The 71,214-nt window shown below is 35.8% G+C and overlaps 4 protein-coding genes across 13 annotated transcripts; 3 read left to right on the plus strand and 1 right to left on the minus strand.

Annotated features, from left to right (window-relative positions):
* Positions 1 to 8,691: 8,691 nt before the first annotated feature.
* On the minus strand, positions 8,692 to 11,818 carry LOC114178747 (uncharacterized). Of its 5 annotated transcripts, XM_028064816.2 has the most exons (10): positions 11,801 to 11,818; positions 10,955 to 11,407; positions 10,744 to 10,797; positions 10,142 to 10,225; positions 9,903 to 10,028; positions 9,688 to 9,755; positions 9,416 to 9,485; positions 9,218 to 9,283; positions 9,068 to 9,145; positions 8,692 to 8,961 (listed from the first exon to the last, which is right to left on the minus strand). In XM_028064816.2, exons 2-10 carry the CDS (start codon positions 11,294 to 11,296, stop codon positions 8,920 to 8,922), a joined length of 930 nt encoding a protein of 309 aa, XP_027920617.1. In that variant the 5' UTR covers positions 11,297 to 11,407; positions 11,801 to 11,818; the 3' UTR covers positions 8,692 to 8,919. The 5 variants fall into 5 exon arrangements, with proteins under 5 accessions (XP_027920617.1, XP_027920651.1, XP_027920642.1 ...); XM_028064850.2 differs by lacking the exon at positions 11,801 to 11,818 and having other exon boundaries at positions 10,142 to 10,183; positions 10,955 to 11,497; XM_028064841.2 differs by lacking the exon at positions 11,801 to 11,818 and having other exon boundaries at positions 8,692 to 8,969; positions 10,955 to 11,497.
* A 2,173-nt stretch (positions 11,819 to 13,991) lies between these two features.
* On the plus strand, positions 13,992 to 19,590 carry LOC114191694 (glycolate oxidase 1). Its single transcript, XM_028081045.2, has 12 exons — positions 13,992 to 14,368; positions 15,148 to 15,324; positions 15,452 to 15,576; positions 16,185 to 16,231; positions 16,540 to 16,617; positions 16,716 to 16,840; positions 16,952 to 17,018; positions 17,106 to 17,168; positions 17,531 to 17,600; positions 17,678 to 17,778; positions 17,870 to 17,974; positions 19,125 to 19,590. The coding sequence occupies exons 2-12, from the start codon at positions 15,185 to 15,187 to the stop codon at positions 19,320 to 19,322; spliced, it is 1,119 nt and encodes a 372-aa protein (XP_027936846.1). The 5' UTR covers positions 13,992 to 14,368; positions 15,148 to 15,184; the 3' UTR covers positions 19,323 to 19,590.
* A 6,000-nt stretch (positions 19,591 to 25,590) lies between these two features.
* Positions 25,591 to 35,362, plus strand: LOC114187849 (uncharacterized). Of its 6 annotated transcripts, none has more exons than XM_085670207.1 (9): positions 25,591 to 31,422; positions 31,683 to 31,911; positions 32,233 to 32,429; positions 32,889 to 33,162; positions 33,447 to 33,869; positions 34,645 to 34,718; positions 34,787 to 34,849; positions 34,951 to 35,024; positions 35,127 to 35,362. In XM_085670207.1, exons 1-5 carry the CDS (start codon positions 31,394 to 31,396, stop codon positions 33,477 to 33,479), a joined length of 762 nt encoding a protein of 253 aa, XP_085526333.1. In that variant the 5' UTR covers positions 25,591 to 31,393; the 3' UTR covers positions 33,480 to 33,869; positions 34,645 to 34,718; positions 34,787 to 34,849; positions 34,951 to 35,024; positions 35,127 to 35,362. The 6 variants fall into 6 exon arrangements, with proteins under 6 accessions (XP_085526333.1, XP_085526334.1, XP_085526328.1 ...); XM_085670208.1 differs by having other exon boundaries at positions 29,809 to 30,370; XM_085670202.1 differs by having other exon boundaries at positions 29,810 to 30,370; positions 30,722 to 31,911.
* Positions 35,363 to 38,562: 3,200 nt separating this feature from the next.
* Positions 38,563 to 42,919, plus strand: LOC114185307 (ruBisCO large subunit-binding protein subunit beta, chloroplastic). The gene is made up of 14 exons (XM_028072967.2): positions 38,563 to 38,844; positions 38,932 to 39,057; positions 39,221 to 39,358; positions 39,462 to 39,557; positions 39,721 to 39,963; positions 40,048 to 40,282; positions 40,401 to 40,570; positions 40,816 to 40,893; positions 40,975 to 41,046; positions 41,124 to 41,228; positions 41,356 to 41,448; positions 41,540 to 41,632; positions 42,293 to 42,416; positions 42,704 to 42,919. The coding sequence occupies exons 1-14, from the start codon at positions 38,650 to 38,652 to the stop codon at positions 42,715 to 42,717; spliced, it is 1,782 nt and encodes a 593-aa protein (XP_027928768.1). The 5' UTR covers positions 38,563 to 38,649; the 3' UTR covers positions 42,718 to 42,919.
* Positions 42,920 to 71,214: the final 28,295 nt, after the last annotated feature.

Raw genomic sequence — 71,214 nt, forward strand, 5'->3', positions numbered from 1 at the left:
ATTGAATTATATTAGTTAACATGAAACATGAATTGGTTGAATGGTTATTCATTGAATTGGCATGGGTATGGGCTTAAGCCTTAGTGAACCCAAATTAAGCTTTCTTTTTGCAAAACTTGTTTTTGGCAAAGAGGAGAAGGGGTAGAAACCCTAGCAGCAGCTGCGTGAAGGCAGCCAAAGGGGCTAAAAAACAACTCCATAATGGCCTTGAATGACAATTATCATAAGCATTAAACCCAATTTTCGTTTTTGGCTAATTAACCCCCATTAAGACCTAACTAAAAGGCAAATTGAAGGTGAGAAAAAGGGTTTGCTTGGCCTATGCTTGTACTGCACATTAGGGAGAGAAAAATCAGAGAGAAATGTGAGATCGAGTGCCATCCAGGAGCTAAATTGGGTGAGAGAAGAGATGCAAAGTGAGTTGCGTGAGAATTGGGGAAAAGATGCAAGAAGGCAAAAATTGGAGTTAGGCGTCTCGTAGGTGCAGGTCAAGAATCTAGGTTTCCCATAACTGATGCATCGCTTGGAGGCATGGGGCTTGTCGCTAGGCGTCAGCGCAGAGGCAGTGACTCTGCGTGGCTACGAGGTGCTGAGATGATTTTTTGAATATTGGACATTTAGTTTTTGGTGAATCAAGTTCTTGATAGATGCGGGGGTTGGAGATGATAGTTCGATATAAGTCTTTAGTAATGACACCTGTATATTAGGAGTTTAATCTTTATTACTCCTAAAGGGAAGAACAAGTTGAGATGGTGCAGTAGGAGATATAATTAAATGAAAAAGAGCTGGTGTAGGGGCTGGTGTAGAGTGATCATAGTAAGGTAGTGATGTTTCCAATTTTACCTTATACGTAGGTGGATTGTAGGTGTGTATAAAGAATTTGATTGAATGGTAATTAGTAGCATGGTGAGTAAGTTATTTCATGAAAGATTCAAGTGTGCTAGGATCATAATAGTATGCATATAGGTATTGGTTTGGGGAAAACATGGATGATACCTAATAGTTTTCAGAGTCTCTTGGGAAGGGAATAATCTTATGGTAAGTTGTTGTCGAGACATGGTGAGAGTTGTAAATATCCATACCTATATATGAATACAATGCACTAGTTGGGAGTACACTGGAATGAGGGCAAGTGTGAGTGGAATGTGCGACGTGTGCTTGAACCTGACCAAAACCAATACTGCGAAAGTACTAATGCAGCACCTGGCGGCAGAGCGGGATCTGTCAGGCGATAGAGACGAAAACAGTGGGCTCCTAGAACGCGTGCACCTAGCGGTGAGGGCAGTCCCGCCAAGCGATATCCGCAGTGTTGATAGATCTAAGGTGCTACGCGCCTGGTAGTACGTGTCCCCCGCCAGGCGGTCTGCAGTGGTAGTGCATGGCGCTACGTGACCCGTGCCAGGCGATCCTTGCTGCAGCAGTATTGGATTGCTATCGTTGGGTGAGTGATCTATAATCTTTAGTGATGCTTTAAATGTAGGAATTGCTAGTGTTCCTTGAGTTGAGCTCGGAACGTATCCCTTGAGTTGAGCTTAGGATAGGGGTTAAGCACGTGGCATTCCTCGAGTTGAGCTCCGAATGACATCCTTCGAGTTGAGCTCGGGATGGCGAATGAACACGAGGAACCCTTGAGTTGAGCTCGGGTTGGTGAGTGTTGTCGATGTGAGTGTTTTGGTTGTGACCAGTACGGATGGGTCCAGACAGATTGCCCTCTTCAGTAGTTAGCTAACGAGTTTGGTAGTCTTGGGATGTTGCAAACTATGTTCGTATTTGGGAACTCCACCCGGCGTTACGGTGTATGATCCGTAACAATGGTTTCTCGCATGTGCTCTATCGGTTGTGGTCGATAGGTATGGCAGCAAGTCATCTTGAGGTACTCACTAGAAGATGTAGAACACGAATAACATGGTTGTGGCCATGTGATATGGAATCAATAGAGGAAATCCCTATGGTGTGATGGTATGATATAAATATATAAGTGTTTGTATATGTGTGTGTATATATATATATATATATATATATATATATATATATATATATATATATATATAAAAGTTTATTTTGTTAAGCTCACCCTATCTGCTTGTGTTTGGCGATGATCGTGTGCACGATACACGTGAGCAGATGATGTTGTTGTAGGTGGATCTGGTGAGGCTTAGTCCCGGAGTGGGGATAGCTTGGGAGTTTTATTATTTTACGATTTTGAAATAATTTGTAAACGCTTATAAGATGCTTTTAGACTATTTCCAGTTTTATAATTTATGGATTTTGGATTATTATTGGAAGTAATGCATTTAGACTATTTCGAAATAATGCATTTATAAATGAAGCTGATGCAATAATTCTTTATTTATTATTTAAACTTCGTAATATCCTGACAAGATGTTACACGATGATCGTATAATGTGTGTTTTATAAGGGAGCAGATGATATTGCAGATAATTTTGGAATGGAGTAGATTGACGAGAGGCTGGGGTGGACTTGGGAGTTTTTATAAGTTATTTAGTTGTTTTAAATCAGATACTAAAAAACTATGTAATTTTCTTTTGTTTGTAATTATTATTTGAATTTTTAGACAAAGTGGTAGTTTGAACGCAAAAGTGGCGGTTTCAATGATGATCCTTTTCTGCTAAACGCAAAAGTTTTCTAACGTTCCTTGACATCTCAAAATTGGGGTGTTACAATAGGGAGTGTAAGACCCGTGAAAATTAATTAATTAAATAATTAATTAATTAATAAATGCGGGAGAAGGGGACTTTTATGACATTAAATGTTAATTGGTATGATATGGAAAAGTACTAGTTTAAATGGTTGACAGTACTTTGATTGTGTGAAAGGACTTGGGTTCAAGTCCTATGTATGCCTTTTGTGTGTTATTTGAAGGTGAAAGGGCAAAGGTAAAACTAGAATGAGGAGCAGCCAAAGGGCTGGAAAAACAGTATTAAACCACTAAGTAATTATCCTTAATTGGAAATTAAAAGCACCATTAGTCTCATTTTTAGTTTTAGCACTTAAGCCCATAATTAAGACACATATAAAAGGCTATTTTAAGGGAGAAGAAAGGGTTTTGGCAGTGTTGTGAACTGGTTTTTAGAGGAGAACGAAATTAGGGAGTGAGAGGAGTGTTTTGGGTGTGCAAGGGGCTAAAGCAAAAGCATTGGTGAACCAAGGAACCTTCATCCTTCCCAATTTTAATCAAGAATTTCAGGTTAGGGGAGCTGTCCTTGTGCATGTGAATTTACTAATGTGTGCTATGATTTAGGAATATTGTTATTCTCAATTGAATCCTACATAATGTGATTTTCGTAGTATGTATGATATGATTGAAAATGTGGATGGTTCGATGTGGGTACAAAGCCTTTTTATGTCTCATGTGATTCGGGGGTGAGGGTTTTGGTACAGAATTGTTATTTTGGGTTAAGTTCTATGTTTTAGTATTCAATTGGGATGAAAACTTGTTTATAACGTATGATAGTTGATGTATATTGAATGGTACTAGTTAAATTGGTTATTGGCAGGAATTTTTGGTTGTTTCTGTATGAGAGTTGCAGAACCTCGTCCTTGGTTTTGATTCACGCTTGTCGCTCAGGCGACTAGTATCAGGATTGAGCGACTCGATCTCTCGCTCAGGCGAGGTGGGCTCGCCTAAGCGAGGTCGCGGTAAGACCTGTACGTGTTTAAGCGCGACTTCTCATCTAAGCGAGGGATTTTGGTTTTTGAGTGACAGATAGTCTCGCTCAGGCGAGAATGACTCGCCTAAGCGAGGTCGCGATGTGGTCTGATGTAGTTTGCGTCGAATCCTCGTTCAGGCGAGGTCTGTGTGTTCGTGAGCGAATGTATGACTCGCTCAGGTGAGCCGGACTCGCCTCAGCAAGCTAATGTGGTGCAGCCATTGTTTTCCCGCTCGCTCAGGCGAGGCGAGTTAGCTTGAGCGAGGCTGATGATCTAGCCTGGGCGAAGGTCCCTGGCTTAAGCGAGAATGCTGCAAATTCTATGTTTGTGTGTGCTTGGTGAGCTGGATTGTCTACTCTTTCCTAAGTATAGGAAGTTATATGCATGTGTTTGTGGTGTTTGGACTTGAAGGACTAAGGCCATAGGATTTTTGGGATGTGTTTGGAATGAGTCACGAGCGAGGAGTTCGTGATGGGTGGACCGCATGCGGAACGTGAACTATTTAGTTCACCGGAGGTACTCTTGTTGGGATGAATGAGCGAGGGAGTTCATTTCATGCTCAACTTGGCAATGCTATGGGCGAGGGAGTCCATAGTAGGAAAGGCAGGTATGCGTGTTCGGGTCCGAGCGAGGAGTTCGGATGAACGGGCGTGAGAGTCCGTAAAGTAGGACTACAAGCGGGATAGGCTTGTAGGTTGGACCACAAGCGAGGAGGGTCGTGGAAGGACATGAAATCCTAGATTTGGAGTACATGCGTGAACTCATATTGGTTATGAGTGTGGGAAAGTGGGTATTTTGTAAATAAATAAATATTTATGAATGGGCTGGGGATTATTTCATATTTATTTATGTTTATGTGCATAGCTCACCCTATCTGTCTGTGTGTGGTGATGACCAGGTAATTTATTATCCGGGAGCAGATGATGTTTCAAGTGAGCCAGGAGACGCTTAGTGGCGGAGAGTGGGCTCAGAGTACGAGGGGATTTTATAACTATTTTTGTTTAAATTTCCATGTAATTTGATTACAGTTTTTATGGCTTTGGATATTAATTTTAAAGTGTAAAGGTTAAATTTAGAATGTTTTGACTTTCAACAGTTTTTGGGAAATGGATTATTTAATAAATGAGGTATCTATTTCTGCCTTGTATAATTATTTATTTTAAGTAAAATCCTACCGGGATGTTACAGGGAGACTCCCATGGAAGAGCTTGCGGAGTGTTCTCTCCTACCAAGGTCCAGGTACGACTGGGTTCATGAAGAGGCTGAAGGAGCTTCATCTAAATTTCGTTGGTCAAAGTTGTTGACATCCTGGCTAAATAGTAAATATATATATTTGATTGGGTGGTGAGTCGAGATATTGTCTCCCTAAGAACGTTAGTCTCGTGGACAACGTGTGTCATGGTTGTGAGGGGGACAATGACGAGTTTTTTTTATGTGTGCTTATCCTTGTTCTTGCGCTTGCACGTTTGCCTTCCTTTTGATGAGTTCATTATGGGTGTGCTTCGTCTTCTGAATGTTGCTACACGCAGTTTCATCCTAACAGTTGGGGTGGGTTATAAGCATTTCAGCTTATATGTCAAGCCTTGTACTTGTCCCCTACCCAAGCGAGTGTCGTATACTTTTACATTACTTGGCCTAAGGGTTTAGTGAAATGGTTTTCGCTGATAGCGAGGCTGAATTTGTGCCTATTTGACGGGTATCGCCAATCTTTCAAGAAATTTAAGGATAGTTTCTTCAAAGTGACAATGATCGAGGCTGGGGAGTCTTATTTTTGTGATGACAGTGGTCGACCAAAGTTTCTTTTCTATTGGACGATCGACCCGTATACGTGTAAGAACAAAGTGCCCAAGAGCTCATTATTCGTGGAAAGTAGGAAGATAGTAGAAATACTGGAGCAGCTACTGAAGAAGATCTCGACTCTAGCATTGTTAAATGTTATCTTTCACCAAGGCCCGCAAAAGATGTATGTGGTGAGTCTGCCTTTTCTCTGTTCCTTGTGTAATTTATCTAATCTAAAGTAGTCTTGTTTAGGAAAGTTTCAAGGCCTAGTATGCTACCAAGGTGGGGAGGAAGAGGACATTTTTGCTAAGTTAAGACAGCAGATGTCAAAGGCTGCTCGAAAGGAAGGCAAATTTGGGGTCCCCAAATTGACCAAGCCAGTAGTAGAGACTCACAAGCTAGACATTGTCGCGAAGAGGTTGGCTCCTGCCAAGCAGATAGGGAAGGGAAGAGATAGGAGTCAAATCATGAGGTTGTTTAAGAGTGGTATATAGGCCTGTCTATCGGGGTATCTTCTGAGCCTGGAGCTCTAGGGGATCCCACCCTACGTTTGAGAAAAAGTATTAATCTGTATATGACGAAGGAGGAACATGAGATGGTAGACACAACTAATCCCCACCTTTTCATGAAGGCCTTGCTTGAGTTCCAGGCACGCACCCTGGTGATGAGCCAGAGTGTGACTTCTTTGTTGTACAATAAACTAGCTGACAAGGAGAAAGGGAAGAAAGTTATGGAGGAGCCTGTTGCTGCTCAGAAGAAAGCGAACGAGGAGAGGGCCGAATGGGCTAAGGAGAAGTAGAGGTTGGAGGAGGAAATTAAGAAGTTCAAGGCCTATAAGTCTCGGTGCATGGATGTTGAGAAGAAATTAAAGAAGGCCAAAGATGACCTAGGGTAAAAGGATGTTGTCCTGAAAGAGGTTGAGGTCGAGATATCGAACCAACGCCACCATGTGATCTCGAAACAGTGAAAGGTTTCCAAAATGCATTGAGGCAGACAAATTTCCTGTTTAAAGAGGTATTAATCAACGACTATCGTTGATATGGACATCTAGGAGGTTCGCCTCATCGATGTGGGTGAGATTATACGGCTAAGGCGGTTGAGCGTGCGATAGAAGTAGCCGAGGACGATGTCGGTGATGAAGGTACAACAAGGTTCACTCCTTCTCCCACCATTGGCCTTGTTGTGGATGAGGAGATGACAAATATCGATGCCAAGTAGTTTTGTAGGAGTTTGTAATGTTGGTGTGTTGTTTTGTTTAGTTGTAATGGCGAGCCTGATTGTGATGTAGTGGTCGTGTTTTGTAATTACATTTCATGGACATATTAATGGACTAGCTTGTGATTTACCCGAATTATGAATTATTTACATTGACGTTTTAGCATTTGTTTGAATTTACTTGTGTTTCTTTGGTCGTAGTGTAGGTAGGCAACGTGGGGTGGGATATGATTATGATGGTTTTACCAGCATCACTTAGAGTAGTGGTTGGAATCCAAAATTTTATGGTTTGACCAATACCACTTAAAGTAGTGGCGGGGAACTGCATAACATGATGGTTCGACCAGTACCACTTGGAGTAGTGGTTGGGAACTTAATGACATAGTGGTTCGACCAGTACCTCTAAGAGTAGTGGTTGGGAACTACATGACATGGTAGTTCGACCAATACCACTTTGAGCAGTGGCTGGGAACTACAAGGTGTGATGGTTCAACCAATACCACTTAGAGTAGTGGCTGGGAATTGAATGACATGGTGGTTCAACCAGTACCACCTAGAGTAGTGGATGAGAACTGAATGACATGGTGGTTCGACTAGTACCACCTAGAGTAATGGCTGGGAATTAAATGACATGGTGGTTTAACCAGTACCACCTAGAGTAGTGGATGGGAACTGAATGACATGGTGGTTCAACCAACACCACCTAGAGTAGTGGTTGGGAACGACAAGTCCCCTTATCCTCGACTAAGGGGCTTGTTCTAGTATATCTAATAGTCCTATATCGCTTAAGAGTCGAGGTCAAGCACAGTTTAAATACTCTTTTCTCTCTCTACCCAATGAGGCGCCTTTTAAGGACGAAACTATGACAGAATTCCACGCTCCAAAGCGGACAATGTCTTTGAAACACATTGATTGATCGATGTTGTCATACTTGGGTTGGAACACGTAACAAACTAAATATTCTTAATTATTTTCAAAAAACTTGAGTTTAAGGGGGGATTGTTAGTGTATATAGTACAAGTATATTTCTATTTTGATATTCCATAATGTTTTGAATTTTGTTGCATAGAATCTGCTATTTTTGTTATGCTTATTCTCTTTCTTCTTTCATTGTATATATAATGGATACTCTTGACTATGTCACAATAAGAGAATATTTTTCACCTCTTCAATTCTATGTTTTATTTATCTGTATTATTTATTTCTCCTTTACAATGAAGATCATATTTCATCAATGATATTATATACTTTTTTATTGGACAATGACATTTTGATGCCCAAAAAGATTTTACTCTTATCTGACACCATCATTCGCTACCCTTCACTCTCTTTTCTTTTTTACAAATATAAAAATTCACTTTTTATGACCATTTTATCCGTACAATGGGTTGTCAAATGATTTTTTTTCTTCAAATAATCCTTTTCCTTTTTTATTCTATTCTAGAAAAAAAAAATGTTGATTAGTCTAAATTTCTAATGTCTCTAAATCCGACCAAATGCATGGAAAAAGTAGTTTCTTTTTCTAATTAAACCACATGGATACTCTTATCTATCATGGGAGCCCGCAACATGCAATAGGGTGCTTTTGGTTAAGGGTTGGCATTACATATTTAGATAGACTTCTTGGGCTATTTGGAAAATGAACTACTGAAAACTACAATTAACGATAGTAGAACTATGATGAACTATTGTAATGATTATTTATTGAGCTTCTGTTTCGTTAGTGAAAGCATTTATTCTCAAATATATTCACTTCTGTACTATAATTTAATGTGAAATCAGTAACTTTTTCGAACATTAAAATTTATCGAAATAACTTTGAAATTTATTGAAATAATGACATCATAAATGAAAACGAGTGATCGCTTGATTTTATTATTAAAAAAAATCAAGTGAGTAAATTTTCTTTTAAAGAATGAGTTAATTAATGTGTTACTAATAGGTCACTCTATTCCAGGCTAATGTAGTGGTGCTGCTACCTTCAGTGCGTACAAAAATTGTGGCAGAGAATATCATATAAATCTATTTTAGCGTATTCCCTTTGGAGCCAAAATGATATTCATCAGTAAACTGTTTTCAGATCCTTGCCAAAAGTAGCCTAAGAGAATGGGCATTGCAACTTCAAAAGTTTTAAGAACATCTAATCGATTTTGTGCTTATTATACATCTTTCTTTCCTCAGATGTCACAGAAGAATTAACCCTAAAGCGTGTAAGTTCAAATGCATAGAGCTTAAAAATTACTCAAAAATGGGTCAGCGTTTTCGGCAGATCGTCATCCCGTCTCCAATTGGTACCTGAAACTCTCCAAAAGAGTTAACCAATTATAAATTAACTTAATAGATTTTCTCTGAAAGTGTATTAATAATTTAAAAAAAAAAAAAAGATATGGTATAAACCTACCATACTGATGTTTACACGCTCATCTTCCATTAACTTCTGGTTAAAATTTCTAATGCTGATAGTTTTAGGGTCATATACCTGCAAATAGTACATTAAATCAAGTTCACTTAACTGGAAAAAAAGGAGATCATAGAAGAATTTATTATTCACCAGTGGGTCAGCAACTTTTCCATGCCAAAGGACATTATCAATTACAATAAGACCTCCAACCCTCACCTGCAACAATAAATTATTCAGTGCACCAATATAACAGTTCATAGGAAGGCAATAAGAAAGATTATGAAAGATATTGTGATTAGAAGCATAAGAATAGCTGAATGCCTTTGACCGTTTTTATTATGTTCTTACCAGCTGTAATAGCAGTTCAAAATATTTCTCGTTCATTCTTTTCTCGGCATCAATAAATGCAAAATCATAGCTGCATGAAAAGGTAATATCGCTTAAATTCTAATTTACTTGTTTTCTCTTTGACAGTGTTCATATGATATGGACAGGATCCTTGATTAACAATAACTATTTAAAGAGAAAATAGCAAATGTGGAAGAGCTCCTACCCGCAGCAACATATTGTGAAAGTGAATCATACATCATAGTGATGTTGAAAATGAGAAATCCACATACCTTCCTGCTTCACCGTTCAGAATTAAAGATTCTAGGGAGTCCATTGCCAGTCCAAGTTTTACATCCACCTAGAGCCAGTTATATAAAGCCATCATCAGGAAGGAAATACAGGCAGTACATAAATATAATTATAAAAAGGGCCCTAATATTCAAAAGAGATAAACAAAAATTTTGAACCCTTTTTCTAATCAAAAGTAGATGAGTAGCATATAGACCTTATGTGAAACACCAGCTAGCTGATAATACTTCTTGGCAACATCAAGAGATTTGGCATCTCTTTCACAGGCAACTAAATGACCTAAATCTGGCAGAACTAATGCTATGGCTAGCGATGAGTATCCCTGGATCAAATTAATAATATAATACCTCATTACATAATGGGAGTGAAGTGGCATCCTCTACTATGTAACATGAAGAAAACTAGTCCATGGTGTATAAAAAATGAAGGACATACAGTATAAACACCAACTTCAATACACCGCTCTGCTCCAAGAATCTGCACAAGCATTGCAAGCAGCTGTGCCTGATCAGGGGACACCTAAAAGCATTGCCAACACTTTACTTCTTGCTAATCAAGTGAAATTACAATATGAAATATGACAGACAAGATAAAAAACAAGTGAGACTGCTGTACATTCTTTCTAGCACAATTCTTTATTTTGCCCCATCAAATTTCACAAATTTGAGATTAATCCCAGACAGGATATAAAAACACTAGTAGCGCAAAGTTAACATTCAAAAACCACTATGTGCCCCTACATAAGAAGCCCCTCAGTCTTCAACAAAAAATGTTAAATTTGATTTATTTCGCAGTTGCGAGATGCAGGTCAATTATGGTCATCATCAGTAAAATAAATTAATTGTGTACAGCATCTATAGAAACAAATAATGAATAAATGGTACAATAATGCTACTGACTTTCATAGAACCAAATGTGCAGTAGAAACCCCTGCTTGCATAGTGAAGATATAATACAAAAGCATAAACTCAACATTAACAATTCTATTACTAAACAGTTTAAGAAAAAATGCATAAGAATGAAATAATTGGAGACACCTGCATTTGACTTCCACGCATAGAGGCTGTCTCCTGCCGCAATTGTCTTAGAATCTGAAGTGTAGTCACTTTACAATAAGCACAAAGGGCAATTTAATAGATACAGTTTTTCACAGTTGACAGCAGAATTCAGATACCCTCCCCCTCCCCCAAAATATTTTTCTTATTAAAACACGGCATGAAGCATAACGGTACGTTCCTTAGTCCTCACCTCTGGTTCTCGAACATTTTTTAGGACATAGTCGTAGAGACGGGGAGTGAGACTAACAACCTGCTTATTGCCATAGTTTTCATCACTGGCAAGGACAAACTCACTGGTGGAGCAACTTCTTACAAGCCGTTTCCATTTGCATGTACATTTCCTGAAACTGAAGCGATAACAAGTAGCACTGCACTTTCCCCTTTGTGGTGAGACATGAATGGCTCCATTGGTAATAGCCCAAGTTGAAGAAAACGAATGAAAGCATGAAGGTCCCAGTAAAGCAGCAATAGGAAGTTCATGTGGCAACATTGACCCTTGATGAAGCACCAAGTTTATGCTACTATTTGCCATTACTATACAACCATCTACGGCAACAATCTATCCTCCTCGTAACCCTCACTTTCAAGTACCCTTTCTTTTTTTCCTCAGAGGCAATTTTACAAACACATGGTTGGCAGGGGACTGGTACCAACAGAAGGCACGATTACAGGACAAACCCAATATATATTAGCATTCAAAAGTTCAAAGGAATGATAGCAGAATTTATAATTTTAGGAAAAAGTATTTATACCTCAATGTTATATCCTTGTACAAATCTTTCTAATAATTTATAAAGTAAATATTAAAGAAAAATGTAAATTTATCTAATATCTTAGAAAATTAAAAAACAATATATATATATATATATATATAAAGTAAATAATAAAGAAAAATCATCATCCCAATCAAATATAGGATAGGAGAGGAAGACTTAACATTATTATTTTTAAGAAAATAAAAGGGCAAATATTATTTTAAAATACATTAGTATTTAGATGCATCGAAAAAGAAAGCTGCCCCTGAATTGAAACTTACAGAGGGCGTGTGGGTCACCTCACCCATTATTTATTATTCATCGGATATTAGAGTGGGCTCAGCTTGATTTTGTGGTACTTTTCATGATGCTTGCATGCATAGTTCACTTATCTATCCATGGGGAGTTTTCATCAATTTATTGCTGTTTATATTTGCTAGATAGTGAAGAAAGACACGAGTATCACTGAAAAGAAAGAAAAATATATGTAAGAGTTGATAGGGAAAAATTATTTGATTAAAAAGAAATAAATGAAAAAAAATCTTATTTATTATTGTTAATATTATTTTTTTTTATCGTTGTTAAAATTATTTTTTTCATTTATAGAAGTTCATTATGATTTTTCTAAATTTTATTTGCAAAAACACATTCTTGATCATATGCCACTACCAAGGAGGAAGCACACAAATATGCTCAAAGCACCTATTCCTCTTGCAGAGTCTTTCTGTCCATGCAAATAAATATATGGGAAATTGGACTTAATTTCTTTAAGGTTTTATTAAATAGCACTCAATATTTATCCAATTTTAAAATAGATATTATTTTTTCCATACTCTTAATTTTAATAATTATTTATTAAAATTTTACCTAATGTAATACCTTTTTAGTGAAATAAAAAAAAAATGAGTATCACTTTAAACATATAAAAACATTGATGTTATTAATTAAAAAGAATATGAGAGATAGTGCCCATTTTAAAATTAGAAGGGGTGAACCTTTAGTATAACAGTAGTATAATATTAGGAAAGATAAATGCATTTTTTTTTCTAAATATAATTAAATTATCAATTTTATGTGGGAATTATTATAATCAAACACTTTCCATTTAAAAATAGATTGAATACAATAAATAACATAAAATATATCTCTTTCATATTATTTTAGACAATTTGAATAATAAAAGTTGGTGTAATTTTATATAATTACACTCTATTTATCCAAGTGTATTCTAAATATTAAGGGTAGGTAAATACAATTATATAAGGTATAAGGTACAAGTATGAATGATTTTTAAATAGTTTTCTATTTCTTGATTTTGGTTTTATAACCCTATTTTTTATTTTTTATTAAATTAAAGCAATCTTAAAAAATAATATTGGTTGCGGTTACATTTTTTAACCATATTCTCAAAATGAATAATTCATTAATTTTTTCAAGCAATGTTTTTATGCATGACAAGTGACACCTTATTTAAATAATCTAGTTTTATTGGGATTAATTAACAAATTGTTGATTGATTAAATTTATATGTAAGTCAATTTGATTGCTTTTATTTATTTTTTTAATGAATAGCAACAAGTTAAAAAAAAGGTTACGAGATTTTAGTGTTAAACTTTTTACAAGTAAATGGAAAACTAAAAGAGACCGAGACACAATGACAGAAAAGGGATTCAGGGCTCCTTTTATCTGAAAATAACTAAACGAGATCTTTCACCTTTAATTTTTATTTTATTTTATGTTAATATATTAGGGATAAATGTGTTGAATAAAATTTAAGGATTCAAATTGAAACTGCAGATAAACCAATTCCCAAAAAGAAAGGGATACCATTTTAACAAAAAAAAAATGGATGTAGACATAAGATATGAGAAAATTGACATATGTGGCTGAATTGCTGGAAGTAAAATTTGGTCGTCACATATTTATATACCAAAACATTATCTTAAAAACTAAAGAAGACATTAATAATATATTATTATATCTTTTGATATTGGACTATTATTCCTTCATATGCAAATACTTTTCTTACAAATCTTACATTTAAGTCTGAAAAGTGTGTAAGAGATTTCCCAACAAATCAGTAATATAGCTAAAATAACATACGAGAAGAAGGTAATTTCATATTCTGCAAAAGGGATTTAAACCTAAATCATACAATAGTTTCATTTTTAAACCACAACACAAGCCACTAAAACCTTTTAAAGGTGGATGCTATGATTATTATCTTTTAAAAATTCAATTTTAAACGTTAAAGTTCACGTGCCAAACATGAAATCAATAACCCTAGTAATAGTAACTATGTAATTTGTTTCGAAAACGGGTAAATTCAAAGTGATGTCACATTTTGGTGTAGAAATGAAATAATACACTGTATATTTTAGATTATCTATAGGCAATGGCCAACCCACTTGCACCACTCGTGAAGAGGGTATTATTCTTCTGTTTCCATGACTTCAAAGGTATATGAGATAGGATCAAATAAACAGTTTCTGAGTATTTTTGGGCTATTTTTCTTTTTAGAATTTAGAGATGGAAATGATAATGGAGAAAGAAAGAGTGCTGTGAAACACACAAGGCGTTTGTGGCTGAGAAACACCTCACTTTGTTGATGAGATTTGGCTCAAAATAATACTCACCTCCGAAAGCTCATCCACTTCAAAATTCCAATTTCCTTCATTTGAACCTATACACGTTACAACAAATATGAGGGCCATCTAACTTTGTCTCTATTCCACAACGTATTTATCAACCCTTCCCATTTTTCACTTCCTTCTGTTTCTATTCCTCAATAGGAGTTTATCTCCATTGCTTCCTCTGCATGCACACAGTTGCAAGTTTTCGATACTAAGGTCTTCTCTTTTTTCCATTCTCAACATGTCATCACTTCATCTGCCACTTATAACCATGCTTCTTTCTTAGACAGACTCTAGCAGAAATCAAGATTGAATACTGGTGTTTTTGTTGTGTGTATGCAATGATTTCAGTATTGGTTGTGTTTGCCATACTCACTTGCTGAATCAAGTTCTGTGATGGAATAGCTCATAGCATCAATCTTATTTGCATCTGTTTTTTTGTTGTTACTCCTCTTTTATATATATACATGCTGTTCTTTTACCTTTTAAATAATACCATACTTTTGTAGATTTTTTAGAAGGCTTCAGCCATGTGGGGAGCATTCTAAGTTCAAATATTAGAGAAATATAGTAGCATGTTGCTTTGGTTTTGTTGGCAAAGATATTTTCATCGTGTAACTTTTTCCTATCTTGTACTACCACTATTTCTGCACTTGAGTTTTAATTTCCAATTGAAATTCGATGTTGTGCATGTTTTTCTCTTCATCCAAAATTTAGGAAGTTTTAGGAAATACTTTCCAACTTCCAGTTATTTGTTTATTTGAAAATTTTCACAACTGAATGAAATTTGCCTCAAAATTAATTAATAAGATTATTCCAAAGTTTTGGGTTGGCACAGTAGTTGTCTTCTTATACCAACACATAGTTTCATGGGATATCTTAAACGTTTATAGCTATAGACTGTGATGAAAAAACTGATAGCTGATATATATATATATATATATATATATATATATATATATATATATATATATATATATATATATTTATATCAGAATTTGTGAAGGGTAACATCAAGAAGCAGTTCTGAAAATGGGGGAGATCACCAATGTCAGTGAGTATGAGGCTATTGCAAAGCAGAAATTACCAAAGATGGTGTTTGACTACTACGCATCTGGTGCAGAGGACCAGTGGACTCTGCAAGAGAACAGAAATGCCTTTTCCAGAATTTTGTAAGATTTATATTTTTACAGTAGTTAATTACGAAACTATAATGATTAATTATGTTCCTTTTTTGATATTTCACAATACAAGCAAATACTGATATGGTGAAACTATGATTGACAAATATACACACAGGTTTCGGCCTCGTATTCTTATTGATGTGAGCAAGATAGACATGACAACCACTGTCTTGGGCTTCAAAATATCCATGCCAATCATGATTGCCCCAACAGCCATGCAGAAAATGGCTCATCCAGAGGGTATAATTATTTATCCTTCACATTTTCTTGTAGTAAATTTCAGTTGTGGTTAGTGTGTATTTTGCCAAAAGGATAATGCCATACTTTCTAATTACTTTTTAGTTACACAACTTTCATTCAGACTCATTCACTGAGTGACACATGCCAGAGAAAATGAGAATCTGATAGGCCAAAACAAAAGACTTCAGTCATTTTTAATACTTCAGAAGTTTTTTCTAAGACTATTTTACACTTTTTTCTCAAGCCTTTATTGTTGTTTTTTTATTGGACATATAGGTCAATGAAACATCAGACATGTAGTGCCAGCCGTTAGTGTCTGTGTTGCATAACCATCACATGTTTCATAGTTCTGTTATGTGACTCTTTTTGTTAGTCAAATTTGATTGGCCATCGGTAATTCTGAGAAAATTCTTATCATGTACTTCTGATATATGAATAACAGTTTTTTATTGGTAAATGTTAAGATGATAGAGTTGTAGCAAGAAATTTTAATTTGTTGCCTTTTTTTTGCATGGAATAGTTAATTCTAAAACCCTTTGCAAGCACAGCTAAATGAACTACCTAGAGCTGGATTTATGTTGGATGACATATATTTTTTTCTTATGCAGGAGAATATGCCACAGCAAGAGCTGCCTCTGCAGCTGGAACAATCATGGTACTTTTATCTTTATTTGATTGATCACTATCTATTCCAGACAAATTGCTTTGCATAAAGAAATTTACAATCCCTAATGAGAAAAATCCCTTCTTTATGAATGATTCAATTGGTGGATTTGCTGAGAATGTGTTACTTTTTCGTTGTACGTGAGATACCTTTGTTACTTCATGCAAAACATTTCACTCAAAAACACTCCAATTATCTTCAAAAGATTGTATTCTTGCAAAATTATTCGTTGTTTATCAATGAATGTCCATTGAGCTCTATATATTCTTTCTTAATAACTAACATTTTGGTTCTTTCAGACTTTGTCTTCGTGGGCCACTTCAAGTGTTGAAGAGGTGGCTTCAACAGGACCTGGCATTCGCTTTTTCCAGCTATATGTAAGCATGAAAATTCTCGTTCAGTTCCATTTCACTGTTAATTTGAATTTTTGGTACCTTATTTGTTTTACTTACACAATTTGTTCCTTTTTCTTTAGGTGTACAAGGACAGGAATGTGGTTGCTCAGCTTGTGAGAAGAGCTGAAAGGGCTGGATTCAAAGCCATTGCCCTTACAGTTGATACCCCAAGACTAGGACGCAGAGAAGCTGATATCAAGAACAGGTACAAATCTTCCACTTCAACCATGTTATGTTTATCAACTTCTCTATCAACTTCTCTGAGTTTCAACTGTTATCCTTGCAACTAAAATTAGTCCTGAAACGTATCTCACAGATTCACACTGCCACCGTTTTTGACCTTGAAGAACTTTGAAGGATTGGACCTTGGAAAGATGGACAAAGTAAGATGAGTTATCACAGAATTATTTCTGCAGGCTATAATTTCCTTTACTTTATCACTAACTGAATTTTCGTCTTCACTCTTTCAGGCTGATGATTCTGGACTTGCTTCATATGTTGCTGGTCAAATTGATCGCACTCTAAGCTGGCAGGTATGTTAGATAATCAAATAACGCATTTTGTTTTCTTGGTAGTTATTATCCTATTCCTATATTAGAAAATAATTTATAATAGTAAAATGATATACAAATAGTATAAAAAAAAATTATACTGTTATCAAATCATTGCATGAAACACAAGTGGCAAATCTATTGCCCAATTCGTTGATTTGATTCATAAGTTGCTTGCAGTCTGAACTTTGGGTAAAATTGCAATTGCATATCGTTCTGAGGAGTTTAATGAGTTAAACTTTCACAGAGTTTACATTTGTTTTCATATTTTTTTGTGTACACTTTGGAACTTACAAGGCTAAACTGAATAGAGTAAATCCAAATAATCATTCTGAACTGTGTAGGATGTGAAGTGGCTTCAAACAATCACCACTCTGCCAATTCTGGTGAAGGGTGTGCTGACTGCAGAGGACAGTAAGAATAACCAAAGTTCTATTGAAGAGTTAACCCTCTTTGAATATTTTACTAATGCCTTGACTTTCACATGGCAGCTAGGATAGCTGTACAAAGTGGTGCAGCAGGAATTATAGTGTCCAATCATGGAGCCAGACAACTTGACTATGTTCCAGCCACCATATCAGCATTAGAAGAGGTACACCAACTTAAGCAGCATCTTAGTCACCATGAAACTTCAACTCACTCATTTTAAGGATGTTATATGGATCTCTGTTGTGGAAACTTAGGTTGTCAAAGCTGCTGAAGGTCGTCTTCCTGTTTTTTTGGATGGTGGAGTTCGCCGTGGAACTGATGTCTTCAAGGCATTGGCACTAGGTGCCTCTGGCATATTTGTGAGTACTTCTTCACCCCTTCCAAGAGCAAGTATAATTTTGGCCTTTTTATATACAAATACCATTTTCACTTGTAGTAATTCTTTACTTTATTGACTTAGTTCAGTTGGATGGATGAAAAGAAAAGTGATGCAATAATATCAAGTAAAACAGAATATAAAAGGAATGAAACTTCCCTTCCTTTATATATATGTTACGATGGAATGAAACAAAACTCCCCTTCCATTTCATTCTCTCAATTTTAGGAGGGGATGAAAGTGAACCATAATTAAAATCAGATAGAAAATATTTCTCTAATCTGTATTATATTTTTCATCCTTCCAAACCGTAGTAATACCATCATATTCATTCTTTTCCATTCTATTAGTTTGCACCTACCCAAACACAACCTAACCAATAACAAATTCTGTATTATAATTACTCTTATAGATTCAGTTATTTGTTTAGTCTTTATTTTTTTATTTAAACCTTAATTAGGGTAAGTTATATAGTCTGTGAACAGCTTTCTGTGATAGCTTATCACTACAACAAAATTTAGATAACAGTCCTACGGTTAGAAATTTAAGATGAGTTAGACATTTAGATGACAGTCGTAAATAGAAGAAATTATAAATTTATTTTCTTAAAGTTTTGGATTAAAATAATGTCATAATCTCTTATGTATAATATTAGAATGTGTATATAGACTATTAGAATCTATTAGAATGTAAGTACTAGTTAGCGTCTGGATTGAAGGGAGGTTCTGAATTGTTGATGACATAATAAAATTCTCCGATGTCTCTTCTTAAAAAACTTACTATATACACTATTAGAATGTGTTTATTATATTAGTAATAAGACCAAACTTATCTTTTACACTAAAATTAATAATTTTATCATAAAAAAATATGAAATAAGGTTAAGGTAAGGGTCAAATAGTTTAGTTTTCATTTTGTTTGTTCGGTGGGGACATATGTTTAAACAGAATATTTAATATTTGAATGCAAACTTTGATTACTACGTGAAATTCATGCAGGACCACTAAACAATGTGCATCACGCATGGACACAAAAAACAGAACACACATTAGTATAAATTTCTGGTATTATAATGTTGTCAGAAGAATAAGAAGTGTGGCAACAAGTAACAAGGTTTGTTTGTTTTGTATCAGATTGGACGCCCTGTGGTGTTCTCCTTGGCTGCTGAAGGAGAGGCTGGTGTAAGAAAAGTGTTGCAGATGCTACGTGAAGAGTTTGAGCTAACCATGGCATTGAGCGGTTGTCGTTCACTAAAGGAAATCACTCGTGATCACATTGTGACCGATTGGGACCAGCCTCGCGTTCAGCCTCGCGTCCGTGCGTTGTTGTGAAAAACTTGCTCTTCATTTGAGCCAAGTTTGCATAATGCGGTGCAGAACAAAGGGGAAACACTTCTATATATGTTTCATGAACCTGTTCTCATCCTTTCTTTTCCTTTTCCTTTTTGGAGAACTCATTTAAGGTTTTGTTTCCAAAACTCTATGCTCTCTTTGTAAGCATTATATCATGATACTTTGTGGCTACTGCTACTGCTGCTGCTGCTGCTGCATTCACTCATTGTATATTCTTCATTTCAATAATTTATCAACTTTCTCTCCATGCTGCTTAGTTTTCTTACACAATTTTATTTATAAATCTCATTCAAACTTTTCATATCTTATATAAATAGTTTGGATCTCCGTAAACAATTTTATAAGATTTTTTTATTTTATTTAAAATTAACTTGTGTATATAAGTTAATTTATAGATGGTTTTTACTATTAATATTTTCAAGAGATTATTTTCAATTTGTAGAAAAATATCTTCTATCTTTTTAGAAACATTTGGTGACACTACTAAGTTAGTCGCTCTCTTTTATAAAATAAATAGAATTACCTAATGTGATATAAATTTTGACTTATTAAAAAAAGTATTTTAAAATGATCATCACTTCTCATTATATAAATTTATAATTATGTACTTGAGAGTTTTTTTTTCTGACAATGCATGTAGAATTTCTTGTTTTAGAGTTTAATAAGTATTTTTTTAAGGTTAATATTGGTCTTCATATTTTTGTAAAGAAATTTCAAATCGAACATCTTTAATTTATGTGTCTCAATTTGATCATCGTTTTGGAAAATTTGTTGTAATTAATAGTGCAATTTTGCGATTTTAACTCGTGTTATATGCCTCGGTTATTTCAAAACCGAAACATATAATGACGCGGTGACATTTTTGTAATTTTTGCTAACTTTTATGTCTTGGTTCTTTCAAAACTCAAAGCATAATTTGTTTTTCTATCTCGGTTACTACATAACTGGTGCCAAAAGGCCTAATAGGCTTCGATTTTTCTGACCGGAAGCCGAAAAGTTTGTTGATATTTCAAAAATGCCATGGGGAGAGTGGCCTTTGGCCTTGGGTGGCTGTTGAACCAGGGCCAAAAGTCATATTTTGTCTTAGTTAAAAATTGAACCGAGGTCATATAACTAATTAGGGATTCAAAAATCGTGAATGCACTGTTCTTCGTCTTCCACCTTCAACACTTGTGTTCTCTCTCTGCTTCACGCCTCCGTCCATGCTGCCATCGTCGAGCCTCCTTCCACTATGCCAACCACCGTCGAGGCTACTTCCACGTTGCCACGTTGATTTGGGTTCCACGCCAGCCACTTGTTCAGGCCAAGTCTTCTCTCATTTGTAACCAGAATCCACTCACATTGACTTCACCCCAGATCTATGTGTGTCTCTCTTACCCAACACACTCATTTAGTCTCATTGTTGTTGCAAAGGTTAGATTTTTTTTCCTATGTTTTTTGTTTTCAATCCTTGTTCCTTTATTATTTTAGTTAGTGAATATATATAGTGCGGTACTTGGAAGTGCGCAAGCTTCTGAATTTTTCTCATCTTGTACCTGCTGGTTCAATCTTGAAGCATTTCTATTTTTGGGATTGACTTGTTTTTTTCGTTTGCTATTTTCTCTCCGTTTTTGAAAAAAAATTAAGGACTGTTATTCGTTTTAATGGTTTGGTCAGGCTGTGTTTGTTGATTAATGTGGTTTTAGGCCACAATTCATAGGCTTTTTATTGTTCGTGGGAGGCTTTTGGCTCGTTAGTTGTCACACATTAACATCTTTTATCTAATTTTATTTCAGAATAAATTGAGCTCGAGTAATGCATATGTATATGTGGTGGAATTTCTTCTTATGTTATAGTTTTTATCACACAATAGAGGGATATAATAAGGAATATACTTTGTTGTTTTGACTAGTTTAGCTTTGGATGTTGGCAACCAAAATGATAATTGACGTGCCACCATCCAGTGCCTATAGTGTTAGAATATAAAAATCTTTCTTTTGGTTCTAGCAATGGTAATGAGGCTACTCCATTACACAACTATGCATTTGTTAGCAATGGTGATGGTTATGACAATGATGACTCTAATTTTGCACTACCGTGAGTATCATCTTTTCTTTTGGGTATATAGCGGAGATTACCCAAATAAAGAACTTCCTATTCTTTTTGCATGTTGTAGTTACACCAATAATTTTGAAATATATCGGAGCTGATTCATCAGACTATGTAACTCCATTAAACTTTGATGAATGAGTTGAGCTTCTTGGTAAATTATACAAGCAATGTTTGAAATAGAAAGGTAGATATGGCCTCAGTTCATAAAACAATCGAGGCCAAAAATTAGTACAATATGGCATTAGTTCTTAAGAGAACCGAGGCAGAATGTGGAGTTTTTGCTTAGGGTGACACTCGAAGCCAAAAGCTGACCCTTTTTTGCCTCGCCCTAATATATCTCGGTTCTAGAACCCAGGCAAAATGGCAAAAATAATTAGGGCCAAAACCCTTTCTTGCATTGGTGAATTAGACCCTTTTTGTTAAATTTGTTAAAACGACGTTTAGAGATGATGTGGAAATCTATAATAGACATGTGTCATTTGATTTTGAAATATAGTGCAATAGACATGTCAATAGATGTGTATTAATTCCCCTTTCTTTGAAGCCCCCAAATTAGTGGTTCTTCTTCCATGTTTTGGTTGGAGTAGGTGAGCTATGTCGTTGTGCCATTCATGTTCGTCCTACACATGCAATGGATGGGGGATGCAAAACCCTAGTGTTCTTCTTCTGGTGGTGCAGGATCGATAAGTTTGGGTGTGTCACCCATTTCCCAACATTTAAACAACTCATACACCAAAACCAATAATTTGGTTTCCTAAAACACAAACCCTAACACATCATAAAAAAAGTCAAGCATCTGCTGGTGAGCCAGAGGTGTTAAAGGTCAGGTTGGGGGTTCGATTCCCACTGGCAACAAGCAGAAAGGGTACATGAATCGAACCCCCAACCTGACCTTTAACACCTCTGGCTCACCAGCAGATGCTACCAGTTGTGTAAGCTAGAGTAAAAAGGTTTTTATCATACAATTGAACATACAATTTAAAAGTCAAGCGTACATGAATCCACCAAGCATATAATGACCGACAAGCAATACACTAAGACTCAAGACGTGATTATCCGAATACATATAATTAGTCGAATTCACTGGATGCTTGCGCTTGTGGTGGCCTCTACTACTCTGCAAAGCCAATTGTCAATGAGTTTCACCTTACCACTCACAAGGTTAGCCTTCAAACATCTAAGGCCATTATCCTGCCAAAGATTAGGGCCTCCTACTACTCTCACCACTTGAGTTAGTAAGTTCTACGTGACACTAACTGACTCTTTAGAGTGTCAGGATGCAATCCTTACTTGAATCCTTACTAAATTATATAATGAGGCACCACCACAAACCTTCGTGGAATTATGTCCTAATCATGAGACACCACCATGAGCTCCCACTAACAGGGGTCATGGAATTACGTCCTGACCATGAGGCACTACCACGCAACCATCGTGGAATTACGTCTTGACCAATGAGGCACCACCATGAGATCTCACCTAGAGATTCATGGAATTACGTCCTGACCAAGAGGCACCACCACACAACCATCGTGTAATTATGTCCTGACCAATGAGGCACCACCACGAAACCTTCGTGGAATTACGTCCTGACCATACCAAAATCATGTCTCACAAACCAACATAATATTATCATGCATACCAATCTCATGCAAAAAATTTATAACCAACCTTCCCATCATTTTTCATATGTATAATCACACCAAGCCCATCCATTCCAAACCACACGAATAGGTCATGCATACATACTCACATGTTTCATACTTTAATTAGGGGAAATCCACTCAATCATACACTCAACCCTCGACGACAAGGAAGGAAATAGCATTAGAGCATGCACTAGTCTTGCTCAAGTCGTGACCCTCGCTTAGGCGAAAGAGACCTTTCGTTCAAGCTATAGGCTCTCGCTTAGGCGAGACTGTCATAAGAAAACACTGCAAGTTTCGCGAGCTCTCGATTGGGCAAGCTCCCCTCGCCTAGCGAGACTACTCTTCGCCCAAAAGTGAGACTCCCTCGCTTAAGCTGCTTCTGAAGTGAAACACATCAGGTTCCCACCAGTTTTCACTAAGGCGAGCCCCTTTCGCTTGAGCAAGATGATTTGTCGCTCAAACCAAAGCTCTCAACCTGAGCAAGAGCAAGAGCATGAGCCGCAACCTGGGCTAGCTTATGTTATTCTCACCTAGGCGAGACAAGCTCGCTTGGGTGAGAATATCATTTCTTGCCATTGTTTCACACATACAAACCAGGTTCAAACCAAAAACATATTGATGAGGCTCCTCCGTCATGGTACTCTCCAGAAAGCCTCTCCAATCGGTGTTCTACCGATTGAAACTCGCGGAAGGTGAGGGAAAACGCAGTGGAAATGCTCGACTTGGAGATTAACACTCGGATTTCTCTCGTATCTCACTGGTTTGGTAACCCTAGGAGGAGAAATCCTCATCTAAAGGGAAATGGGAGCTAAGACGAACAGTGAGAGTGATCTCATCCGAATTTAACATTCATCAAAGCTAAGTTTTACAAACAAATAGCCTGCACCTTTTATAGATTAAGGGCAACCATGAAAAGCAAACAAAAGAAGAGGATGTTGTTTATCATTATCCTAACGGCGAGAAAGGGAAACCCTAATGGAGGGCATTTAGAAGCAAACCCTAACGCTAATAGGGTGGAACGCGTGAATATGAGACAAAAGCTTAGTAGCAATAGGAACCCTAACAGAGATTCAACTAAGGAGAAACACAACACACATGCAAGAAGAGACGACCTTCATGAAACCCTAGCAGCTAAGCCTTTGTTGCAGAACTGAAATCTGGTGGATCGGATGGCATTTTAGGCCCATTGATGGTTATAAAGAAATCCACTCCAAAAACATTAGTGGGCTGTTGGTTGCATTGAGGCAGGCAGAGGTTTGGTCAAATTGGGATCGGGCCCAATTTGATTGATGCGGATAAAAAAAACAGCTAGGGCTGCGTAGCAATGATGAGGCTAGATCTGTGTGATGTGTTGGAAAAATTAACAATCCACGTCCAGCTGGAATTCGGCCACAAGTGCAGACGTGATCTTAGCCCACATGATGATGCACATTGATGGGAAGCATTGGTGTGGTAAATTGGGCCGCAAGCCCAATATCAATTGGCAGTTTGAAATAAAAAAAGGCTGCAATAAGCAAAACAAGCCCAATTAAAACAATATTTATTTAATTGAAAATAAAAGGAATTAAACGGAATGGGCCTAGGCATTGGCCCAATGCTATAAGTCTTATTGGGGTCACATCATCTCCTCCCTCTTGAAGAGGATTTGTCCTCAGATCAAGAGGGTTGTAGAAGGCTCACAACAACCAAAATGAAGATTCCACTAGGATCAAAAATAAATTTGCAATAGTCATCAAACAAAATGACATTAAAATCATAATGACCATGCACTAAAATTGATTATGCAATGTTTGAAAATGGGTTTTTAAAGTTTGGGAAAGATGACATCCATCCCACTTCACAGTGTCTTACACTTTGACTTAGATGAATTTTGAAATGAGTTATGAAATCAAAGTGTGTTTTCTCACAAAATTTTGAAGAGGATGAAATAAGGGAATGAGATGGAGAACAAAATATTTGAGAAGGAAACAAAACAAAAGATTTAATGAAAAAGTGAGAAGAGTTTAAAGATGAGAAAACTCCCTTTGGAAATTGGGATTTAATGGAAGGAATTTGTGAAGGATTGAACACCAAATTCCTAACAATGAGTTGCCTCTTTTCATTTGAAATGTTTTGTAACTCTACCACTTTGTGTTGTCTTTCAAGCGCACTCTCTTGTTTTATTTTCTCTCTTGATTCAAGTTCTTTTCTTTCATTCTCTTCTTTGGCTTTTCTAAAGTTCTCTTCTTTGGCTTTTCTAAAATTCTCTTGTTTAGCCTTTTCTTCTTCCTCTCTTTTCTTCCTCTCTTTTATCTCTTTTTCCTCTTGTTCTCTTTTAGCACAAAGCTTCTCAAGCTCTTCTTTTTCTTTCCTCTTTTCATACTCTCGAAGCTTTTTAAGTTTTTCTTACTCTCTCTTATGTTTTTCTCTCTTTTTTTGTTCACTCAAGAGCAAGTCCAAATTGTACTTAAAATCTTTTTGTAGTCTAGAAAAATTAGCAAGATTTTGGATAAATGCATCACCTATGTCAATGAAGTTTTCTATCCTAGTTTGTTGCTCTTTTGTGATCCTAAATGAAGGGGGAATGAAATGTTTCTACATGCATGTTTTTAATTCAGAAAATGTATTAATACATGATTTTCTCCCCTTTTTCACTTATACTGCCTCTCTTGCCACCACTCAGATTCACGTCCTACAAACCTAGAAGTAGCATGCCTAAGAATGTCTAATTGACTATATTTACTAAACAATGGTTGCACCAATTTCTCGGTATCCCACATTTAATCTCTAAATGATATTGGTCTTATATCTTCCCAAAAGAATGAAATGTCACTATGAATGGTATGATGCAACTCATTACTATTATGCCTACCTAAATGCACACTACTATGCCTATCTAAATGCACATGGCTAAAAGAAGAAAAACTCATTTTTCAAATGATTTGAAAACACTTTTCACAAAACACTTTTTTTCACAAATGATATTTGAAGAATTTCTAATGAGAAAATAGAGTGAAAATAGTCTAGAAATACTCCCAGGAAAGGGAGGTGGGTCTCTTGGACAAGCTTAGAAACCAAGTCTTTCCTAGCCAGAGATTTCTAAACAACATTCACAAAACTTCTCAATAAAATTCTAGAGAAAATAGATTGTGAAAAACAATTTTTTTTTCAAAGTGTGTGGACTAATTGAAAACCTAAAGACCAAAAAAAGGTCAGCTAGGTGGTAAACGCATGGCACCTAGATATCACGGTGACCTAAAACAAAAATACAAACATACAAAGCACACAAAACCTGGACATTTAAAACATAAAGACAGAAAACATAAAGACTGAAAACATAAACTAGACGAAAAAAAATCTTAAGTGAAGATATAAATGGCCTTTGGAACCCCTTGAACCTCACACTACACGCTTAACTATTACAAACTTTGCTAAGGATGGGATTGCTCTAAAGCATTTTCCCACCTAAGCCAAATGAAGCAAACAAAAACAGAAAATTGAAGAAAAGAAAATTTACACCCTAAAATATCGTGACATGAAAACAAAAGCACACAAAATAAAATAACTAAGCTATGTCTCTCAAGCTCTCGGTCCAGCCTCCAAAGTGTGTCTCCCTCAAGTGTTTCTTCCACTTTGATGCTCTCAAGTCCCAGCTCACTCCTTTTTCATTTTTCCTCTCGGCAGTTTAGTCCCCAACAAAGTCCTCTGTAAGACACGTAGGATTTAATTAATTAAATAATTAATTAATTAATAAATACGGATGGGGAAATGACTATGACATTAAATTATGGTTGGTATGATGTGGGAAAGTACTAGCTCAAGGGGTTGAGAGTACTTGGCTAAATTGAGAGGACTTGTGTTCGAGTCCTATGTATGCTAACTTTTAGGTGTTATTGTTTTATTATTTTAAATCTATGTAATCATGTTATGGTATAATATGATAATTGAATTATGATTGTTAGCATGAAATATGACTTTGTTAAATGGTTGATAATGTCTTGGCAATTGCTTGGGTTATGGGTTCAAGCCTTGGAGAACTTACATTACACTTTATAATTTTTGGTATTTTTGGCTTTAGCTTGAATATGGAAAGGTGGAAGAAAACCCTAAGTGAGTGGGCAACCAAAGAAGGCTGAAAAGGCAGTCGTAGGTGAGTAATGGGACATTACATCCTATTCAATGCCATTTTCGTTTTGGAATTTATCACCTAGCTTTAGGTACCTTTTAAAAGACAAAATTAGGTTAATAACTAAGGTTTGGCAAGCTGGAAAATATACCCAGATAGAGAGCACAAAAAAAATTGAGAGTTGTGAGGTTTGAGTGGGAGTTGAAGTGCTGAATAGTGAGGAATCAAGGAAGGAGGGTGATCAAAGGAGAACTTCCCAAATTGTTCAAGTTTAAGCTAAAGGATCCAAGTTAGGGGAGCTGGACTCCGCAGTTTTATTTTAAAAGAATAATAACATGTGATGTATGATAATTGAATGCCTATTTGTTGTTGTATGCTTGAATTTCTATGTTTCTGGAAAATTTCCAGAAACCGCCTGGCGGGTGATGAATCACCACCAGGTGGCTTATCTGTTTATGTGAGTTTTGGCGTTCTGGAAGGGGGAACCGCCTGGCGGCACACCCTCAGCCGCTAGGCGACACATGGGTTTGATAAGTTTCTGGGTTTTGGATGATGGGCCTGGCGGTGTTGATTCTGCCGCCAGGCGATGCGAGCGTTAGGTCTCGATTTTTGATGATTTCGGGGTTTTGGGTGATTTCCAAACGGGGAAGACCTTGTGTCAATCCTTGGTGAACGATTAGAAATTGAAATTACCGTTGAACGCTAGGAAATTTGGGTTTAAACGAATGTAACAGTGCAACTAGGTATTAAGGTTGAAAGGTTGGAAAAATTTGATATTGTAAGTCCCATTGGTGTGGCAAACCTGAGGGAAAATTTATGGAGTAGGTACCGTTGGTACGCGAATTTATGGGTGGGAAACTTCGTGAGGACTAGGGAGAAAAATTGGATTCGTGCGAGTGCAATGCGAAATTCTGGAGATTCCAGAACTGATGCACCGCCTGGCAGTACAGGACTTGCCGCTAGGCGCCAGTGTAAGGAAATTAACTCCATTTGGCTACGAGAGGGTTGAGGGCCTGAGGTAGTTCACTGGGAGGGTTGGTACACTATGAGGGAGCCTAGGGTCACTGGATTATGAGTTTGTAAAAAGGAAATCATATAACTTGAAGATGGTTAAATTAAGATAAGTATAGGGAACCATGAGGAAGAATTTGGGAAATGAGATTCTGGCATGATGCCTAAAATAGTGTAACTACAATTGTGATATGCAGATAGTGGTTCACGACAACTATGATTAAAGGCAGTGGACTCATGTTATCCCTCACCCAACCTTTACTCATGAGTTCGGTAACTTGTTTTTCAATCTCTTTGGTCTCTTGTGGGTTGCTCCAATAAGCTGGCCTATAGGGCAAAGAATCTCCTGTAATGAGATTAATGTGATGCTCAATTCCTCTCAAAGGTGGCAAACCATCAGGGACACTTGCTGGAAACACATCTTTATAATTCTGCAAAAGAGAGTCGATACTAGAAGGCAATTCAAATTTTCCAAATTGGTTAGCATTTAAAATATGATTTTGACAAAACAATAAGTAGAGGGGATGCCTTGTGCAAAGTACCCTTCTTACCTCCCTTTCTCTTACTAAATAAAGTTGTTTGCTCTCAAGTGTTTCATTTTCTCTCATTTTTCTCTTAAGTGTTTCACTCTTTTTCTTTGTCCTTTCAAGTGTTTCACTTTTTCTCTCATTTGCTAACTTTTCTCTTATTTTTATTTGATCCTCACACACCTCTTTAGAAGATAAGGGTTTGAAAACCAGTTTTTATCCTGATACATGAAAGAGATTTTGTTAGTGAAGCCATCATGAATGACTTTGATGTCATACTGCCACGGTCTTCTTGAAAGAATATGGCTAGCCTCCATGGGAACCACATCACATAAGATCTTATCTTCATATTTTCCAATGGAGAAAGAGACTTCAACTTGTTGTTTCACTTGGACTTCTTCTCCTTGACTAAGCCATTGAATTTTGTATGGCCTAGGATATGGTTTAGTGTCCATGTTCATCTTTGACACTAATCTTGAACTTACCACATTGGTACAACTTCCTCCATCAATGATTATCAAGCATACATTACCATTAACTGAACATCTTGTATGAAAAATATTCTCCCTTTGAGATGCATCCTCGGCCTTGACTTGACTTCCTAACATCCTCCTAATCATGTACAACTTTCCTTCATTAGCTTTCAACTCTCCATCACTCTCTTCTTCCTTTCCATCATTATCATCAGAATCAATTGTGTACTCCCTATTATCCTTAAGAAGAACAGTCTTCTTTGTAGGACACTCATAGGCATAATGTCCCATGCTCAAACATTTAAAATATTTCACTTCTCTAGTCCTCTTTGGTAGATGTTCCGATTTCTTTTGAACTGTTTTTCCTTCGTTAGAAAGTGTTGACTTGTTAGAGGAGGCAACACCTTCTTTTTTTACTCTATCTCTCCAATTTGAAGAATTGAAATTGGTAGAACTTTTTCTTGTTGTACTCTTTCTTTTAATTTGTTGTTCTACCTGTATGGCCTTATGCAAAAGATCCTCCATCTCCATAAAATCTTGCAACTCATCTCTAATATAATGATTTAATCTATTAAGGAAACGTGCCATAGTTACCTTAGGATCTTCTTCAATTTTGGCTTGGATACTAAAAAAAATAGTTATTTAGTAGAGGTCATTTTGGGGAGGTTACAAAAATTCTCCGGAGATAAACATGATATAAGCTAATTCTGATGAGCTCTTTGAAAGCTAATAATAGAGGAGGTTTTTTATTTATTTTTAAGAGGTTAATGACCTCCATAAATTAATCTAGACTTTTCACTCCACGTTCCTTCCCACAAATTGTCGCCCCGAAAAATTTACGTTTTTCCCCAAATCATTTCCGCTCTGCGATTTAGCTCCGTCGTAGCCTTTCTATCACACCGTCTCCGTCGTGGTCTCAGTAGCTAATCGCGATTCAGTCTCCGTCATAGCCTCCGTCGTAGTGTGAGTAGCGAATCAGTCACTCGGTGATCCAGTTCCGTCACCTCCTCTCTGTCACTCTGTCACTCCGTCATAGGTGGCCTTATCGCTCATCAGAGTTGTTCGCTCTGTTCCATCACTCTATCACTCTATCGGAGTTGTTTGCAGCTTTTAGGAGCCTCCACTTTCAATTATTTCCCAGCATTCCACTTTCGATTCGCTTGCAGTCATGGTATCGCTATTCACACTTTTATCTAATTTTTCACACAAGAGAATGTTCAAACCTAATTTTCGTTAGTGTGCACACAACAATCCGAATTGAAATTTCACACTTGCATACTCATTCATTGTTGTGTTTGCACATGTATTGACGTTCTTAGGCGGTGGGTTTCTCTAGTTATCTTAGTGTTAATATTTCACCATTTAGAATTTAATAGAAGAATTTTAGTTATCTTAGTGTTAATATTGCTATGTTTATGACGTGTGCAAGTTAGTCATGTAAAATTTGTTGGAATTGTGATGTTATTTCTTGTTCACGAGAATTTTCAGGAAAAATCATTTGTTTCTTCATTCATTTTGATAGGTTAGTTAACTCAGGAAAATGATGAAACAGAAACTTTACTGAGTCAGGGTCCTCAGCACACAGTATTTTTCATACTCTTCATTGGCAGGATCTTTTAAATGTTTTTAGTGCCTTTAGTTTCTTAATAAATTTTATATGCGAAATGGTGTCATTCATCATTCAGGTAATAATCTTACTTCAGTTTTATAAGACGTTTGTTTGTAGTCCATGCTGACATATACTTATTTTTCAGCTTGTCACAAGTCAGGGGTAAAAATGCTGATGTTTATCAAGAGGCCACTGAAATTAGAGTATTTAACTAGTTTTAATATATCATTTTTTGCATTATACCTTTATCTGTAGGATTATACCGAAGCCTTTCAGAAGCAAACAATTTGGAGGGATTAATGGCATTGTTTTCTATGTTCCATCATATGGCAAGTAAGAGAAAATGAATGAGAATATTAGACTTATGAAATGATTCACACATAAGCAAAAACTCTTATCCATGACAGAGTTTCAAAAAGTATTGGAACAATATTGATAGTTGTCGTTAAGGTTCTTAATGCTCTTTTTGCAATTGCATAATTTCTCTATAATTTATCCTGCATAATCATAAGATGCATGCTTTTACGAGTGCACCCTTCATTCTTGTCTTTCACACTAATCCATCTTTTATGTTTGTAGATTCCAATGACAACTCTAGAAGTACTTCGAAGTTGGTAAAATGGTTTTATACTTTTACTGATAGAAACATTTGTTAAGCCAGAATTAGAGCAACACAGCACAACACAAATTAATCACTTAACAAATATGGGAATTAAATAAGTTGTTTTCAATTTGAAATAGTGTTTGTTTGGTAATTTGAAATATCCTTTCCAATTCATTATTTCCCTAGAATTTTCTTCATGATGTATTTTTATAAATTTACTAGATCTTTAAAGTTGTTTTTTTATTTACATTTTAATAATGATTTTTGCAGGGAGACCAAAATTATGTTGGTATCATACCGCTGGTTCTGTATTTTCTCTGTTCTGATTATTCTTGATTATGTTGTGCCCTTTGCTGCTGTAGCATTCGAGAAGTTCTTTGAACTGGGAATTATTTTCATTCAGAGATGGCTCCCTTTGTTCTATGTTCCCTATTTGGTTGTGCTTCCCCTTTCTCTTAAAGATATTCCCGCTTCTTCTACAATCAAAATCTGTTTTATTGTAGGTATTGATTACTGGACAAGCTCTTATTCTTATGATTATGATGCTGAATAGAGATGATGATTGTTTCAATCATCCTTGGTGTCTGTGTGTATGTGTAATTAAGATCTTATTTGGATAAATTTCTCATAAGTACTGAGGATAGATAGGAAATAAGTTAATTGCAGAAGTTGATTTTAAACACATTGAAAACTTATAAGATAATTTATGACCGTTCCTTTCAGCCTTTGCATTGGCATATACCAATGATTTGAATCTTGGAATATAACACTATGTGCTTTACCATATGAAAACTTTCTGATCTCTTACAATTTTAGGCAGACAGTGCAAGAAGACAAGGCTCTGATTTACGAGGACTGGAAAGAGAATATTCTCCCCCTATTGGATTTAGCACCTTTAAAGCTAAATCTGAAATTCTTTGACATAGAACAATACTTTGCAGCAAAAAGTCTTATATCTTCACGATCCTTTGAGATTGATGATTACCATGGTTTTGGCATGGTTCCTTTGGAAGATTTGTAAGTAAAGTCTATGGCCATTAACATGGTTTTCTTTTGTAGTCTTAGTGTACACCTTTATTTTCCATTTCTTACATTTTAACTTCTCTGTAACTCAAATTTGTGATTAGTTTTAAGACAAGAGCGATAATTTCTAGATCTAGCTTTAAGGCTTTTCAAATTCAACAAATGTTGATTTAATTCAAAATATGGAATTGTTTTATTTGTAAACGAATCATTGTATGCACACAAAACTTTTGTTATTGTTGTTGTTCCCATCCAATTATTATGATATTCCCATTGGCTATGCTTTAAAAGTTTAAAAATAAAAGTAAAACAATATAAAAATGTAACTCTAAAATGTTCAAAAACTACATGACACAACTGTTATTTTGAAGAGTTCGTGCTTTCATGTTTATGTATAAGATCTAGATCTGAAGATTTTCTCATTCTAATAATGTGTATACTGTTCTGCACTAGATTCAATCATAAAACAGGTGCAGAAGATCTACACTTCACTGCTATGTCCTCTAATTATGAATCAGGTAGTGATGTTGATGGTAGTAATAATGATGAGGGCATTGTTAAGGAAGAAGAAGCATTGGTTCAAAATTCCTCTACGGATATGATTGCATCAATTGATGCTAATGTTGGGAACAATATTGATAGTGATTTGGAGAGTTCTTCATTTAGCAAGGATGATACTTCTATGCTGGAGATGATTATGATAAAAGATGTCAGTAGTGGAACTGAGGTGAGAATTTTTCTTTCAGTTATATGATTTTTCTTCCTTGAGTTAGTGATTTATCAATTTTTTTTGTCATAGAAATGACCTCATAGTAATACATGCTTATCTATAGTACGTAGTTTTGCAAATATGCTTTACACTTCGAATTGAAACGTTCAATGTGCTATGCTACTCTTGATGCAACCTCTTATTATTCCCTTGAAGTTACTCTAATACTTAAGAGTTCCTCTTACCTAATAACATGTATTTAATACTTATGGGCTATTGGGTAATGGTGCTTTGCTTCATAGATATGGATTTACCGAGCAAGACAATTCCTATGATATTGTAAACATAGACATGGAGCTGGTACTTCAATGGTGTTCTTCAGCTTTTTCTGACCACCATAGTAGAGCAAGAGTTTCCTTTTTGATTGGTATTAGTTGTTGGGAATTGTCCTGAATCAAATGGTGGAACTACCCATTTGAATGGTAATATCTTCCCTAACGGAGCATTTAATATGAGCAAGAAATCATTGCTGCCTAAAAGGGTTTGTGATGCCTTGTTGTCACTCGTTGACATGAGGGAGAGTCTCTATGGTTTGAATTCATTGGAAGATGATATTGAAGCATTGGAAAGGTGTAGTTTAGCCAGAGAGAGGAAGCTGTATCATTCTTTGGTGTTGCGCATCAATGAAAGAAAGATTCTTCAAAAGCTCATTCCTTTTTGTCTTGGTAAGTTTGTTATGTTTTTATGCTAGTTAGTTTGAAACTTGTGTACTTAGCAATACAAAAGAAAAGGTTTTTCAATATAAAACCTTGGATCATGTATACTGGAATTTTAGAATATTTTCAATTTAATAAGCTTTCACAACTTCTTGTTTAAAAAATAATATAAGTAATTAATATTTTTTATATGCAGGGTCAGAGATTGATCCAAACCTTATATTAGTTGTTTTTCTTTCTGCTCTCCTTTTTGAAAGCTCATTCTTAATGTTCACCAAATTAAAGTTTCTTTTCTTGGATTCTTCTATGAGTTCAATTTAGTAGTGATTTATAAGTTATGTTTCTCTCTGTTATGATGATTTTGTATCTTATATATGTAAGAAACCTGAATAACCCATATTCTAGATTTAGAGGAGTAAAAGTTTAATACGTTCATTTATATTTGGATTATAGGTTGAAATATTAATGTTAATAAACATGCCCATATATCTTGTTTTGAGAATCTTTAGAAGAATGCCTTGCACCACTAGCCGTTGCAACACTTAACCCTGATATTGATTTTGTATTAATTTTGGAAAACCTTGGTAACTTTTAGTAATATAGATTAAATTTTGTATTCATAATTTTTATCGAGTTACAATTTTTATTTTCTTTTAAACTATATTAAATTTGTATTATAAAAATTCATTAAAATTATTGCATAGTGTTTTAGTGTTTAAAGTTTCAATCTAGTATACCATAAAACTCGTGCTTCTTTCCTCTCATTTCTTTGGTGCAATTTCAGATAGAAAGTCGTCAAGTGAAACATTACCCATGGCTAGTAAGGTTTCGTTATGATTCAAAGCATGAGAATGTCAAGTGAGTAGGATTTTTTTTTTATTTTGAATTTGCAATATTATTAGTAATTTATGAGTAGTAATTTTCAGGTTCTGCATAATGATAGGAATGATTATTACAGAAGAGAATCCACTATACTCAATCTTAATCAGGTTTTTTATTTTATTTTTCTTTTCTAAAATTAAATTAAATTTAATTGTTCTCTACTGATGCTTGAATTGTGGAATGGTGATTTCTCTGTTTCTCTCTTCAGCTTCAGAAGCAATTTAGGAGAGCTAACAAGCCTCCTCAAATCATCGATACCAAATAATCATGATTTTTGTACAGGTCAGTGATCTAGTAATAAACTATTTTAGTATATGCATGTTGATTTCATGATTTGAGGTTGACGTCCTTCTTGCGGCTAATATTTATCTTTTATAATTTCAGCAAACCAGTGATGCAAATGAGCCTGAGTCTTCTATGGGTACAAGAGGATCATCTGGTGGTAGCAACATTTAGGGTGTTGATGATGTTTCATAGGATGAAACTGTTTTAGTGTATTATGAACTTTGAGTAAGTATGGATTAAGTTGTAATTGTTTCAATTTAAGTTGTTTTTATGTTAATGTGTTGATTTTGAGAATCAAAAGTTCTAATGATATATATTTGAGCACTTTGGTTGAAGTATTTGATTGAAGTTTATAAAAAAATATTGTTGATATAAAAATATAAGTACCTCAAATGGTGACATACATTGTCAAGTATAGTAGGAAATTCCAATTACAAACAAAATATTGTTTTGTATGAGATTTGAATAACGCAAGAAAAATACAGTAATAAATCCACAAATTAAATAATACAAACGAAACATGTTTTATAATCCTCGAATTGAGGAGGGTATTAACCCCTACAAAAAAAATGAAAAACAAGAATTTTGGAATCAAATAGGTTTATGGAAATAAAGGAGGTTTTAAACCTCCACAAAATAATAGTCATGAATAGGAGAGGTTATAACCCTCCATTAAAAAACTTCCACAATATAAACCTGGTACCAGGGGTTGTAGAAAACCTCCACAAATAACTTGTGGGGAATCTATCTGTGGAGGTTTGAAAAACCCCTGCAAAATATTTTGTGGAGGGTAAAAACCACCGTTAAACGAAATTAAAACCTCCACAATTTAGCTTTTTTTTTGTAGTGGGATAATAAGAATCTCCATCTCTTTATAATACTCATCCACTCCCTTGCTTCCTTGTGAAAGTCTTTGTTGTTTCAATTTTAAGTCCTTGTTGAAGCTAGAAGGTACATATTGCTTCCTCATGACCCTTTTCATCTTAGTCCAAGTGTCAACCATAGATTCCTCATCTCTAATCCTCTCTCTTTGTAACTTGTTCCACCAAATTAAAGCATAATCAAAAAACTCAGTTATTGCAAGCCTTACCTTTTGCTCCTCACTATAATTATTGCAAGAAAATACATGCTTAATTTTGAGCTCCCACTCCAAGTAAGCTTCAAGATCACTCCTCCCCTTGAAAGGTGGCACATTCAACCTTACTCCTTTTATTCTCCCTTCATTCTTTTGTGGCCCTCCTCCTCCTCCTCTTGGTGGGGTTATATTCTCTAGTTGATCCAACCTATCATGAAACCCATCTTGTTATTGCTTCATCAACCTCTCCAAATGTTGACATAATGCAACAATTTGCATTTGAATATCATTACTTTCTGCCATGATTAACAAACAGATCAAGGTAACAAGAATAACATATATATAGTTTTTGAAAATTTTCTCACCCACTTAAGTGTTTGCACTCACAGATTGGCTTTTACTATAATGAAACACTCTTGCCTTTTACCACTCAAATTCTCCTTGGGTTCTTAGGCAATTCAAGAGATTAGTCACAACAAAGAGCAATTCTCCAATATGTGCACAGAAACGCTTATAAGTAGACAAACAAAAGGTTAACAAAGAAAAAAGGCTAAGAAAAATAGGTAAAAAAGACAAATCAACAATAATCCTTCAAGAACACCAATATATTACCTTATAAAAATTGTTCAGAAGCATGAATCATTCGGCCCAATTTTTTTTTATCACTTTCTGTACAATTACGAATTGCAGTAACTGTTTATTTTTTTTTTAATTTTCACAAGGGCCTAACTTTTGCAATGATTCAGCACAAATGTAAATAATACGAGTAATAAGGTAATAAATTGGTAAAATAAGAAAGAAGGAAGGATGTTACCAATTTGACGTTCAAACTCTTCAACCAAAGCTCTGAATACCAAATGATATAAATCCCATTGCACAAGATATTTTTGGGCAGAATTGGATTTTTTTTTAATGAAAATTGGGTGAAGAATAAAGAAATAAGAGGTGTATATAAAAGTGGAAGGAAATAATCACTCTTTCCAAAGGAGGCAACACACAAAGGATGGAAAAATCCTTTGATACAACCAAGGGTTCTTGAATCACTCAAGAACTAGGATAATCACTCTCACCTCACTATTAGATAGGAAAAGAGAATTTTTGAACAAAACTTAATTTGATTTCATTGATAAAAATGGTTTAGCTTATATAGGAGCTTTAACCATTAGAATTACAAAAGACCCATTAATTGCCATTATATCCCACTAAAGCTAATAATAATTCACTCAAGCTAATAATTGTCCAATAGTTAATGGCTGATTGTAACTGAAATTGTGGCAGTCAAAAGTCATCCAAATGTATTCAACGAAGGTCCTCTTGGACCTCAAATCGGCCCTTATTACAACTTGAAATTAAAGCAAAACTAAAGCCCATTAATTGGATAACCCAAATCATAATTTGGTTAGCCAATTTTACAAAGCATGAGATCTTTATTTAAATTAAAGTCTGTATCAATGTGGTGTCCTCTTTCATTTGGGCCATGATGCATTTACAACTTTGGTCTTTTCTCCTTCAAACTTGGACTTGTATTCAAATAATATGCACAACACTTGTTGTAGAACTTCTTTTGTTTTCCTTGCTCTAGACCTTGTCTTAGGCCTTCTAAGTTCTTCAAGTGGATCCGTATCCATACTCATTAGCACATCTCCATTATTCTTCTCTTCCTGAGAAAGATTTGTCTTCAAATCAGATTCTTCGTCTACACCGAAAAAAGATAAGTCAAACATTGAAGGTAGAACAATTTAAGTGATCTTAGTTCCAATTAACATAAAGTAATGAGATTTGTTGTTAAACAAACAAAATGTTCATGGATAACTAAATCAATTAATCACTTTAAGGACAATTAATTTCAGGAAGTTAAAACCAATTTGGCTTGGATAAAATAAAGTAAGCTTTCTTAATCATTTTAAGAAAAAAAGGGGTTTTAAACATAAATAATCATTTGTCGTATAGTTTTAAACGTTACATAAGTGTTTTCCTACATTTTGAAATCTAGAAAACATTCCAAAAAAATAAGCAACATTATGAGATAGGTAATTCAGTCCGACTAGATGCATAAGTGGACACATTCACCTTTTTAATTAAGCTCATTTCCATAGAACCGGCATTATAAACACATTAACATTTGTATTCCTTCGCACTGAAATTAGTTAATTATCATATAATTTTAAGAAATGATAAACAATAAAGTAATAATTCTAGGAAAAGTGTTAATAGAGTATACTTCTACTGACATTCTTAAAAAGAAAATTGCTTACCCCATTTCTCAATGTTTGACCTAACCGAGGTGGCAATTCATTTTCCTAACAACCAATGCCCAACCTTAACAGAACTCAAAAGTTCTAGAGCATTCCAGTGTACGACAAGAGCAACGGCCCCTTGAGAATCGAACGGCCCAGATGAAACAGAACCTTCAAGACCAAATCTCTCGTCACCTTCTATCATTGTAACAATAAAACCTAATCCCTTACCCATTTCCCCTCCCTCAACACTCCAAAGCCGTTCACGTTATCCACAACAACACTCATTAACCCTCCTTAAACCCTAGTCATGGCTTCCACCTTCTCCGCAATGTCCTCGTACAAGCTCTCCTCCTCCGCTGCCATCTCCTCCTTCCCCTTCTCTGGCTCTCGCCGCCAATCAAATGGCGTCGTTCTCGCCAGAAGAAGCCGCAACGCCAGGGTCTCCGCCATGGCCAAGGAGCTGCACTTCAACAAGGACGGCACCGCAATCAAGAAACTCCAGGTAGATGCAGTTTACCCAGCTTGAAAACGCGCGTTTTCAGGCTTCACGGTCGTTGACGTTATGTTTTGTGTTGTTTTTGTTTTCCAGAGCGGTGTGAACAAGCTCGCGGATCTGGTTGGGGTCACGCTTGGTCCCAAGGGAAGGAATGTTGTTCTCGAGAGCAAGTATGGTTCGCCGAAAATCGTTAACGATGGTGTCACTGTTGCAAAAGAGGTGTTTTTTTTTTTCTGAATTTATTTTTTACGTGTATTGTTATTTCCCTTTTTGAATATGTTTACTTTGTTCTGGTGGATAGAATTTTATTTGAATTTCGTGTTTAGGTCTCTAGTCGTGTGTGTTTCTATTGATTTTATTTTGCTGAATTTGGTTTGGGAAGGTTGAATTGGAGGATCCTGTTGAGAATATTGGTGCCAAATTGGTGAGACAAGCTGCTGCCAAGACCAACGACTTGGCTGGTGATGGAACCACGACATCTGTTGTTCTAGCTCAAGGCCTTATCGCCGAAGGTGTTAAGGTAGGTTTGTTGTTGTTTTATTGAAAACATAGAGTAATAGTTACTTGGTTTGGTCTTGGTTGTTATCATGTAGATAGGCCTCATTTTATGTCAATTTTCGCAGGTTGTCGCGGCCGGTGCGAACCCTGTGCTCATCACTCGTGGCATTGAGAAGACAGCAAAGTCTCTGGTGTCTGAGCTTAAGAAAATGTCAAAAGAGGTGAAGCATTTATATACCTTTTATTTAAATACTAACTTTGTTGTGTGTTTTTCTGTAAGCATGACATGTGGAGTACTATAAATTTCCCGTTTTTTGATATATTTATTTTTTACTCATCTTTTTTTTATTGATACATGATAAGGTTTTGGTTGGGTGATTGCAGGTTGAAGATAGTGAGTTAGCAGATGTGGCAGCAGTTAGTGCTGGGAACAATCATGAGGTAGGACATATGATAGCTGAAGCATTGAGTAAAGTTGGTAGAAAGGGTGTTGTGACCCTTGAGGAGGGAAAGAGTGCCGATAACAGTCTATATGTCGTCGAGGGAATGCAATTCGACCGTGGCTATATTTCTCCATATTTCGTTACTGACAGTGAGAAAATGGCTGTTGAGTATGAGAACTGTAAGGTGTGACATCTGACTGTGCTCGCTGTAACTTATTTTTATTTTTTAATTCAGTGTGGTTTTAGTTTTGTAATGTATGTTGTGCAGCTGCTGTTGGTTGACAAAAAAATAACCAATGCTAGGGATCTTTTCAACATACTGGAGGATGCTATTAGAAGTGGATACCCTATTATTGTTATTGCAGAGGATATTGAACAGGAAGCTCTAGCAACTCTTGTGGTGAACAGACTTAGAGGATCACTGAAGATTGCAGCACTTAAGGCCCCTGGGTTTGGAGAACGCAAGAGCCAGTACCTTGATGATATTGCAATCTTGACTGGAGGTCTGGAAATTTAGAAATATTTCAAGTCTTTTTGGCAGTGAATATTTGTTTTATTTTTCCATCTTTTTTTGGTTTCCAGATGTTGATAAGAATATGTATTTTCTCAATTGGTTTACAGGTACTGTAATCAGAGAAGAGGTTGGCCTTTCTTTGGACAAAGCTGGGAAAGAGGTTCTCGGATCTGCGTCCAAGGTGGTACTCACCAAGGATACAACAACAATTGTTGGTGATGGAAGTACCCAGGAGGCTGTGAACAAGAGAGTCGCACAAATTAAGAATCTAATTGAGGTCTTTCTTTCTTCCTCTATCCACCATAATGTTAGCACATGCAAACGTGGCATGGGTTTCACAGAAAGCAAGACTAACGATACACTTTTAAATGGGAGAAATATTTTGTACTATTTTAAATCATTGATATAAAAGGATATAGCCAGTTATATTTATGTCTACCCATTTGTGCATGTAAAGCAGACGAGATAGTATGTGACATCTTCATTCTTCATGTTCTAACAATGCGATTATTTACATTACAGGCTGCAGAGCAAGATTATGAGAAAGAGAAGCTGAATGAGAGAATTGCTAAATTGTCTGGTGGTGTGGCTGTGATACAGGTACTGGACTCACTAAAATGTGTTAATATTCTAGTTTGGTACTATGGAATATCAATTAGGGACATTTTTGTACATGTGTAGGTTGGTGCACAAACTGAAACAGAGCTCAAGGAAAAGAAATTGAGAGTTGAAGATGCTCTTAATGCTACAAAGGTTTTCTTTTCTTTCCCAAAACAGTTAGATCCTTTTGTATTTCTTTTCTGTAATCTAAATAGTTTGTTGACTTTCAGGCAGCTGTAGAGGAAGGTATTGTAGTTGGAGGTGGCTGCACTCTGCTGAGACTTGCATCAAAGGTGGATGCAATCAGGGATAGTCTTGACAATGATGAAGAGAAGGTGAGTCATTTACTTGATTTTTGATAAGGAAAGAACACACGTTTCGTGAATGTGGTGTGATACTTTTGTCTGGGTGCTGGGAAATGCTCTTGATAAGGCTATATAAAAGTGTGTTTAACTGTTGCAGGTTGGAGCTGATATTGTTAAAAGAGCTCTTAGTTACCCTCTGAAATTAATTGCCAAGAATGCTGGTGTCAATGGTAGCGTTGTCAGTGAGAAGGTACTAATATTTGCTCCATTTACAATTTTTTTACAATTTCTCTTTCTCTTTCTCTATCAATGTGATTGATGTGACTTCTGTTGTGGTTTAGGTATTGTCCAGCGACAATCCAAGATATGGATATAATGCTGCCACTGGGAACTATGAAGATTTGATGTCTGCTGGGATCATTGACCCAACAAAGGTGATTTTGTGTTTGAGTATCATTAGTTTAAATTTACTTTTGTGTGACAGATTGCAAGCAAGCTGTAGTTGAAGGTCTAAATTACTGATTAATTTAACTTTGGCTTGCTTTAATGTGATGGCATGAACCATTAGGCATTTATTGTTGGGGGAGGGGGGGGCATTATCCATTTTTTTCCAGTTTGGCTAAATATTATGTATAGTGACTTAAAAGACTATCTTTTTGTTTGCTAGGAAGCGTCGTCCACTTTCAAATAATAAGTATACTTGTATCAGACACTTATTTGATGCCTGACAATTTAAATCCTTTTGGCTATAATTTTTTAACTGTTACACTCATACCAATTATGGAATATAAATTAAATAACTTTTGTTGTGACAAGGCTTTATGTCTATGAAGAGTTGTGAACAGTTTTAGAACACTGTTTCCCTACTTTGACTAAAGATCTCTGTCAAGTCAAGTTTATATTTGTTTATCATAAATTAAAAATTGGATCGCTACGTGTTAATGTTTTCTCATGTCTGTCTGGAGATGCATTTCTGCACATTCTATCCTTTCTGAACAAGGCCATGCCGCATTTTTCTGTAACCATCGTCTATGTAATAATGATATTTGTTTGAAACTTTGAGTTCTCAAGCATTCATATCTACCCTTGTACAGGTCGTCAGATGTTGCTTGGAACATGCAGCCTCTGTGGCGAAGACCTTCTTAATGTCAGATTGCGTGGTTGTTGAGATAAAGGAACCCGAGCCTGTACCTGCTGGAAACCCCATGGACGGTTCGGGTATGTAGTTTCAAACGGAGTATATCTATTTATATAATAGGATAATGATACTTTAACCTACTTCTTTTTACTCACTTTTAATCTACTACTCTTATTATTTTGGTAGGTTAAAAGTGGGTCAAAAAAAAGTGAGTTAAAATATCATTTTTCTTATAATATGGTGTGCATTTGGACTGGTGTGTATCTCTCCGATCAATTACGAGGAATCTTAAATTCCAATGTGTTTTTCACAAGAGTCTAGATTTCAGGCATCTGGCGTGTATCTGACCTTGGTTTGTTTTGTCCAGGATACGGTCTGTAGAGAGCAACGAGGAAGTTCAGTGAGAACAGATTTTTTTTTTCCTCGGATGAAATGCAGAATTTGGTAGCCATTTTATTTGTAGCAGTGAGTCCAAATGTACGATGGATACCGTAGTAATGTTATGAACCAGATAGTGATGACCCCATCCCATGCCTAAATTTTTTGAAGTTATTAATAAAAAATTTTGCTAATTACTTCCGAATTTATTTTGTATGCTTTCATCCCACCCTTTTCTCCAGTCAGCAGATAAGTAAATATATTGGTTAAAAGTTTTTATTAATCAAATGCCTAATAGTGAACAGTTGTACTATTGTATAGTATTGAGCTCGTAGTATGCTACAAGTGTCTACACTTTTTTTGGACCGATCTATATACGTTAGATTTGCCGTGTCATTTTCACTGTTCTAGGCATGTTAATTTCAAAATTCAACTTATCCTGTGTTTTCTCTTTTAAAATTTTTCATTTTAGTTAACAAAAGCGTTGTTTTAATGCCCCGTGCTCTTCCATTTGTTTTTTGATTTTGGTGCGTACCAGTAGTGTTAAAAAGTTTGATTGTTGGCCAAACATTAATAAACATTATACAGCGAGTGAACCATTCCAAGAATTTTCAAATAGTTCGTTGTAGTAGTTAACGTTAAATTTCGCTCCCCATTCTCTCGACTTAACATTTCTCCTCTCCGTGGTGCTTTGCATAGAAGAATTATAAATTAGCTTGTGAAAATTGTCAATACAAGAATGTCTTATTTACAAATAAGATGTCTCAATCATTTCGTAATCCATCTATGCAATAGTGAAATACAAAATGTTACTTTTTGATGGCATAGCATATAATCTTAGTTCGGTTAAATTAATATGGATAAATTATTATTTTTAACTTGGTATAATTATTGATTTTTTCTCTTAATTTTTTGAGTTGGTTTAATTTGTATTTGAGTTTTTGTTTTTGGAAATCTTAATTTGGTCTTGAATTTTTTGAAGGTTCAATTTAATATTTTTACTTTTTAAAATAGTTTAGTTTAATATTTAAATTAATGTATTTTGTATAGTGGTGATGGGTGAAGTTGTCAATTGGAGTAATTTGTTTGTTGAGTGTAGTTAATATTATTTAGTTTTAATGTTTCTTTGATTAAGTATATTCAATATGGTATTATGATTAGTTGTTTAATTTATTGTACATTATTAATGATTTATTACTATACAAATGTTTTACTTTGATATAATTAGATGTACTAAACTGATTCTTTTTAAAAAAATATATAGATATTAAATTGAATTTTAAAAAAATTTGGAAATCAAATTGAACGAAGTAAAAAAGAGTGGAGATTAAATCAATAATTATATTTTTTAACTTTGTTTCTTCGCCTGTGAGTTCAATCACGTGAAATTTTCGTCACAATGCCTCTAATGGAACACATAAAGCATCAAGAATGATTACTTCCTGTTGGCGTGGCTGCATACTGGCGATTTCTTTTCAAAAGTAACATTGTTTTCTTCTAGATTTCCCCAAATAGCATACTGTAATATATATAGAAGGAGCACGATTTCAGAAACGGGGTCAGAATTCAGTTTTTGGAGAGTCCAATTCTGATTTTTGTGGTTCAATTTTTTTTTTTGCTTTACCAGTAGGAATTCGGTTTCCGAAAAACTGAACTGTTTTTTTTTTTTTTTTTTTCTTTTACGTTTTATTTTAAAATGGAAAAATAATTTTTTTTTAAAAGTTAGTTTATTTTTGTTTTTTTATTTCTTAAATTTGAATTAATTATAAGAGAAGTTTAAAAAAAATTAAAAAAAATAAATGTAGGATAGGTGTAAGACCTACTTTTTATATGTCCTTATTTAAAAAGGGCTGACCCAAATCAGTTGGACCTAGGAATGACCCATTAGAAAGCCAAGGACCCTAAACTGCCCTAACCTTACTAACTCTTTTCACTTTCAGAAATCAGCCATCTTACTCTTCTTTCCTAAGAACTCTGCTCTGTTAGGGTTTCGAAGTTTAATCAGATTCAAGTTTAGCTCGACCTCGTTTCTACTCACGTAAGTGTTCTTCAACTCATAGTTTTTCCCTCTCTGGTCTAGTTTCGTGGTCATTGTTAGGGTTTCCGTAATAAACCCACTTATGCTCACTGTTTCCAACTCACAAATCTAATCCTAGAGTTGATGTGCTCCGCGGTAGTGTCGATGTCTCGTACTAGCTCTTTCCAGGTAAGGGAAGCTAAGGTTCTTCATACTTCGCTGTATATTGGTTGTTTTACTCCTGTTTTTGTGATTTTAATGCCTGGATGATGCTTGGTTTGAGATGAGAATGAACTGGTTATTGTTTGGAATTCATATGTTGCCACTGTTACTTGAAATAGGAGGGGTGAAATGCTATTTTCGCCCAAGCGAACTCATCTCGCCCAGGCGAGAGTAGCAGAAACTTGCCCAGGAGTTTTGCACGAGTACTCGCTCAGGCGAGTAAATTAAATTTTGAGCGAAAGACCATCTCGCTCAGCCGAGATGGCCTCGCCTAAGCGAGCGCCAGCAAATTCTCCCAGGGCCTCTGTCGTAGTCTTGCCTAAGCGAGAGCTTGCAGGTTGAGCGAGGGCACTCCTCTCACCTGAGCGAGGGCTCCTAGCTGGAGCGAGATCTGCTGCAAGTTTCATTATTTTTCCTCTATTAATGTTTATTGACTGTTTAATTGGTTGGTGTGCTTTATTTAAAGGATGAGGCCTGTGAAAATGCATGGAAAATATAAGATTATGAACTGGATTGATGTGTTGGTATGATTTTGGTATGTAAGAAAAATGGGATGGTTGGTAATTAAAGTGGCATGGTGTTGGTATGAAATACACGTCTATATTCATGGATTGGGAATGATGAGTTGGAATGGATTCAACATGGAATATGAATCAGGATTGATTATAAAGGTTGGCATGAGATTTATGCGCATGATAAATATTACTTGGTTGGTTGAATATGATTGGTATGTGGTCAGGATGTAATTCCATGAGCCTCTAGGTGAGACTTCATGGTGGTACTTCTGTGGTTAGGACATAATTCCATGACCCATGTTAGTGGGAGTTCATGGTGGTGCCCCATCTATATAATTTGGTAAGAATTCAAGGTAAGGTTGCATCCTGACACTCTAAGGAGTCAGTTAGTCTCACATAGAGTGGATTGACTCTTGTGGTGAGAGTAGCAGGAGGCCTGAAACTCATTAAGGGCTAACCTTCTGTGTAGGGGATTGAGACATTGTAACACTTAGCTCGGGGGTGAGCAGCTCGGGGGTGAGCAAGGAATTCCACCACAAGCGCAAACATTCGTTGAATCCGATTAAATTATATGTATCCGGATGAGTCGAGTCTTAGTGTATTGTTTGAGAAGTCATAACATGTTTGGATGACATATACTTCTTGGACTGTGAAATAGCATGTGACTGCATGATAAACTGTTTTCTAGTCTAATTTACCCTTTTGTTTGCTTGTTGTGTGTTCTGTATGTGTGGTTTTCTCTTTTTGCGATGATCATCAACTTGTTGATGTTAGCAGATGCGATAACTACCCATGGTCCTCAGGGTGATGAAGGTTCTGCTGCATAGTCGACTAGACTTGGGCTCTGCTCTTCATGTCTTTTGCTAGGGCTATGGCCCATGTATTATATTGTTAGTACTGTGTTTCTGGTTACATTAGACCTTGTATCTTGTCTGGTATTGGCATCGTGGTGTGCCTCAGGATTTCCTTTTTATAAACTTTCAGATATCTTTAAGGAGTGAGTCTATACTAGGTACCTTTGCTCGTATTATTATATTGTGTGAGGTGTCATTTAAGTAAATTTATTTATTAAATGGGACGTTACAATATGATTTAAGTTAATTTATAATGGGTAATTTATTTTATTTGATTTTTTTAAGGAAATAAATATTGATTAAATATTTATTTGCATTTGAAAATAAATCAATTATGTTATTATTTGATATGCAATGTATAGATTATTTTGATATGTAATATTTTAAATTAAAGTTGGTTATTTAATTTGTTTAGTGTTATTTTTTTCTAAGAGAAAGTAAAAAAAAATGTAAGAATTATTCAATCTTAATGATGTTGAAAAATGTATAGTCACATTTTAAAATATATGCTTTTTTTTATGAAGTTGAAACATTATGAAGTAGCATTTGATGATTTTGTAGTTAGAATTTGAATTTAAAATACATTGTTTGTGTAAAGCCCTCTTATTTCAGCCCCAATCTTTAAGGGCTGCCTTAAGGTCTAATGGACCTAAGGGTTGGCCCATAAGGAGTTAAATGACCCAAGACCTGCTCTAACCCACTCATTCGTATCATTTCAGAAAAATAGTTCTCTCTTACTTCCTCTTTGAGCAGTTGTGAAGCTCTGCTAGGGTTCAACCACTGTTTCTCATCAAGTGAACTCAGACCAGTTCTCTACTCTTCGTAAGTCAACTTCCAACTCATGTTCTTGCTCCATTCTGTTCATTCTTCGTAGTTCCAACTAGGGTTGTCATAATGAACTCGTTTTAAGCTCGTTCCATTTTTTTCCAACCCTCGAAGCTATTGCTTGAGCTACTGTTCGTCACGGTTCAGGTGTCGAAGTCCTCTGCTAGCTCTTTCTAGGTAAGGGAAGCTAGGGTTTATATTTTTAAAGTTATTTTGCCGATTGTTGGTCAGTTGTATGGTTGTGATGCTTGAATGAGGTTGTTGGTCGAATAAAAATGTATGGTGTGCAAGTATGTTTGATTGATGTGGCGCTACTCTTTTTCTACACTGCACACTTTTCGTAAAATGAAGATTTCTAATACGTTAACCGTTGGATCGAGCTGAAATTTAAACAACTGATCCTTAACACATAATTCTTGAATTTGACCGGTCGGATCTTTAATCGGAGCTCTGTAGTGAGAGCATTTTTTATCGCAAGGTCACTGAATTTGTGTTGTTGACAACACTGCACACTTTTTGTAAAATGAAAGTCACTACTTCGGTAACCGTTGGATCAAGCTGATATTTTAACAGCTGATCCTTAACACATAGATTTTGAATTTGACCGGTCCGATCTTGAATAAGAGCTTTGTAGTGAGAGTAGTTTTTATCGCAAGATCGCTGTAGTTTGGTTGTTTCTCTGATCTTGAATGGTTATTACCGGCTTGAATCTAATTGTTATATTAAAAGCATGTGATGAATGATTATGCATGAGTGATGTGATTCATGGATTGTGAATGATGGGTTTGGTATGAACTTGGCATGTGATTTAAATGAGATGGTTGGTATCAAGGAGACATGGTATTGATATGAAATACAAATATATATTCACTGTTTGGGAAGGATGAGTTGGTATGGATTCAACATTTGGTTATGAATGAGAATGGGTTGTAAAGGTTGGCATGAGATATTGTGTATGGTAAACATTACTTGATTGATTGAACATGATTGGTTTATGGTCAGTGCGTAATTCCTTGAAATCTCTAGGTGGGATTTCAGGGTCGTGCTTTAGTGGTCGGGACGTAATTCCATGGCCCCTGTTAGTGGGTGTCCATGGTGGTGCCCCATCTATATAATTTGGTAAGGATTCAAGGTAAGGATTGCATCCTAACACTCTAAGGAATCAGTTAGTCTCACTTAGAGCGGACTGACTCCTGTGGTGAGAGTAGCAGGAGGCCTGAAATTCATTAAGGGTTAACCTTGTGTGTGAGAGAATTGATTCATTGTAACACTTGTAACACATAGCTCGGGGGTGAGAATTAAGATAATAAAGTGAATTTTGTATCTGTTAATTAATCAAACATTACAGTTAATTTAACCTTCTCTTATAATTAATTCAAACTTAACAAATTAAATAAACAAAAATAAACCAACTTTTAAATTCTTTTATTTTCTCATTTTAAAATAAAACAAAAAAGAAAAAGAAAATAAAAATCCAGTTGAGAATTTGATTTTCCAGAAACCGAATTCTAACTGAGAAACAGAAGAAAAAAAAATTGAGCCACAAAGGCTAGAATTCGGCTTTTCAGAAATCGAATTCCGACATGTATCTGAAACCGTCCTACTTCTATAAATATTAACAACAGTATGCTATTCGGGGAGATTTAAAAGGAAACAGTGCTACTTTGGAATAAAAATAGCATACTGGCATAGCAATATACCAACTTATGATACGCACCGGTTTTTGGTTTGCTACGCCTCATTAAAGTGTTTGTAGAACTTATTTTTTAACTATGATGTTGTTGCATTCATAAGGAATAATACACACGAGATATTCGTATTACATACTGAAGTTAGATTGATCTATAAAATAACAAGAATTAACCATTAACTAGTCATACAAATAGAAAATAATGGAGATTTTTGTTTTCAACAAGAAAAAGGTTAATAAATATGAAAACAAGTGTTGAGAGTTGGTTTAGTTAAAGTTGCTAACATTTTGATATGATTCAACTAGTCATACATGAATTTGTTATCAAACCAATGTTTCATTATTAGATTTGCACAGATTGAATGCGATGAACATATTGTATTTACATAAGTTATGAATGTGATGTTTCATTATTGGGCAGAGTATTTTAATTATTAATTATGAACATTTATTTTAATATTAAATAATATTTATTAATTTTGGTTGATATCGTTTTTAGTTTATGTTACTTGACATCAATTATAGTTATTTTTAATGTTTTTTTTATAGATTTTTTTATGGTGATTTTATGGTTATTCTATTGATAGATAATCATAAAAATGTCCTCATTTAGTAAAAAGAATTTCCGGTCAATATTAGAAAATAGATCAAAGTGTCTAGTGTTAACCTAATAAGATTTTTGGTTTAGAAATAAGTTGGGAGTGGTTCTACCATTAGATATTAACATCAAAATCATAATACTCTTATGGTAGCGAAGTATTTTAACATAAGTAACATAAAATTTGACTTTTTAGCCGATTGCCAAATTTGATTTCGTTTTCTATGATTCATAGGTGACATGGAACTTTAGGATTTTCACCATTGGGTAAAATTTAATTTGATTGAATTAAATAAGTACGAAAGTTTGCTTCAAAGTAAAGAAGGAAAGACAAGCTTACAATTCAAGCATATATAATAGCATATTGAAAAGGGTATGATAAGAGACTATTAAGGAAAAATAAACAAATACGAAATGGAATATGGATAGAGAAAGGATGAAGTTACATCACTTGCTTCAAAGAAAGGAATGAAGTATCCACTTGATCTAAGGATTCAAAATAAAAAGACTCAAGCCAACAAAGCACTTTCTTGCCTAAATAGTTAAAAATATTCCTTCTCATTCAATATTAAAAAGTGAAACATACAATGAGTAAAAGGTCTTATTTATAGACTTTATGATCGTGAACTTGGAGTGTTCTTGGATGAAATTCAGATTGTCCATCTGAATCGACATATCATTATAATCTAGGTCATGTGGCTTCACTTGCTTGCTTTTCAATTTAATCGGTGTTAAATGTGAAACATCATGTGTGCTTAATACTTGCTTTCTACGATAATGACTTATCATATATAGTTTTGTGAAAAATAAGAAAAACACAAGAACGAAGAGTTTAATTGTGTTTTTAATTTCTCGTTTGACACTTCCGAAAGGTTATCTAATAAGTGATATTCATATGATAGTTTTAGATATTAAGTAATCAATTGATGATAATTATGTTTGATGATGTGTGATAAATGCAATCTTTTGGCTTAACTGTTTTACTTGTGTAAATGTTTTAGTTATACTTTATTTCATACAACAAATCTTCTTCTAAGTTAGTACATATAAAAATAACTTCCAATATAAAGAGATGAGGAGAAAGAGATAGTAAACACTATATTTTTATATTAGTTCGTTTGAATATGATTACTATATCTAGTTCTTAATTAATTGATTGAGTTCTTCTAAATAAACTAATGTTGTGATGTACAATGCTAGTATTCTTTAGGCCGATAACAACTCTTAATTAACCACTACTGTCGTGAAAGTCTTACACTACGGTTATTTTTGGACCTTAGACTATGATTAAAAAATCGTAGTCTATTAAACCGTAGTTTAAAACAAACATTTTAGACTACGATTTTAAATTGTTGCCTATAATTTCTAATACACTACAACTTCTATAAAAAATCATAACCTATTTGTGTTCAAATAAACTATGATTTCCTCAAACACGTAGTATATATGAATTCAAAATTATGTATATGCCACTTTGTGAAACTGTAGCTTATTATCGTTCAAAAAATAACAAACTGCAAAGAAGTATAGGCTATGATTCTTGTACAAACCATATCCTATTGTCATTCAAAAAATCCTACATAAAAATTGCAAAAAAAATGGCTACAATTCTTGTATAAACCGTAGCCTATATGTTAAGGAACCATAGCCTATAGGGACATATAGACTACAATTTTGCATTTACCTGTAGTTTATATGGAATTGTTTTTTAATATTTGGTTTCGTCTGCATATATTTAAAAAACCCAGACAAAAAGATCACATACAAAAGAAGAAAGATATTCAAAAATATATAAAACCAATGAACGATTTTATATACTAGTTAAGAATGTATTTAAATAGAAAAAGAAAATTATAAGTCATCTAGTTAGTCTAAATTGTTTGTCGCAACCAAAATCGTGACGGAAAGGCGAACCAAAAAAGAAATCGGGTTTAAAAAGAGATTGGAGTCGCCACCATAGTTATTTTTGGAAAACTATGGAAAATCATAAAAATAAAGCAAGTCTGCGAAAAATCAGATTTTGGATCCGGGCGTCAGTTACGCGTAGGGAAGGTTTTAGCACCCTACTGCGCCCGCCTGAGGGCAGTACCTTTAATTACAAATGCAAAGTTGATGTGATTTTCAAAATATTAATTTTCCCCAAAAATAATAAGACAAAAATGCTAAAAGAAGCAAAATATTTTTTTAATTTTTTGGGCCCGACAAGGATTGACCTTGGTCCTACGTATTCTCATTCAAAATGAGAAATCAGGGTTACGTAGTTCTTTAAAAGATATTTGAAAAACAAATGAGAAAAAGATTTGATTTTTTTGGAGGTGAACCTGACAAGGACTGGCCTTGCTCCTACGTATCTCACGGTGGAGAATCAAGGATCACGTAGTTCTTAAAAAAGACTTTTTGCTTGAAAATGTTGATAATTTTGTACTTTGAAAATTTTGTATTTTTTGGTATTTTTGAATTACTTGAAAATATGTGTCACACGACGCGAGCGATCGGACATACATTAAAAGGGAAAGAAAATTATTTTGGTATTTTTGAAAATGAGTGTCACGCGGTGCGGGCGACCAGACAGACACAATAAAGCAAAAAGAACATTTTTCGTTTTTTAAGATTTTTCTATTTTTTGTGAATTTTCATGATTTTTAAATGTTAAAAAATAAATAAATAAATGTGTATGAAAATGGAGACAAAAATAAAATGATGGTAAAAATTGAAAAAAAGGAGTACCAATAGAAAAGCATGGAGGGTGTAAGCACAAAACAAAGTAGGGTGCAATAAGTAAAAATCTGAAAATAAGTGAAAATAAACAGAGGGTGTGAACTAAGAAAAATAGGTGCAATCAGTAAAGGCATGGGTGTAAACATAAACAATGGGGGTGTGATGAGTAAAAACTGAAAATGGAAGAAAAATGCAGGAGAGGTGTAAACAGTGAAAACTGGGGTGCAGTCAGCAAATAAAAACCAAAAACACAAAACAATTCAAATCTGCAAACAGGGGAGGTGCAAATATTAAAGATGGGGTGTGCAGAGATAAAAAAGGGGTGTGCAGAAATTAAAGACGGGTGGGCGGAGTAAAGAGGAGTCTGCCAGCCCAAACCCAACTTCTTATTTTTTAAAGAAACAGAAACCCTAAAAGGGTTTATTTCTCTCCCTCTCACACGCTTACACGCTGCCTTCTTTCTTGCACGGTCCGCAGCCGCACCACCACACTATGCCACCACGCCGCGATGCCACATCGTCAACACCAGCCACCATCGGAGGCGTCGCCGGCGAGAACCCGACTCCCCAAAGCTCCTCCCTTCTTGTTTTTTCTATCACGCACACGCGGAGCCAGGGTCTTCTCCTTCACTCTCATCCATGGCAGCCCTTCCCCTTTGTGTGACTAGCGCCACCGCTCCTCCTCTTGGCCGGCCAAGAGTCTCGCCGGCGACATCACCAACGTCCTTTCTTTCTTCTTCTTGCATGAGCCACTGGGTCCTAGAATTCACACCACCGTGCTTCACTGTGGCGCCCTCAACTGCGATCGGAGCTGCTGTCACTCAGCCATTCGAAGTTCGATTCGTCGATGACATTGTCGTCGGCAATCTTGTCTCTTCTCTGTTTTGATCGAATATGTGTGTTTGGGAAGATGAAACGTGACTGTTTTGTGTTATTATGAGTTTAACAGAAAATGAAGAATGGTGAAGAAGGTCGTGGATGCCCCGCGACCCGTTCGGATTTGAGCGAGTTAGCCTCAAGTTTGTAAGTTTGTGATTTGGTCTCTATTTTTATTTTGCGCAGGTGGAGGAAGATAGTGAAGATGATGGTGAAAGGAATGAAGGGTGAAGGACGATGGTATGAATATGTTATGTTGGTTTTGTGCAGGTTCAAAATGAAAGTGATAATTGAGGGATTGGGAGGAGGTGAATCTGTTGAGTGAATCAAGGTGCAACCATGGGCTATGGTGTTTTAGTAGGAATCCTGAGGATGAAGGTGTGGTTTTTTTGTTTTGTAGAGAACACCATAAGAAAAAGCACCCATGAGTGAAGAAGATGAAATCCTAAATAAAGAGACTCAGATGATATTTGTTCCTTTCCCACCTCGAGACGTGGGATAAGGCTGAAAGCAGATGTTGCTTCCTGCTCCTTCCTTCTTCAGCCATCATGACCATGGCCAACTAGCTACCACCCATAACTATCAGAGACCTTACGTTAACCTCTTGGTCTTCTCTTTTTTTTTTCATTTCATTTTTTTTAAATAATAAAAAGTAAAAAAGAAAAATAAAGAAAATTGTAAATAAAAAAAAGATTAAAACGAAAAAAAAAAATAGAATAGTAATAAAAATAAAAATAAAAAATAAAAAGAACATAAAAGTAAAATAAGATGAAAAGAGAAAAAAAAAACAAAATAAAAGTAAAATAAGATTATGAGAAAAAAGGTAAAATACATTATAACCCGGACAAAATTAGGTGTTGACATTGTTGTATAAATTTGTAAGATATTTTGCACAAACATTCCTTATGTAGGTAATTGAATCTGGATGTAATGGTTGAGGATTGTCAAATTGCTGGACAAAAGATAATAACTTCAATTAGCACATAAAATTAAGTATATCATTACCTCATTCCAATGCAAACATGAATAATGGTTGTCATCCATTGCATGTCATATTAGCCACATTCATACGAGTTGGTTTATTTATTACACTATAAATATATTGAACACAATTATAAGTAATTGAGAAAGAAAAAGAAGCAAAAAATTATAATTGGAGAAAAATAGATAACCTTGAGCAATAACTATGACAATTTATTTGATCTTGAACTTGATCTTCCTATCTTCATGTTATATCTGGTGAGTGCACCATAAAAAGAAGATACTAGTTAAGGTATGCTTATATAAGAATTAAAGTACATAAAGTTGAGGTTCTTACCAACCATGTATTTGTTTTAGATGTGTGGGGGGTTTCTTGTGCAATGAGCAAAACCATACAATAGTGTGATCAATGAAGAAAATCATAAGTAGTTGCTGTTGACGTCTGAATTGAAAATAATCATTGTTAAAACTAAAAATGATGGATTATAATTAGAATAGAATAAATTGCACTTACTCATGAATATAAGGGGCCAAATATATTTGTTTCTCTTGATTTAAACAATTGGTTATTGTGTTTGGATGTCAAACATCTTATTGCCTAATGTATGAAGGAGTTGGGGGTCCTCGAATCCATATACATCACCTAATCCCACATTCTTAGTAATTCCAAAACCATACCAAAAATCAAAGCATTTATATAACACAATTAACTAGATACAACAATTAACTATACAAATTGGTTAAAAGACTCATATCATGATGGAGCTCTAAGCATGGCTTTGGAGAGGAGGAACTCCAATAAGGCAGTAGAATGAATGGAACAAGGTTGGAGGCCCTTGAGCAATGATATGAATTGTGGAAGTGAAGCTCTAGGAAAGGAGACTATCCTAGGGAAGGAGGCTAGAGGCGCTAAGGTAGAAGCTTAGTCTAGCAAGACTCTCAAGGCAATTCTCAACATCAATCAATTACCATTCAAAGAATAACCTCATACAAGTGGTGGAGGCTCCCATTTATAGTAGGAAGGCCATCCCAAATGCAATGCAAATTACACTTAAGATGAAATGCACATTTAGCTTAGGAAAGAAAATAGTCTCGGATTCGTGTGAAGCAAGGTGTGCAAGGATCATGTGCCAAGTGTCCTTCACGTCCCATGCCTTGGCACCATGTGTGGTATGTGTGCAATGAGAGTGCCTCTCGACCAAGCTTTTAATTGGGCTTGAATTGGCCCAATTTTTAAGCAATCATCAACGTACTTTGGCCAATTATTTTGTAAAGCAAGGCCTAACACATGGCCAAAAAATAAGAGACTATACTAATACCTTTACATGAAACTCATCATTTTTTGATATCTTCTTTAGCCAATGAGAAAAGCATGTGAAGGCTTTGAGAATTATTTCCACCTTGATGTAAGTCTTCTTGAATCTTTCTCATAATGCTTATAGTAAATGAGCCTTTTGTGGGCTTGGGGCTTGAGGTGAATGTGGGTCATGTAATGGCCTTGGAGTGGATTCATCATCTCCCCCCCTTGGAAAGGATTTGTCCTCAAATCTTGATGTTCATCGTCGTCCATAGTTCCTACAAAAGGAAGTAAGTCAAATATATTGAAAGTGGAATGAACACCATACTCAGAAGGAAAATCTAATTGATAAGCATTGTCATTAATCTTCTTGAATATTTAAAAAACACCATCACCATAGGGACTAAGTTTCGATTTTCTCAAATGTGAAAACCTTTCTTTTCTTAAATGTAACCAAACTAAGTCAGCCTCATTGAAACTTCTAGCTCTCTTGCCTTTGTTGTTATACTTGGCAACTGTTTCAGTTTGAGCTTGAATTTGGTATCACATCTTTTCATGTAACTATTGTATGAACTTAGATTTAGATACCCCTTCTTTATGGACAAAATCAAAAGAAGTAGGAAGTGATATCAAATCTAAAGGTGCGATAGGATTGAAACCATAAACAACCTCAAAAGGAGAGAGCTTGGTGGTGCTATGGACCACATATTGTATGCAAATTCAATGTAAGGAAGATACTCATCCCAAGACTTATGATTGCCTTTTAGGAAAACCCTAAAAAAAGTAGATAGAGATCTATTGACTACTTTAGTTTGCCCATCAGTTTGTGGGTGACAAGTACTAGAAAAAGATAATTTGGTCCCTAGCCGAGACCATAAGGTTCTCTAAAAGTGGCTAAGGAATTTAGTATCTCTATCAGACACATTTGTTGTAGGAAGCCCATGAAGACAAACTACCTCTTCGAAAACAACTTTCCAACATTGCTAGCATCATCTACTTTGCAACATGGAATAAATGAGCCATTTTTGAAAAGTGATCCACCACCATAAAAATAGAATCAACACCCCTAGAAGTTCTTGTAAGTCCTAGGATAAAGTCCATGCTTATCTCTCCCAAGGGGTGGAAGCAATAGGCAAATGAGTATAAAGGCCAGAGGCATTGTAGTAGTTTTGGCATGTAAAGATGTGATGCAACTAGAGCAATTTCTTTGGACCTCTTTCCTCATATGGGGCCAAAATAATTTTTCTTTAAGCATGACTAAATTTTTAACAACCCTAAAGTGTCCCACAAGTCCCCCTTCATGCATTTCTTGGATAAGAAGTTTTCTATGTGAACCATAAGGAATACAAATTCGTCCTTCTTTGAACAAATACCCATTATTTACATAGAATCCTTCTTGAGACTTTTGTTGAAAATCCTTGTAAATGGATGAAAAACAAGGATCTTGAAGATACAATTCACAAAATTGTCAAAGTCAAGATTTGAGAACCTAAGGTGGCTAGAAGTGAAAGTGCATCAATGCAACATTGGTTTTCCCTTTCTTGTATTTGATAATATATGGAAATTATTCTAAAAATTCCTTCCCCTTAGCATGCCTTTTGTTGAGTTTGTGTTGGCTTTTAAAAAGCTTGAGTGATTTATGTTCGAACCTTAGTTGCTGCGAAATTGGTTCTTTTAGGCCAAACTTCTTTTTGGCATGAATGGGAAGGGCCAGAAACCCTAACCGTCTGGAGAAGCAAATGGAAGGATTAGGAAACCTGCTGTTAATGGAAATTTAATGTCCATTAAGCTTCACATAAATTAAATTCGTTTTTTATTTAATTTAATTAAAAATAAAGGTAAAAGAGAGAGGAAAGGGGAAAGTGCTGGAAAATTGGCAGAGAAAGTGAGAGTGAAAGTGGAGAGAGCTATTTTGGTGGTTAGAGGCAAAGTGAGAGCCAAGTTTTGCAGAAGAGGAACAATAGGAGCGCGTTTGGAGCAGGAGAATCCAAGTAAAGGGAATTGCTCCTATATGTTTTATGCATCTGTGAATTTCTATGTACTACCATGAATCAAATGCATGAAATTTCATTGTTTTGTGCTGTTTTCGTAAGTTTCTAGGTTACTACACAGAAACCACTTGGTAGCTTGAAGGCCCGTTAGACGACTCATCTCCTTTTGACCCAGACTTCTGGGTTCTGATATGAACCGCTTGGCGGAAACTTATTGCGAGTTTGCTAGGGCCCGCTTTGAATTTGGCTTGTAAGATGGTTCTTGTGAATTCTGGAATTTTTTTCTGGGTACTCTATTATGTGGTTAATGCTATAAAATTAATGGAACCAGGTTGTGTGGTAATGCCTTGGAGCAATCGTGCATGTGTTACCATGGAATTGTGAGAAGAGGTTGAGAAGGGTTAATTGGGGATCTGATTCCAACATTTAATTAATACTTGAATTATAACACTATCCTATGCATTATATTCCTTGAATTACCTATGAATTTGGCTTAATTGTATGGTGGGATTGGGTTGGACAAGGTTGAAGATTTTTGCAGAAATGGGAAAACTGGGATTGTACCTAGAATCTGATACGCTGCTTGGTGGCGTATGATCTGTAGCCAAGTGATAACTCAAATTTTTAGTTTAGTGTTCTGGCTGTGTTGGACACGAGTATTGAGTTTTATTGGTTATTGTTATAAATTCAGGTTGGTGAGAATAATGTACTTAAACATTGGTAATTTAGAATGAGTTAATGAAGAGAATAAAATGGTATGGAAATGGTAATTGAAATGGGATAAAGGATAATGTTAATTGAGATTGCATGTTTATGGAAAGTATTGTTTTCTTTAGGTATGGACTTTTGGGACGTTGGATAATTATAATGTGGTGGGTTAAGGTACCAATTATGGTTGTGTAACTTGAATTGAGAAATATGTTGGGTGAAGGTTTGGTGCATTTGCAGTTTGGTAAGAGTAGGTTGGTTGGTAATAAGATACTGGTTGTGTGCCATTTCCATAAGCATGATTAGTCCTTTTTGTTAAGATAAAGTCCTTATGAGAGAATCATATGTCTTAATTAATTGAAGTTGAGCATGTGAATATGGGTAATTGAACCATGTGTGGTGTGAGAGTGTACCTGAGATCAGGCACTAATTTATGGATATGTGTTATTATATTTGAAGGCATTTTGGACTGAAACATAATCTGTTTTGGGTGCTAAAACCAATAAAGTCTTGCTACTGGTATGGCACCTCAATTTGAACAAGGGTCTTGCTCCTCGACTATCATCGACGCAATATAGGAGGGCTAGTCAAGTGCTCCTTTAGTTGTATAAAGGCTTGCTCGCACTTGTTGGTCCACTATAAATGTCTTCCCTTCCGTAAACACTCGAAGTAGAGGAAACCATGATCGCCCGATCATGGTAGGAATCTAGCCAAGGCCACCAGCCGCCTATCAGATGTTGTAATTCCTTCATGTTGCGGGGGCTTCTCATGTTTATGATCGTGACACACTTATCCGGGTTCGCTTCGATTCCCCTTTCTATGGTGAGTAGGAATCCTAGAAATTTACCGATCTTAACTCCGAACATTCATTTTTTCAGGTTGAGCTTCAAACTGTACTTGTTGATAGTGGTAAAAGGTTTTGCCAAGTCGTCACTATGAAGGTCGACCTTCTCCGAGAACACAACCATGTCGACAACATATGCTTGAACCTTTCGCCCGGGCAATGATTCCAAAATTCTGTCCATGAGCATTTAATACGTTGCCCCGATGTTTTCCAAGCCAAAAGGCATCCTTATAGTTGTAATTAGACGCTTCACGATTTTTCCTCATCACTCGGGTGCATGGCAATCTGGTTGTACCCTGAGTACGCATCCATAATGTTGAGCATGCCACATCCCGAAGCGTTGTTCATCATCATATCGATGTTGTGTAACTGATACAAGTCCTTAGGACACCTGTTGTTGAGGTTGGTGAAGTCCACACACATCCTTCACTTGCCATTTGCCTTCTTTACCATGACGATTTTAGTGAGCCACTTAGGGTATTGTATTTCTTGGATGTGGTTTGCTGCAAACAATTTCCGTGTTTCCTCTTATACAATCTCTAGATTTTCGGGTGACATTTTCCTTTTCCTTCAACTTGTGGCCTATAAAGTTAGGGTCAATGTCTATCATGTCGGTCGGGCTCCACGCGAACAAGTAACGAATTTCCTTCAACACCTCGATCAATTCACGCTCGGCTTGTGGGTCAAGATCATCATCAATCTTGGCCTTCTTTCCTCCCTCGATGTCAACCTCTTTTATGCCGCCACCGGTTGTGGCCTTTGATCTTTGTACCATATTTTCAGGTCAAGGTCCGTGAGTTCCTCGCTTCTTCAAATGACTAAGGATATGACATAGGTGTACCTGTGCATCTTCAAGCTATACTTGTAACATTTTCTCGCTATGGCTTGGTCAACCCTCAGTGTTACACCCTCCCCTTCATTAGTCAGAAATTTTACCTTGAGATGAGTAATAGATACTATAGCTTCAAGAAAATTTAAGGAAGGTTGGCCTAGAAGGAGATTGTACGACGAGGGGGCTTTAACCACGATGTACCGTACTATTATGGTCTTTGTCGCGCTTTCGTCTGAAAAGGTAGTCTGTAGGTCGGCGTATCCTCTAACTTCGACCGGATCTTCAGAGAAATTGACCAATACACCATTGAAGGAGTGCAATTGATCTTGGGGAACCCTCAAAACGACAAAGGCATCCTAGAACATCACATCGGCCGGACTCCCTTGGTTAACTAGGACACAATGTACTCTCCTACCCATTGCGATGACAAATATCACCAATGGGTCATCATCATTTGGTATTATATCACACGATCTGCATCTTTCAAAATAATATCCACTATTGGCATGTTCTGCCACTCTATTCCTACTTTCATGAATCTATTGCAATACCTTTTTCGATTGGAGGAGGTCACACCACCTCCTACAAATCCTCCCGTGATTGTGTTTAGATCGTCGAATACGGGTGACTCATAAAGGGTATTGGTCTTGAGTGGTTTCCTTCCTTCTACTTCCATGATTTGCTTGCTTGAATACCCGTTCTCACCGATTCTTTCTAGTTGGTTGGGAAGAGTGAAACATTGCTTTATATCATGTTTGTAAGTGCTATTGTAGGTTCTGGGAAACAAAGGTCTTTGACGATCTCTTTGTCATCGAATATTCAAACCTTGGTTTTGCCTATTCTTTAAGGAGTTGCTTGTTCCCTTGGCTTTTCTCGTCTCCTCTCTCTTTTATCGATGGAGGCTTGGGTGACGTAGGGGGCAAACCTTCAATCCATCTGCTTGACCAGGCCATCGTCGCAACGTTTTCGGGAGTCTCGGATTCTATTATTTGCCCCTATCCATTTGTCCTGGCTCCGCTTATGCCTTATCACTTCCTTGGCTTCTATATGTGTGGACGCCCTAATAAGGACTTTAGCCAATTTCATGGCCGGGTTCCTTACAGGGGACTCGATGAATGAGTTCGCCCAAAGGCCCTTTACGAACGTATCCACTAAGATCTCCTCGTTGGGGTTTTTGATGTTGGTGTTGGCATTACATAACCAATTAAGGTATTCCCGAAGGGGTTCTTCCACCCCTTGCTTGATATCGAAGAGTTAGGCCATCTTAGGTACCTTGGATTAGATCGTGGCGAACCTTTCAACAAAGATTCAGGAGAAAACAAGGAAAGACATTACAATGGATATATGAAGACTACTGAACCACTTTAGAGTCGTCCCCACCAAGGTTCCCACAAACACCTTACCCCTCACTGCATCACTTCCGCCCGAAATTAACATCGGAGCATTGAACGACTTCAAGTGGTTTTCTGGGTCGGGATTTATCGTGAATGGAGGCAATTTTGGTATGATGAACTGTTGGGGTACTGCCTCTGCAATGATCGCTGGGCCGAAAGGGTTTCCCTATTCCAAGACCACGATTTCTGGGTGACAACCATATTCCCTATTGTCTCGAATTTGTATGCGATGCAAAAGGTCTCCGTTAGTGATCTAGAGGGCGTCTTACTCACGAAGGGTTTCAGACTCCCGTCGAACTCCAACATGCGCTTCCTAGGCCTCATTTGCTCGATTGTAGGCGTCTTCCACCCTTTGGCAAATGAGTTCATTTTCCTGAAGTGACTGAAGTATTTGTTGTAATAGTTCTTTTGTAGTGGGCTCTAGAGTGTCGTCCATCTTGGTATGGTTGAAATCACGATCCGTCCCTGAGTGTGGACCTTGAACCATTTATTTTTATACTTTTAGGGCCTTGGAATCTGTTCTTGTTTGACTTCCGAGTTACAATCGATGTGTTAGAGAATACTCATTCTTCTCTTGCCCTTGTTCTAAAACAGTTCTCTCTAATTTCTTCTATTTTTTCTGTCCCTTATCTCAGAGCTTGTCTCCCACTCTTATAGTTGGAGCTTTAACTACCTCTCACCCAACTTCCTTAGATTTACGGCCATGATCTGGGAGTTGGCTAACGTGGTGTCGATTCTCACGCCGAGATAAGATGTGTGCGTTCAATTTGTTCCCAATTTGTCTTGGCCTAGAAGCTTCAAACAAAAGGTGATGAAGTCGTTGTGGTAGGCTCAAATGGAGGGAGAATATGAGACTTGTCGTGGTGTTGGCCCTAAGGGTGCCTCACACAGAAGAAGAAAAAGGAGCAGCGTTGCCGGCTTCAAGCGGCACCAACAATGTGGCTACCAAGTCTCGGTCCAAATTTCGCACGAAAGAGAATACACTAGTGTAGGAGTGTTTCATGTAAAGTGAAATGAAGTCGTCATCTACGGTCCCTGGTGGGCAAGATATGAGTGTGTCGTGACCCAAGGCGGAGGTTGTGGCTGTGTACGTTGAAAATGAGAGCTGAGAAGATAGAAGATGGGTTGTCATCGACACCCACGTCGGCGGTGACTAGAGTCACCGACGATGGCTTCTTGTCAAATGGAATGGAGCGGTAGCAAAGATATTTCTATTGGGATGGTTTTCGTTTGAGAGAAATGAAAATCAAAAGCAAGGGTTTTCTATTTTTGTCAAGATGATGGGCTGACCAACCTTTCTGCACCTTGCACCCCATTAATTTTTCTTGCACCCCCAAAATTTTTCTTGTACCCTTCTGTTTGTTTTCTCTAGGCTTGAGCACACCCTACTCTATGTAGCACCCTATTTTATTGACCCCACTCCCACTGCATATTTTACTGTTGTTTTTGGGCTTGCTTTTTCTTTACTTCCGACACCTTTAACTTATTTCTTAGACCCTTATTTGCTTTAGTAACTACTTCGTCAGTGGCGGAACTTGGACAAAAAATGTAGGGGAGCCAAATAGATTTGTTATATATAATTTTTTTTAAGAAAAAAAGCTCTTCATCTTTTCTCTTCATTTCCTCTGCTTAAAATAAGCACACATACTAGTAGAATTCAAAAAAAATATTACTATCATTCACTATTATATCATGCTATTATTTCATGATACCAAACCATGAACACCATTTTAGATAAGCCCTTTGTACCTTATCAATTTGATTTTGTGGTATTGTCAAATTTGAGGCTGTTTTTCTCGTGTTGTAATGAATTTTTAAATTTAGTATATTATAACTCTAAGAATTTTAGATATTTATTTTTTATTTTCTTGAATTCTTGGTTCTCATGAAATTTCTCAAGTTTAGTTAACGTAAATGCATTTTTTTTATCTTTATCACAAACCTACCTCTTTAAAAAAAGAATCATTTTTTTTTATTTTTTATCATAATCTTTCTAATATAAATTTATCATCTCTCGCCTATCTGAAAAAAATAAAATTTATATTCACAAATCACAATGCAAAACATAATAAAGCTCATACCATTTTAATTAAATAAACAACACCGTATGAGTTCAAAACTTTTAAAAAAAATTACCATAAGCAGCAAAAAAATACAAAATCCCTGAATTTCACAATTAAGGATTATAATAATATGGGGAAAATTATAATTAGGGTTCATACAAATTTCATAAAAGAATCCCAAAAATCATAATTAGGGTTTTATTAATTTGGGATAAACATTCTAAAAAGAATCATAAATTTAGCATACATAAATCATAATAAAATACTAACCTTGATCTGAGAGATCATGCAATAATGTATACTTCAATCTCAATTTATGTGTTTTCCAACCTCTATTTCTCAATCTATCTCTTTGTATTTATTTCTCTTCACACACTTTTATCATAATTTACATGGTGGAAAAATCTTATAGCGAGAAAAAACAAATTTAATATCTTTTATAAATCAATGTCTCCATTAAATTTTTTTATTTTATCTTTTATTATAATTTCATAATATAAACTTAATATAAATAATATATAAATATAATTTAAAAAATATATAAATATATATAAAAAAAATTCAAAAAAAAAAAAATTGGGGGAGCCACGGCTCCCCCGGTCACCACATAGGTCCGCCACTGTACTTCGTGCACTTCCAATGTTTTTTAGCCCCACACTCCACATCATTTTATTTCTTGCGCCTATGTTTCACTTCACACACCTCATATTAATTTCTCACTACACCCCCCACATTACTCACACACCTTTAAACTTTATAGTTCATTTTTTACCCCTCTTTTGAATTATACATCATCGTTTTTCACATACTTTCTTTGCAAAAATAACAAAAATATTAAAATTTGAAACACCAAAAATACTTTTCTTTCCTTTCCCTTCTAGTGTTTGTTCGGCCACTCGCGTCGTGTGACACTGATTTTCAAATAATTCCAAATTTCTAAAAAAAAATATAAAAATATCATCATTTTCAACCAAAAAGTCTTTCTTAAGAACTGTGTCATCCTTGATTCTCCAATGTGAGATACATAGGACCAAGGCCAGCCTTTCTCAAGTTCACCTCCAAAAAATCAAATCATTTTCTAAATAGTTTTTCCAAATTTCTTATAAAGAACTACATAACCCTGGTTTCTCATTTTGAATAAGAATACGTAGGGCCAAGGTCAATCCTTGTCGGGCTTAAAAAACTAAAAAAAATATTTTTGTTTCTTTTTAGTATTATTGTCTTATTATTTTTTTATGAGAAAATTAACATTTTGAAAACCACATGAACTTCACATGTTTAGTTAAAGGTACCATTTCGAGCGAGCGCGATAAGGTGCTAACATCTTCCCTACGCGTAACCGACTCATAGATCCAAAAATTTGTTTTTTTGCAGACTTGCTTTATCTTTATGGTTTTCTATAGTTTTCCAAAATAGACTATGGTGGCGACTTCAAAACATCTTTTCAAACTCGTTTCTTATTTTGTTTATTGTCCCGTGGCGGTTTTGGTTGCGATAGTGTGTTTCATTTTCTTAAAATTTGGAACCGTTTTAGAATGAAATATGAAATATGAAATAACTATTATTTGAGTGATTTAAGTTATTGTTGTATTTATTTTAAATTTTTTGCGAATATGTGTATATAGTTAAGTAGTGCAAATTAGGACATGAGGGAGTAATTAGCCTGGCGGTTGCAGAGTGAATTTATGTGTGTTTAGATACATGGGTTCGAATCCGGCGACCCGAATATAACTGGTGTTAATTTTTTAATTTTGTTATTCAATTAAAGCATGTGAAGTTATGCCTTTATATTTTTTTGGTGCGTAAGGAATGCGTGAAAGCATACAGCTTGGTGGTTGAATGCACTTGTTCAGTGCGTATGTTACTGTATTCGAACCTCTTTGGCTGAAAGTGTGCTGCTCCACTCGAGGTTGAATGCACTTGTTCAGTGCGTATGTTTCTGTTATGCAAGGGTGCGTGGAGTTCTTAAATTTTTTTATAGCATGCGTATAGTATATATAGGTATATATAGCGACGGTCAACGAGGCGGGTAGGGTACGGGTAGTAAATATTCGCTCGTATCCATATTCGTCGGATATCCGTCTATTTTTTTTATATTCGCGGGTATCCACGGGTATTTAAAAAATATTTAAAAAAATAAATATTTAACCATAATTAGTGCTTGGATTAACAAAGTCACTTTCTCCTATTGATTTTTGAAAAACAAAAAAAAAAAGAAATCACTAACAATTTATATTGTAGTTTATTTTTGAATGACATATTAAAGAATTACTAACTTCATCAATGTCCACATCTTGCAACATTGTATAAAGTTTCATATTGTCCAATTTTAATCTAGAAGAGCATGAAAACATAAGAAGTTCATTAAAAATTTCTAATAATCACTTAATTAAAGTATATAAGTAAAAGTGTTAATTTCATTATCTTTCATATTGGTCTATAACCAGTCTTGGAGACACATCAATGTCTCCATAGTATCTAGAAGTAATCTACTCCGATGTGGGATAAGAATCCGACCACCATTATTGAATGAAGAATCAAAATGTTTTTTACTAATATATATATATATATATATATATATATATATATATATATATATATATGAGGATATTTTTTTGAATTAAAGATTAGCGGGTACGGATACCCACGGGTACGGATACTATGATACCCGTACCCGCCCCGTTAACATGCGGGTATCAAAAATACCCGTACCCGCGGGTAGCGGGTATCCATTTTTAATATCTGTTTCCTACTCGTTGTGGGTTTTATCTACGGATACCCGCGGGTACGGATTTTTTTGACATCCCTAGGTATATATATCTGGTTGTTGATATTTTACGCAGATTGTTATTTTTTTTATCTTTTTGAATTGTCCTATAACAGTAAAGGAAATTTAAATTTAAATTTTGAGAATGGTAACAAAAAGATTTTGAGTGAGTGGGGGTTTATAGGGTAAAGGATTAGGGTTTTAGAAAAAGGGAGAGGGAAAGAAACAAGAACAAGGGTGCAAATTAGATTTCAGCAGCTGTGGTAGAGGAGAGAAATATTCCAGAGAAACCCAATAGGTAGGGGAAGCCAACCTTATCTTTTAAATTTTCGGCTTGTTTTTCTGCATGAAAACTTGATGGTTTTGCCTTGTTTGGTTATTGTTTTTCTTGTGAACCCATACATATTGGGTAGAATGTTTTCTTCACTTTTAGGCTATTTTCATATCATGAAAAGATGGGTTCTAGTATCGTGTTGGTTTCGTGATGGTGGTTGGGTTCCTTGAATCTTGTTTATGCATGCAAATAGGTTGGTTATATCTCTTGAATGGGGCACAAAACTTGCGTAAAGTTTCCTTGCATCCCGAAGTCTAGTGTGTGGTGGTTGTTCTACCATGGGTGGCATGAATCACAAAGCTGTTTTGAGTTGATGCAGGTGGCATTTTCCAGGTCTGATTTTATGGTCGTGTAATGCTTTCTTTTGAGGTGTCATGCATGAGTAGTGTAGGGGAAGTGGAACTTTTGAGTTTTCCTTGTCCATGTGTGTTCATTGTGTGAGTTTGTGGATTCTTTTGGGGTTCATTATTTCCGCCTCACAGTGATAATTGTTGGAGTTGGTTTCTTTTTAAATTATCCCTAAGTTTGGTTCTTGTGTACTTTTAATGATTTTTAGTAGTTTTTATATAGCATGTATGTGTAGGGAAAACATTACTTTGTCTTTCTTTTCTCTTTTCAAGTTTGTGTTGATAGATGTTGAAACTTTGAAAAGCATGTGTGGATATTTTTCTTTAGTTTCAAAATTGGTTTCCTTAACACACCTTGGGGGTTCCCTTTCTTTTGGTTCACTTATGGCTTTAAGGTGCAATACTTCTCCATGGATTTTCACACGTTGGAGGGTGTATTTCTTTGTATGACCATAAAGGTTCTCATTTTCTTCATTTAAGCTTTGAATGTTGTTTTTTCACGTTGCAGGGGTGGGGTGCATGGTTCCTTAATACTTTCTCTTTCTTTCTTTATAACCACTACATATGAATTTGCTTTTCTTTTGGCTATTTCACGTAATGCATGGAAACTACATTTGAATAGGTGGGCCACACATATATGTTTGGGTTCTTTAAGTATGTATATGGTGTAGTGTTTTTCGGAAAAAGATGTCTCATGTTTTTTAAAAGGTGTGGTTGGTGCATGGATTTCACATGTAAATATAATTTCTCTTTCTTCCTTATGCTTTTCTTTTTCACGTAAATATGAGTGTAGTGTATGTTTTAGTGGTGCATGGGGTTTACATATTAACTTGTGTATTCTTTCATAAACTTTTGGTTCTCTTTAAATTCTCATATTTTTAGTTGGTGTTTTTCATTTGGTTTTACTAATTATTTTATGTAGTTTAAGTGGTGGTTTAAGGATAATTATTTGAGTGTGATGTTATACTGTGTTTGAATGAATGTTACTCGTTGGGTTCATTGTATGAATGTATTATTTGATAAGTTGATGGGTTTATGTTATGGTTTATTTCCTATGCATGATGTGATGGTAAGTACTTTGTGGCAATATGAAGTTCTCATGTGTTGCATGTTGAGAGTGTTTTGCCTTGCTTGAAAGCTCTTGGTGGAATTGAATGAAGATTTTAGATGAATGTGATGCTATTTGGTTTCGTATGATTGTTTGGATTTGGGGTTTGTGTGTTCAAACCAATGATGGATTGTGATCATAAAGTTTCCGTGTTAATTGAATGCGATGTTGAGTATTATTGGACAAGTTTTATGAGATATGAATTTCTTTTATGAATATCATTGTTTGTGGTTAGCGTACCCCTATTTGTTTGTTTGTTTGTTGTATGTGCGATGATCGTATAACGTGTGTGTTATACGAGAGCAGATGATATTGCAGATAATCTTGGCTTGGAGTAGATCGATGAGAGGCTGGGGTGAACTCGAGAGATTTTATAATTTATTTGGTTGTTTTAAAGCAGATATTAAAATATATGTAATTTTATTTTGTTCGTAATTGATATTGGAAGTTTTTGACAAAGTGACGTTTGAAATTATGTAATTTAAATGAAATTAAAAGTTTTTATTAGTACATTTTCAATGTTAAATCCTTTTTCGTCAAATGCGTTCGTTTTCTAACTATTCGTGACATCCCAAAATTGGGGTGTTACATAGGTCATGTTTCATTACAATGCCCTACCAAAAGGACAATGATTCTTAAGGGTGTTGACACTTATAGCAGACAAAATGAAGAGAGCTCTAGTGAGAGTGATGATGAAAGTAAGAACAAAGGTGAGGATGATTATCCTTGTAATGGGGATATTCTTATGATAAGAAGAACTCTCCACAATCAACCTAGTCCCCAACCCTAAACCCAAAGAGAGAACATGTTTCACACATGATGTAAAGGTTTTAGAAAATACATGTTCTCTCATTGTTGATAATGGCATGTGTTGCAATTGTTCTAGCAGTAGGTTGGTTGAAAAGTTAGTATTAACTATCTTGCCCCATCCACAACCTTACAAACTTCAATGATGGGGACATGATAGATAATCAACAAGTGAAGGTTAAGTTTTCCATAGGGAATTATGAGGACAGTGTGTTGTGTGACATAGAACCTATGGAAACTTGTCACCTCTTGTTGGGAAGGCCTTGGCATTTTGGAAAGGAAATCACGCACAATGGTCATACCAATGAGATAACATTCACCCAAAAGGATAAAAGGTTTGTGCTTCACCCTCTAACACCATCTCAAGTGGTAGAGGATCAAGTACAAATGAGAGAAGAAATAGATAAAACTAAAAATAAAGACACTTCCACGTACATAAGTGATATTAAATGTTCAAAGTGTCAAAGAAACACAATTAATTCCAAATAGTGCCCTAACAAAAGAGTACTCATGCTAAAGGCCAAAGGCTTGTGTGGAGAGTTAAAAAAGGTCATCTTTCCATCTTCCTCTAATAGAAGAGAAAGACAAGACCAAATAAAATCTTATGCTGAAAAGGGAAGTCATTCCAAAAGCACATGGATTCAACATAAGCCAAACAAGAGCTTAAAAGAAAATTCTCAAAAATTGAATACCTTTATCATTCATTTGATCAAAGGTCTATGATCCTTGGGAGCTACATGATTTCGATGATTATTCTCCTAATAATCATCTTGTGTTATGTTTATTGTAGAGATGTTTTTTATTTGGGAGGCAGGAGACTAAACCTAATTGATGGAAACCCATCCAAGGAGCTTCAACATGGGGCCATTGGCAATGGCCAATGTTATTTTCTTTGCTTTATAAAAATATAAATAACTCATTTATTTAGCCTTGTATTTTGGTCAAGCTTACATTTCTTTTGGATTGTGTATTTTGGCCATTTTAATGTGACAACCTTAATTTAGTCAATTATGTTGCATAATCGATTAAATCAGGCAACATTTTAGAAAGTGTACAATTTGGCTTTCTAACATAAGTTCTTGGATGACCAGACCATAGCTAGTAGCTTAGGGTTTTACTTGGGCTACCTTGGGTCCATGGAACCCTAAAACACTTGCTTGGAGAGCTTTAACTTGCATTTTGAACATGTGGCAATGTGGAAAGCATGATCTACCAAGTTGGCCAGTCACACTTGAAACATGTCTAGTTTGGAGGCAATCTTCTTTGAATTTCAAATTTTCTCCCTCTCTTTTAGTTGAGTCTTTGGTGAACTTCTAATCCCAACCTTGTAAATAAACTTGGAATTTATATGGAGAAACTCTGTCAAATTTGAATTTGTCTTGTTTCTAAGTTCACTACGATAGTCTTTCTTCTAGACTCCCTTCTTAGACCTTTTCCTTGAGATTTTGAAGAACCTCTCTTAAGAAACACTTCCCAATTCACTTTCCAAAAACTTATAATCCTTCAACCACATCACTTCCATTTCCATCAATTTTTTTCATCATAACATGTAGAAGCTTCAATCATTCCTAACTAAAATCAAGGAGGATGATGAAAGAAAAAAGCCTATTAATTTGAGGTCAAATCCTTTTCAAGAGGAGGGATGATGGCGTATCTCCTAGTCATGGCCAAGAATATTCAAGAAGAGTTGGAGTCATCTGTGGAAGGTGGGCTTAAGCTCTTACCAGCTTAGGCCATTAGTGATTTCTTAATAGAGTAAGTCTATTTTGGGCCTTGTATTATGGGCCCAATAGTATAGGGTTTTCTTTTAGGCGTTGTATAATGGGCCAAGTAGTATATAGTTTCTTTTAGGCCTTGTATTTGGGCCTAGGGTTATAGTGTTAGCTTTTGGGCGTAGAAGAGTTGAGCTCTAAGGACATGGAGCTAGGGTTTTTACCCTAGCTTGGAACACAAACCTTCTAGAAAAGGCCATCTTATGCATACATGAGGGACACAAACCTTCTAGAAAAGGCCATCTCCAAGTTGTTCTCTTTTGTGAGACACACACTTTTGTCGTGTGCCCTTCTCCTATTGGAGAAGATTAATGGCTGTGCCATGCTCCTAGTGGAGAGGATTAGTGGCCATGGGGCCTATTCTTAAAGGAGAAGATTTTGCCTTGCTCTCCAAGTTTGTAGAATTAGGGTTTTGCTTCTCTTTTTTGTGAGACACCTCGAGGGTTTCTTAGGCTATAAATGGAGGTGTCTCCTATATATAAAAAGTACCTTTGATTTGAGTAAAGTTATGTTGCCAATTTTGTGTCATACTACTCACTTAGGTCACTAAAAGGCTAGAGCACCCCTTCTAGGTTTCCTCTAGCCAATCTTCCCTGAGAGTTGGCCCAAGCTATCTTGAGACACCAAACACCACCATCTCAACACCTAAAGCTCACTACAACCGAGCTAGTACCCCACCCATCCATACCTTCCGCATACCACTTCACCCATTAGGTTCATCCACATTGCTTGATTCATATAGCTTGGAGGAGCAACCTACTATCACGATATCATTGCTATTTTAATGATGAAGATCACAATTGCCTACTTCAACATAAGCAATAAACTTATGAAGATCAAAGTGGGTCAGCCTGCGAGCTTATGGGCTAGGATCTATGTGAGGTGGACTAAAAGATTTAGCCCACATTTCTAAAATGAGTGGGCTAGCCCGACCTGCATTT

This window comes from Vigna unguiculata, chromosome 1, assembly GCF_037176805.1.
Source record: "Vigna unguiculata cultivar grain cowpea cultivar isolate G323 ecotype 2 chromosome 1, ASM3717680v1, whole genome shotgun sequence".
Lineage (NCBI taxonomy): Eukaryota > Viridiplantae > Streptophyta > Magnoliopsida > Fabales > Fabaceae > Vigna > Vigna unguiculata.

Bases quoted from the DNA above. Each gene is read 5' to 3' on its own strand.
- LOC114178747 (XM_028064816.2), bottom strand. From the start codon at position 11,296: ATGGCAAATAGTAGCATAAACTTGGTGCTTCATCAAGGGTCAATGTTG. The intron at 10,798-10,954 runs GTGAGGACTAAG...ACTACACTTCAG, and splicing joins AAAATGTTCGAGAACCAGAG to ATTCTAAGACAATTGCGGCA. The intron at 9,146-9,217 runs GTGAATAATAAA...TACTATTTGCAG, and splicing joins GAAAAGTTGCTGACCCACTG to GTATATGACCCTAAAACTAT.
- LOC114191694 (XM_028081045.2), top strand. From the start codon at position 15,185: ATGGGGGAGATCACCAATGTCAGTGAGTATGAGGCTATTGCAAAGCAG. The intron at 15,577-16,184 runs GTATAATTATTT...TTTCTTATGCAG, and splicing joins GAAAATGGCTCATCCAGAGG to GAGAATATGCCACAGCAAGA. The intron at 16,232-16,539 runs GTACTTTTATCT...TGGTTCTTTCAG, and splicing joins CTGCAGCTGGAACAATCATG to ACTTTGTCTTCGTGGGCCAC.
- LOC114187849 (XM_085670203.1), top strand. From the start codon at position 31,609: ATGATGTATTTTTATAAATTTACTAGATCTTTAAAGTTGTTTTTTTAT. The intron at 32,430-32,888 runs GTAAGTAAAGTC...GTTCTGCACTAG, and splicing joins ATGGTTCCTTTGGAAGATTT to ATTCAATCATAAAACAGGTG. The intron at 33,163-33,446 runs GTGAGAATTTTT...TTTGCTTCATAG, and splicing joins ATGTCAGTAGTGGAACTGAG to ATATGGATTTACCGAGCAAG.
- LOC114185307 (XM_028072967.2), top strand. From the start codon at position 38,650: ATGGCTTCCACCTTCTCCGCAATGTCCTCGTACAAGCTCTCCTCCTCC. The intron at 40,283-40,400 runs GTCTGGAAATTT...ATTGGTTTACAG, and splicing joins TATTGCAATCTTGACTGGAG to GTACTGTAATCAGAGAAGAG. The intron at 41,047-41,123 runs GTTTTCTTTTCT...GTTGACTTTCAG, and splicing joins ATGCTCTTAATGCTACAAAG to GCAGCTGTAGAGGAAGGTAT.